This window comes from Cryptomeria japonica, chromosome 3 (assembly GCF_030272615.1).
Source record: "Cryptomeria japonica chromosome 3, Sugi_1.0, whole genome shotgun sequence".
Taxonomy (NCBI): domain Eukaryota; kingdom Viridiplantae; phylum Streptophyta; class Pinopsida; order Cupressales; family Cupressaceae; genus Cryptomeria; species Cryptomeria japonica.
This window is the reverse complement of record NC_081407.1, coordinates 636996251-637068339: the sequence shown is the minus strand read 5'-3', so window position 1 is coordinate 637068339 and position 72089 is coordinate 636996251. Positions and strand designations below refer to the sequence as shown.

General features: G+C 35.5%; 2 protein-coding genes across 3 annotated transcripts; both read left to right on the top strand.

Annotated features, from left to right (window-relative positions):
* The first annotated feature begins 48995 nt into the window (after positions 1–48995).
* Positions 48996–50558, top strand: LOC131072083 (putative anthocyanidin reductase). Of its 2 annotated transcripts, none has more exons than XM_058008125.2 (5): positions 48996–49185; positions 49282–49448; positions 49587–49956; positions 50042–50172; positions 50332–50558. In XM_058008125.2, exons 1-5 carry the CDS (start codon positions 49056–49058, stop codon positions 50338–50340), a joined length of 807 nt encoding a protein of 268 aa, XP_057864108.2. In that variant the 5' UTR covers positions 48996–49055; the 3' UTR covers positions 50341–50558. The 2 variants fall into 2 exon arrangements, with proteins under 2 accessions (XP_057864108.2, XP_057864107.2); XM_058008124.2 differs by having other exon boundaries at positions 50042–50255.
* A 14477-nt stretch (positions 50559–65035) lies between these two features.
* LOC131072068 (putative anthocyanidin reductase) lies at positions 65036–67247 on the top strand. The gene is made up of 5 exons (XM_058008094.2): positions 65036–65728; positions 65825–65991; positions 66129–66498; positions 66584–66797; positions 66906–67247. Exons 1-5 carry the CDS (start codon positions 65599–65601, stop codon positions 67063–67065), a joined length of 1041 nt encoding a protein of 346 aa, XP_057864077.2. The 5' UTR covers positions 65036–65598; the 3' UTR covers positions 67066–67247.
* The last annotated feature ends 4842 nt before the right edge of the window (positions 67248–72089 follow it).

Sequence of the window (72089 nt, the reverse complement as noted above, 5' to 3'; positions counted from 1 at the left end):
TATGACCATGCTTTTTTGGATGATATCGTTGACGAATTTATGTCTTTTCCTAAACCTTTAAACAAGAGAAATACATCTAAAAGGATAATCAACATGATAAATGTGAATGAACATTGCAAGCCTCTTTTTGTGGTCCAACGTGCATATCCTTCTTTAACTCAACAACTTCCCAATCAACCTCTTTTCATTGTTCAAGGTGGATGTACTCATGATTCCTTTAGTACTCCTAATAAACCTATAATTACAGTGCAAGGAAGAAATCCCACTAAGAGTCCTTATAGTTATGATAAACAACTAACTAAGGAGAGTCATCATGTAGTTGCCTACACTTATAACACAAGAAACAATAGGCAATCTAATCCTCCTTCGGTTATCCCTACTTCTCTTCCTGATCCTCAGCATATTATTCCTCAAACACCTCACATTCCACAAACTCTTGGAAAGGAATATGATCTTATTGAAAAAATCAAATCTACTCCTGCTAAGATGTCCCTTTGGGATTTGATCCAAACTTCTTCAACCCATAATGGAATGTTACAAGATGCCTTGAAAACTTTGAATGTCCCATCCACAGTGACATCCAATAACATGGCTTCCTTGATTGATCCTATTACATCTCCTAAAGCTCAAATTGTGTTTACACAAGATGAGTTACCCACTAGTGAGATCTAACATCAATATAATCCTTTAATGATTTTGGTTATCATAAATGATAGTGTAATAAGAAAAACAATAGTGGACAATGGTTCTGGCCTTAATGTTTGTAGCATTAAATTGTTGCATAAAATCAATGTTGATACATCTCTCATTAAGCTCGATTCTCATACTATCTGAGGCTTCGATAATGTTGCTAAATATTCATTAGGTATCATCACCTTACTTGTTAAGGTAGGTCCTATTACTTTACCCACACCTATTCATGTCATTCCTAGAAGTTTGACATATAATTTATTATTGGGGAGACCTTATATTCATATCAAGCAAGTTGTTCCCTCTACATTTCATAGGAAAGTTAAATTCATTTACAACAATAAAACATATACCTTTCTAGGTGACACTAATCAACAAGCTTGTTTGCAAATATCAACACCTAAATCCTCTTCAACTGGTTCTTCCCCAACTATCCTAGATGATTCTTCTAAAACCTCTACTCCTACTAGTGTGCCTATTTTCTCAAATCCATCTCCTATTTCTAGTTCATCTCCCAATGATTCCTCAAGTGATCCTAAGTTTCTTGAGGAAGAGCCTTCTCAACCTGATTCTACCATTGAGGATGCCTTCTCTCATGAAAAGATTCTTGCAAAAGATGATTGGGGATCCCTTCACTTTAATCCTACTTTCATAGGAGAATATAAAATCCCCCCTAGAGAACCCAAGGTCAAAAAGAAGAAAGAAGAAGAAAAACCTAAAAAGAAATCCACTTTACCCAAGACATTGAGTAATAACTTTGTGGTGACTTCTCAAACTTCATCTCCCTTGGTAATAACTTTATGAAAATCCTCCTTCTCTTTCAAAAATGGCTAACCTTTATGGTTCTGTCTTTCACATCTTATCTAGGTGTGGACATAATGGTAATGGATATGGTGCCCAAGAACAAGGGATAAAGGTTCCCTTAGAAAACAACTTTTGCAATACAACATTTGGACTTGGCTATGATCCTTTTGAGTGCACTAAAGCTTCTATGAGACAATCTATTATTGTTAATGTCATTTCTACTTCTCTCTCAATAAAATATCCAAATTATATTGATTGTAACCCATCTAGTGTCTTTGCTTTGGATTTTTTTCCCACTGATGATTCCTTAGTTGAATTCCTAGGAGTGTATGACAAACTTCCTCATTATCATCATAATCGTGACCTTCCCTATTGTTTAAATACAAAAGCATACTTTTGGAAAGAAAGAAATAATGATGAGATAGTTAAATAATTGCCTCAGTTGAAAGACATTCCTCAACAAAGTAATCTCCTCATTGGTGACACTATTGATATTAGGATGGATCCTTGTATTGAAGACAAAGTCATTAAGATAGGAAAATGCCTTGATGAAGGAGAACAAAAAAAATATTTTAAATTGTTACATGAATTCCCTCAAATATTTTCTTGGATATAATATTATGTGCCTGGTATTGATCCTAAGATTGTCACTCATAACATTATCTTAGTTCCCGATGCTAAACATGTGAAACAAAATATTCAAAAGGTGAATCCTAAAGTACCATTGCTTGTTAAGGTTGAGATTGAAAATTTATTGGATGTTGGATGCTGGATTCATTTGTCCTATTGATTATACCCCATGGATTTTAAATATTGTAGTTGTAGCTAAACTTGATAACAAGATCAGGATGTGTACAAATTTTTGAGATCTTAATAAAGAATCTTTGAAGGATGATTTCCCTCTTCCAAATGTCAATAAGATAGTGGATTCTATAGCAGGCCATGCTTTATAATCCTTCATGGATAGTTTCTGAGGATATAATCAAATCTTCACTAATCCTCAAGATCAATTCAAAATTGCTTTCACCACTATTTGGGGAATATTTTGTTGGGTTATGATGCCTATTGGAATAAAAAATGTAGGCACTACCTATCAATGTGTTATGACCCATATCTTCCATGATTACATGCATCTTTGAAAGAATTCACAAGTACAACATGTGCTTGAATCCCCGAAAGTGTGAGCTCAATGTGGATAATGGAAAACTATTACGATTAATAATTTCACATTGTGGAATTGAGGTGGATACAAAGAAGATAGATGTCATTATTAACATGTCACCTCCTAAAAAAGTTTCCCAACTAAAAAGTTTACAAGGAAAGAGCCAATCTATTAGTAGATTTTTTTCTCAACTTGCGGATTGTACCTTTCCTTTTACTCAATTGCTTAAAAATAGCATCACCTTTCAATGGAATAAGGATTGTCCTCAAGAATCTGAAGACCTAAAAATTTATTTGGCCAATCTTCCTATTCTCCAACTTGTTGATCATTCTAAACCCTTTCTGCTATATACTACTGCTTCGCTTCATGCTCTTGCAGCCTTATTGACATAATGTGATAAGGATGGTAGATAATGTCCGGTTTATTATATAAGTCGCACTCTACTCGATTACGAATTCTATATTCTGTGATAGAAAGACATAGCCTTGCTTTAGTCTTTGCAACTCAAAAATTAAGGCATATCCTTTTGAATACTAAAGTTCATGTTATCATTAAATTCGATCCTCTAAAACACCTTTTCTCCAAGACGGATCTTTCAGGACACTAAGCCAAGTGGATTATGATGTTGACACAGTTTGATCTTACGTTTGTTTTGTAGAAAGCAATCAAAGGTCAAGCATAGACCGACCACTTAGTTGAAGCTCCTTCACCCTTCTCCATACCTAACCGAGAGTCTTATTTTGATGAATGCATTATCTCTATTGAGTTTGATGAGATTTGGGAATTATATTTTGATGGTTCTAGGTGTCGTACAAGATTGGGGGAAGGGGTTGTCTTAATTTCTCCTAAAAAGAAGCCAATCCCTTTATCATATCATCTCAATTTCTTGTGTACCAATAAAATTGTTGAATACGAGGCTCTTATAACTTGAATTAAAGCAGCCCTAGCATTAAATGTAAAACATCTACATATTTATGGAGATTCTCAATTGATCATAAGGCAATTGACATGAATTTATCAAGATAAGTAAGACAAATTATCACAATATAGAGATTGAGCTATATCCTTGTTGCAAAGGTTTGATTCTTATACCATTGAGCATGATCCTCAAAAAGATAATTGACATGATGATGCAATGGCATGTGTAGCTTCTCTTGTGTCTTTAGAGGACCCCTTGGTAGATCTTAAATTCACTATTCACAACTTCACTACCCTGGCTATTGCTGATAATCCTAGTGATGTGGTATATTGTTGCATTATAGATTTTGACCAGTGGTACTTTTATATCGTGAGATATTTGAGTGATGGTACCTTTCCCGACACTACGAACAATTGCACTAGGGATAGGATTCAGAAGTTGGCCGCTAGATACATTATCCTTTCAAATGTTCTTTATAGAAGGGGTTATAATGGTCTTCTCCTTTGATGTCTTAACAAAGATGAAATCCCTATTTCTCTTGAGGAAACATATGCAGGTGCTTGTGGGGGGCATTTTGGGGGTAGATCCTTAGTTAAATGATTGTTCTGAATGGGGTATTATTGCCAAACCATGGAAAAGGATTCCTTTGCATTTGTTAAAATATGTCATCATGTCAGCAACATAGAAATTTGATCCATACTCCCGCTCAAGCACTTCGATCCCAAGTAGCATCTTGGCCCTTTTCTACATGGGGTTTGGATCTCATCGGTAAAATATCTCCTCCCTCCTCTCAAGGACATAAATTTCATCATAACTGCTACTAATTACTTTAGGAAGTTGGTAGAAGTAGTTCCTCTTCGATCTACTACCATTGAAGTAATCTGTCAATACATTTTAGATAGCATTATTTCCCAATTTGGAATACCTTCTGTAGACACCTAAAATTGTTCTGTATATATTTATTTAATTATTTTATCCTAATTCTTCTATCAATTAAATAAATCTTTATTTATATAATTAATTCATTTATCCTCTTCTAAGGCTTTCCTCATTTAAGTAAATACTTTTATTCATTAAAATTGTCCATTTTCTAAATTAAATAAATACATTTATTTATTTAATTGATCCCACTTCTTCTATTAATTAAACAAATCTTAATTTATTTAATTCATTCATTAGCCTTTTCTACCCATGTCATATGCCACTCATCTCTTAATTCCTACACTACCTATCCCCTTTATCATTTAATTATTTCCACTACCTACCCTTTAATCTTAGCCGACCATTTATCTTTTACACCTCTTAATCTTATCCCTCCATTTCTTATAGTGTCTTCTATATAAGAGGATACTCTCCTTCATTATACACCCTAATGAGCACCCTAATAATCTGATGAGCACACTAATTATGCAAACAAGCCTTTTCGCGATCAAGCTATCAACCACATTTCCATTATTTGTTGAGATCTTCTGCACACATAAAATCTGAGAGAAAATATATCAAGCAAGATCAATGGAGATAGGAAGACAATGGAGATTGGAACCCTACTAGACATGTGAAAGGTAATATTGCTTTATTTTGTTGATTTGCATGATTTTAGGTATCTTTATTGATATTGGAGAATGTTTCATTGTATGACTTAAATTGTTTGTGGTTGGATCTTTATAGTTTTACAATAGTTTATCATCACTTTTAACCATACACACCTTCCATTTTGGTTTTGGATAATGGAATGTCATTTAAAAACAAACACATGTGAAGAAATTTCTTGATAAATATCATATTTAAAGTAAATTTTCTACACCCTACTATCTTCAATCAAATGGTCAAGCTGAATCTTCGAATAAAGTAGTCTAACAATTTGTTCGTAAGACTGTGAACAATCATGGTAAGGATTGGCATACTCAATTAATATATGCTCTTTGGGCTTACTGAAACAACATACGTATTACTATGGGTTGTAGTCCTTAGAATCTTTTTTGTGGTGTTGATGCTATTATTCTTTTGGAGTTATAAATTCCATCTTTAAGAGTTTCTCTTAAAGTTATAGTGGATGATGATTCCTATAGAGAATAGTGACTCCAACAACTTTAGATGCTCGATGAATGGCGTATAAATGCTCTTGAGCACATTCAAGCATATCATAAAACTCTACAATGAAGCTACAATGATAAGGTCATTCAACGTCCCTTCTTAGTAGGTGATTTAGTAATTTATGAGAATCAACGCAATATCAGGTTCTTACAAGGTAGCAGATGTGGAAGGTACGCCTCTTAAGGAACCCATAAATGCTATGCACCTTGTAGATACTATGACTAGTCTTTATCTCTCTCTTTCTATTTCTATCTCTTTAGAGTTTATTCTCTCTCCTTGTGCCTTTTATTTCTTCAAATTGGATAATATGTTATCATATCTTCATTAAAGTATGTGGTATTAAAGGATATTGTATTGTTTAGTCTACATTACTTCATTCTTGACAAGCATGTTTCTCCACTTTATTGTTTGTCTTGGACTCATTTTTGTAAATTGTAAAAGATTTACATTTTTATATGTGCTAGCATATTATACAATTTCATATGTGTTGAGTAGGATTATATCATGTTGTGTTTAATTAGGTTTAACTAAATTACATTAGTCATATAGTTCTTAAGATTAACACATTTTCCTTCTACATCACCAAGGTAGCATTTGATTAAATACTTAGCTATTTATTTAAATCACACATGTATTAATTTAATAATGAAGCATTGAGAAATCAATCACATGGAAATTAAATAGACATACATGTTCATTACCAAATATGTTACTTTTAATAAAAGAAATGCATACATTGTTTCAAGAATTAAAATAGCATGTTTGAGATAAAACATAAGCATAAACATATATATATCAATGTCATAACATGTATATCATAGTACATCAAAAAGTATCATAGCACAGTGATCTCCCATCCCTAGGACTAGCAGCTAGAGGATGGTGACTAGATGGCCCCTCCTGATTTGGTCGTGCAGGTGGGCCCATGGGTGTGTATTGTGATCTAGAGAATGAGTAACTCCATGAAAATATCCTATCATCTCTCTCCATCATGATCCCATGATATGTGGCTACCTCTTGAGCCAATGTTAGATCTTGCTCTATCTATTACAACCTCCCTAACAAGGTACTCTCCCTCTCTTTCGAGACCTCCAACTCGACCTGAATGGGGGTGAATAGGCCCTCATGCTACCCAACACTCCCCTATGGTCTATGCACTATCTGGGAGGAGCTAGGAATGTGTGCACTTGTGAAGAGGCCTGTCACTGCATTCTGGATAAGGGAGTGTCACTCCTAGATGCCAACTGCAAATATAGAAAGGAGATTTTCATCAATAATATTCTATATCATCAAAGATAAATAAATAAGATGCATAAATTAAAAATTTATTAAAAAACACTTTACTTGGATCTCCCTCTCACCAATAAGGGTTGCAGAAAGAGACCTCTACCTACCCTTTAATCTTAGCCGACCATTTATCTTTTACACCTCTTAATCTTATCCCTCCATTTCTTACAGTGTCTTCTATATAAGAGGATACTCTCCTTCATCATCAACCCTAATGAGCACCCTAATAATCTAATGAGCACACTAATTATGCAATCAAGCCTCTTTGCGATCAAGCTATCAACCACATTTCCATTCTTTGTTGAGCTCTTGTGCACACATAAAATCTAAGAGCAAATATATCAAGCAAGATCAATGGAGATAAGAAGACAATGGAGATTGAAACCCTACTAGAAATGTGAATGATAATATTACTTTATTTTGTTGACTTGCATGATCTTAGGTATCTTTATTGGTATTGGTGAATGTTTCATTGTAGGACTTAGATTGTTTGTGGTTTGAATCTTTATGGTTTTACAATAGTTTATCACAACTTTTCACCATACACATTTTTTCACGCTTGGTGCGACATGGATTTTTGTTAGATATATGATTTTTGCATGTTTTTCTAACACTATATTGTTCTTTTCTAAAACAATTTGTAGAATAACCTTGTGTAGCTAGGGTTTTGGACACAAGATTAAGATCTTAGAGAGATTTGATCGGATCTCACAAACGTCTTGGAATTTTTTCATTAAATGTTGTATGTAGGTTTGGGACATTATCAAGAGCTCGCAATGCAAAATTCAAAATTTTTGGAGCATATTTGAATTTGTTATGAATTTTTTATGATTTTTCATAAAAAAATAATTTTTGAAGGAAATTAGCAAATTTTTCAGATTTTCTTAAATTTCTGGAAATTTATCAAAATTATATAGGGGGTCTTTTTTTTTGTAATTTAAATTTGGGTTCAAAATATTTCATTAAAAATTGGATCCTTAAATAATGCACACTTCCTATTTTACACCATTTGAGAATCTCTGTGAAAATGCGGCGAAAATACCAAGCGAATTTCCCTTCACAATTTCCTCTGTGAATAGAGCCAAACTTGGCCCAATAGAAGTGGTTTTTCAAGTGAACCAAATATGTGCTCAGGGTTTGCAATATGGGGATCAGGGCTCCCCTGCCTCAGGAGTTGTCAGAATAGCAAGTGGTGAAACCTAGGAGGTCACGCATGGCAACCATGAAAAAATTCTTTGATGGTTTTGAATGGAAATGACCAATGTCAAGGAAATACTAAGCCGACCATCTCCAATAGGTTTTATCAGTTGCAGAATCTTGAGGAAGGTTTCATAAAACCAGCTCCCCGGGTTATCTCTCACTCCAATAATGTTAGAAGAAGAAGTAATAATAATCACACAAGATCGATTGATATCCAACCTAGGGCTTTTGAGGGCAAGGGAAAGATAGTTGTGACACCTCCTCAACCCTCAGTGGTTGAGCCTATTATAAATAGGAACCCTAAGTTAGATGTGGAAATTTTTTTAGAGATTAATGATAACTTGGTAAAGAGGATTCAACAGTCTAGTAAATCTTTTGGGGTTTTTGCTAGATGGCAGGGACTCAGAATTCTGCTAGAGGTTATTGTAGACTGGTTTATGTCTTCCTTCACATGGATAGTAAGTATAGGTATCTTGACAGAAGGATTTTTGTATATTGATTGTGGAAATTCAAGACATAAGGAAGAATTCTTAACAGGTAAATCTCCAACTTTCAAAGGTTTTGATTTTAGTTTTTTAGATTGGCGTTTGGATTTTAACCCTATCAATTTTAAATATTTTAAGATAGATAGACCAGTTTTAATCCCTAACTTACCAGTAGAATTAATGGACACTAAAATTATTAGGAAAATAGGTAATCACTTGGGTAAATTTGTAGAGCTTAGTGATAAGAATAAGAATTACTTGAACTATGTAATGATAATTAACATGGATATTAGTGTTAAAACTTTAAAACCTATTGAAATTAAATCAGGGAGGTTGTCTTTCCTTATCTATCTTGAATTTTACAAAGGATTTATGGACTTAGACCCTGCTCTTGCATTGACACTAGAATTCCCCTCTTCTCAATATAGATCTAGCATGATTCCTAGGGTAGACATTAGTTTCAATTTGGATCAAGGAGGGTATGTGATTAAGGAAGTTTCTTTGCCACCTAGGAAACCCGAGGAGATAAAAGAGGGGGAATTTATAGAAGACCAGAGTAGGGATGATCGGTTGATACCCTCCTCTTCTTTCCCTCTTGTGGAATATTTGTTGGATAAGCCAGGTATGCCTGCTAATCCAGTGATACCATATGTCAAAAAGGGTGATGTTTCTCCTACTTTTAAAGATGGGATGGGTAGGGAGATGGAAGCTCTTCTTCTTTCGTCGAATTAGGCTACTAGATTGGATGATCGAAGCAACTTTAATGGTTCTCCTCATCTGAAGGAAGGGGAGAATATTTTGGAAAGGGTTGATCAAGAGGAGGATCTATCCCACAAAGAGGAAGAGGTCAACTACATTATTAACTATCTATGTGACTCAGTTACTAAAGAAATCATGGACAAATTATTGGATGAAATAATAGATAAGGACGAACTTGATCTTTAGAAAAAGATGCTTAGTAAGGTAATTTTGGCCCTCTCCCCGCCCTTGTGGTCTCTGACATGGAGGAAATTTTTTTAGACTTAGATAACAAGGAAAATGAAACCTTAGGCATCCAACTTTGGGCAGATGATAAATCTACTTTGGATTGTTCCAAGTCCAGCAAAAAGAAAGGTAAGAAATCCTTATCAAAGCTAAGAGCCAATGATGGAACAATGGAAGGTCAGGTTAAACTCACAGACATGTTTCATGTAGGGAAGGGGAAGGTCCTTCGCAAGGCATCATGAAAGTTGTTTCATGGAATTTTAGGGGTTTAAATGCTCCTAACAAATAGAGGTTAGTCAAGCGATGTCTATCCTCTTTCAGACCAGAATTAGCTTTATTACAGGAGACTAAATTAGGGAACAAAGATTTAGTCTCCTTCGGCAAGAGATTAGGCTTTAGATAGATTACAGGGGCCCAAGCAATGGGGCCTTTGGAGGACTTTCTATAATCTAGGATCCACACAGTATCCTTTTTTCATTTATGGAATCTCACAACAATTGGATGAGTGGGAGGGTAACTAGCCTCAAAAACAATCTAGATTTTGTCATTATTAACGTGTATGGACCTATCCTTAATAAGGATAAAAAGAGAGTATGGGAGGAAATTGAGAATTTCACAAACACCCTTAATCATATATGTATCTTAGGTGGGGACTTTAATGCAATTTTGCATCAGCATGAGAAGTGAGGAGTCTTAGGTATAAATGCTCGTGCTTCTCTTGACTTTGCAGATTGGATCCATGAAAGTGGCATGCATGAGATTAATATGGTTAAGGAAGCCTTTACCTAGAACAATTGTAGGTTAGGGTTTAGTAACATTTGAGAGAAACTCGATAGATTCTTTGTTTTGGGAAGTCTCATCAACTTTCCCTATACCTTGGATGCCTCTATTCTGCCTTTCTCAGGATCAGATCACTTTCCTATTCAACTTGACATTTAGGGTGAGGTTGGTCCAAAATGATGCCCTTTTAAATTCAAGAATAAGTGGTTGAAAGACGATAACATTCTTGAGCTTCTAAAGGAGTGGAGAAATGTGGCCAAGGTCTTTGGGTCTAGGATGTTTAAGATTTTTAACAAACTTAAGATTATTAAGCAGAATCTCATTCATTGGAATAAAGAACACTTTGGCAATATTTTTGACAATAAAGCCCAAGTGGAAGCTGATTTGGTAGAAGTTAATGAGAAAGTGATGAGACATGGATGGATGAGGCCTTGTTTCTCAGAGAAAAGAAACTCCTTGCCGATCATGAATCTATTCTTGCCAAAGAAGAAGTCTTCTGGAAACAAAAATCTAGAGAGACATGTTGGAGGAGGGTGATAAGAACACCAAATTCTTCCACAATAGTGTGAGGCTGACAAGAGTCATAAATCATATCTCCAAGATTAAGTTAAGTGATAGCTCTAGAGTGGCTAATCCTAAATCCATTGCGACAGAGGCTGTAGATTTATTTTCTCTTATCCTAATTCTGACTGGAGCCCTCATGGCTCTATCCAGGATAGGTTTATCAAGTGTATACCAAAGCTTCTGAGTAAGGACCAAACTGATTCTCTTACTACTAAATTGTCTTTAGCAGAAGTACAAGAAGCTCTTATGCAGATGAGCCCAGATAAATCCCATGGGCCAGATGGCTTTCCGACTAGCTTCTTTCAAAAATGTTGGCCCTTCTTAGGTGTGGAAGTAACAACAGCTCTAGAAGGAATGAGGAACTCAGGTAATATCCTCAAAGAAATTAACAATACTTTTTTGGCCCTTATCCCTAAAAAGGATAAACCTGAGCGTTTCGATGAGTTTCAACCCATTGCCTTGTGCAATACTATCTATAAATTTTTATCTAAAACTCTAGCTAATAGGCTTCAGAAACTCCTTCCCTTGTTGATTAGTGAGGAATAGACAGGTTTTGTTCCTGAAAGATCTATTTATGATGGGGTTATTATAGCTCAAGAGGCTATTCACTCTGTCTAGAAGAATGGCACTCCTAATATGCTCTTAAAGCTTGACATTAGGAAAGCATATGACAAGGTGAATTGGAGATTTCTATGCAAATGCTTAGAATCTTTTGGATTCCCTCCTATCTAGATTAATTTGATTTTTGAATGCATCTCTACACTCAAATTCTTAGTACTGGTTAATGGCACTCCTAAAGGATTTTTTAGTTCCTCTAGGGGTTTGAGGCAGGGATATCCTCTATCCCCTTTTCTCTTAATCATTATGGTTGAATCCTTGGGGAGATCGATTTCTAGGGCCAGGGAGAATAGTCAAGTGACGAGAATCAGAATCACTAGCAACCTTGACCCTATAATGCATCAGCAATTTGTGGATGACACTATGCTATATGGACTTAGTGATCTAGGTGAGGCTCAAGCTTTTAATAAAATCTTGGACTCTTACTCAATGGCTTCGGGTCAGGAAATCAATCCGGCTAAATCGGAAGTCTTTGTTTTCAAGACTAAGTTAAGTGTACAAAAAGACATCTATGGCATTCTAAATTTCAATCTAGGAAGCCTTCCTTATAAGTATCTAGGCTTTTCCTTGGATAAGGGCTCTTGGTCATCTAATTTGTGGGATGGAGTAGTAGAAAATATTAAAAGTAGGCTAGCAACTTGGAAGGGTAAGTGGCTATCCTCTGCAGGCAGAGCTACTCTGGTTAAATTGGTTCTAGCTGCTATGCCTATCTACCAGCTTTCATGTTTCAACCTGCCCCAGTCCAAAGAGGAAGTACTAAACAGACATCTAATATATTTCTTTTGGCAAGGGGCGAAAGAGAAGAAACGGATCTCCCTAATGTCTTGGGACAAGATTTGTAGGCCTAAGTCGGTAGGGGGTATTGGGATTAAGGACATTAAAGTTCAGAGCAGGACGTTAAGGGCCAAATTAGTATGGAGAATATTCAGATATCATCATCTTAAGTGGGCTCAAATCCTCTATCATAAACATCTCCGTGGTAGGGACCATATGAACCTCTTTAGGGATTCCTGACCTCTGAGAGGCTCACATATATGGAAGTTTATGCTAGACTATAGGAAAATCATCTTAGACAAATTATCATGGAATCTGGGAAAGGGGGATAAAGCCCTCTTCTAGTTGGACTCTTGGGGAGGTTTTCCAGTCCTTCTGCAAAAAGTTAACCTGGAATTGTCAAGGGTAGTGCTTGAATCTTTGCGGGGTAGGTATGTCAAGGACTATATCATGCCTTATGAGGGTTACTTAGCTAAGGGTTGGTCATGGAGATCCCTTGATCAGGAAAACATCCTTGATGGGGAGAAATTGTTGCTTCAAGACATCGTTAAGAATAGAATGGTCACCTTCAACTTAGGGTCAGATAATCTTGTCTGGGATGGGTCAAAATTGGGAGAATATACCTCAAAAGATGGTTATAATCTCCTCCTAAGTTAGTAGATGTCCTCTTCCACCTATGTCCCTGCAGCCTTATTTTGGGACAAGATGTGTCTACCAAAGGCAAGATTGTTCTCATGGTTATCTCTCCAAAATAAGATTTTAACAACAGATAGATTCAGAAAGATGGGCTATGCGGGCCCTAGTAGATGTCCCTTGTGCGAAGAGGCTAAAGAAGACAAAGACCACATCCTTCTCAATTACAATTATGCCTCTAAATGTTGGTTGTGGTTGTGCAACAAATTAGGGTGGTCCTCTACCTTTCCCAATACCATCCTTGGGATATTTTTGGCATGGCCAATCCTTTTTAAGAATTCCCTTTATGGGGGACTTTGGAACCTAGCCCCCTCTTTGGTTATCTGGGAACTTTGGAAGGAACGTAATAAGATACTCTTCAAGGAGTAGAAAATGGAGTGGACCCTTCTGGTGAATAAAATAGAAGCCTCAATAGTGGAGACTTTGAATAGTAGAACCTCTAAATTTCTTGTAATCTCTCAAATATGATCTACTAGGATGAGAAGATGAGAGGGAGGTGGTTTGGTTTGAGGATCCCTCCCTTATTGGAATTAGCAACTCTAAAAATCAGGAGTTGAGAAAGGCTTGCAAGTGGAGAGCCCCTAAAAAGGGTTGGGTTAAACTAAACTTTGATGGTGCCTCCTGTGGGAATCCAGGTCTTGTAGGCATTGAATGTTGTCTACATGATGAGGGTGGGAAGGAATTGGCCAGGGTAGCAAAACCCATAGGGTTTGAATCCAACAACAAGGCTGGAATCTTAGCCCTAATTGAAGGTCTCCTTCTTTGTCAAAATAGAGGTATCCACAAACTGGCCATTGAAGGAGACTCAACCATTATTATCAATGGCCTTAACAAAGGTTCTCTATCTAATTGGAAGTTGAATGCACTCTTGTCTAGAGCTCTTGGTCTCCTTAAAGATTTCAAGAAAATGACCTTCAACCATATTTACAAAGAAGAAAACTCTAGAGCGGATGAATTAGCTAATGCTGGAGCTGATGGGCAGTTCATTAATTAGGAGGGGGTCCTCCCCTTGCTTCATCCAATTGGGTTACTCTAGCCCTTTCCTCTTGGTCAACTTGCGTGGCCTTGGGAAGGAGGAGAGTCTCTACTATGTTCCCTTAGGAGGCCTTAGATTGAAGAATTCAGTAAACCTGTCTCTGAGCTCTCAGTTTTTATTCTCTGACTCTCTAGTCTTTTTGTGGAAATCATAATTCATTAGCTTAAGATCATCTCTAAGAGCCTTATAAGATTTTATGTCTATTATTATGCATATGTATATATGGATATGCATATATATATATATATATAGAAATTAATGTATATAATTAATTATATATATAGATATATATGCATGGATGTATATGTATTCATATTCATATAGATATAGTGTATACTAATAGGAATAAGAGATTATGGTGCTTTAAGAGTTAGCTTTATCAACTTTTTATTCTATTTTTAGCAACGATTCATATCATATTTACCTATGTCTTTTAGCCATTTTTAGAGGCAACCGATTCCTTTCTTGATGTATCTCTCGTCAATAAATCCCCTTGATTAGAACCATCTTCATGGCATTCTTATGATGTTGATGTGACCCCCTTTCTTTGTTTTGCAAGAAATTGCTTAATAGCTCATTCGTGTAAAGGCAGTGGTAATAATTATTATGATCGTGGAGATTGCTTTCATCATATCTTGACCCTTCGATCTCTATCACCCATCAGTATCTATCATCCCTCTATGGTAAGATGAGTTGTATTTCTCGATACATTTAATTCTAGCTCTATTTAAGTTTGTTTTGCCTAGGTTTTGGCTTATATTTTTTTTTCAAATAGCTTTGATGGATACACTGCTAAGACTAATCGGGCTGAAGCAACAAATGTCTTTTGTAGGAGAAGTTAAGGAGGAGAGATTGAAAGGCATCTTGGTCCATTCGCATCCTCTAGTCATCAGGGCGGTTTTGAAAACCCATGGGAATGACTATATTATGAATGAAGATCGCACTAGAGCCAATTCAGACATTGCCACCATGTTCTTGGCAGTGGCTATGCATTTTGAGAATGACAGGAATGTGGTTACGAAACTCTGTAAAAAGGTCTTCAAGAAGGAATTGCCTGGTGAATTGGAGAGGGTTTTGGTCGATATTGATGAGGAGCTCATTACCCGATAGCCTCATGACTATGATATTCTCATCAAGAGGAATAATCCGATGTCAAGATACCTAATTCTATCAATAGAGGACCCAATAGCTTATGAAGCCTACAACCCAATAAGGCAGAGGAATCTCTTCTTCCTTATGTGGCTTTTGCAGGCTAAGAAACCGATGTGCAACAGATGGTTTGCTAACTATCTAGAAGCTAAGAATATTGAAGTGGTTCTAGATGATGTGGCAATTCCTCCTTCCTCTACTTCCCCCCCTACCAATTTGCTAGCCAGCTCTGGAGAACAAGCCCCATAGGAGCAGGTTAGGAGAGGTCGGGCTAGTTAGAGGGGCTCATCATTGTTTCAAGCTCCTCGCCTCCTTTAGTCTCTTAAGTGCTTATAGTTTGCTTTCGTCCTAGACTAGTTAATACTTTTTTCAAAAATATGACTGTTAAGGAAGTTATTTCGCTCTAAACTATAGTTTTGCTTCTTTCCTTTAGCTGGTTTGTTCCTTTGTAAGTGGACTTAGTTTTTTGAACATGTTTGTGATATAGTTTATCATTTTTTCTTGCAGTAATTTTCTTATCTTGGATAAATTGTTGGCCTTTGATGTGTGATAGCTCATTTCTACTCGTTCCAGGATTTTAACAAGTTGTTAAATTTAAATTTAAATTGTTTTTGTAATATATATACATATATATATATATATATATATATATATATATATACATGTATATATATATATCTGTATACATTTATATATATATATATATGTATATATATATATTTCTCGAGATGGGTTTGTATAAGTAAAATTTCTTATATAAATGTATTGAGGTTTCTATCTGGTTCTATCCAAGAAGAGCTTGGCCTTTGCTTTGTTTCAAAAAGTTATTGAATGATTCAATAAGGTGATTGTCCTTAATTTCTATTGTAAGCTTCTATGGTGATTATGTGAGCTTATTTCTATAAATCGACTCTGGTCTTTAGCTTTGTATGACATGAGCTTTTACTCTTAACATCTCCTATAGTCTTTGAGGATGTTGCAAATTTATTGTAAAGGTTTGGCACCACTTGTTATGAGGTTTTTCTAGGCTAACTTCTCATTAAGTGCTTGTTGTAGGATTAGCCTGGTGGTTTTTATGCAGGTTTGGTCATGATAAGCCTTGCAGGGCCTTCCCCTTGAAGTTTTTGGCGCTTCATTACTCATTCAGGGAGTTTCTTGACATAGCTCTCTTATTTAATCTTTGTAGTGTTTTCTTGACACTGATCTTGGTCGAAAGATCTTTTGCAGATCATCTGTAACCTTCTCTTGAGGTTTTCATTCTGGTTATCATAGGCAAAGTAGTTATCATTTTTTAGGCTGGAGCAGCTCTTCCAGAACATCTAAATTTGTAGATTGATATCTCTTTATCATATAGCTCTGCCGAATGGGATTTTGCAGAGGCCCTTGTATTTGGTTGTCTTTCTTGTTTTTTGAAGTATCATTAGATTCTGATCCTCTAAGGGATCTGGGCAAGACCGGAGGTTTTCTTCCTCCATTCTTTCCTACCGATGCCCACACTGAATGGATTTTGTAATCATTTTCTTTAATTAATAAAAATATTTCAGGCTTTGGCCTTTTACTGATGTAAAGCGAAAAAATCGAACCCTAGGTGTTCCTCCCCCCCCACTCCAAGGAGAGAGAAAGGAGGGTCACTAGGGTTGACGGTTTTCACTTAGGAGAGACTTTACATTCAAAAGAGGGGTTGAAACCCACAAGATCCAATCCCACACAATGCAAGACTAGATTTTAAATGAGTTTCACGGGTTAAGACATCAAGGATACCCTCTTTTGTAAAGAATGTAGATGGAATGATTGAACTAGGAATGTATGTAGAAGCAAGAAAGATTTGCTTGTAAATGGAGATAGGGATATGGGATGAAGCTGCGGACCTGAAATTAGCAGTAAAATGTCAAGACGATGCTGTTCTGCAAATTTGAGCGAAAGTTGACAGGACGATGGCGCCCGGAGTGCACACGGTCCTCCGAAAAATCCGCGAAATGAAGGTGGATCTGTTCGTCTCTTCACAAGGATTCCAGATCTTCAATTACAGCCGCATACCTGCAACCTACACACAGAAAAGAGAGGACGATTGGGGGGTTAGGGATTAGGGGTTTGCCTTTAGGTCAAACCCCAGTTTTGGAATTAACCAAGAAATGAGAATGCTGTAAATGTAAATGTTTGTAATGTAAACAAGTACTGATACCTTGTTGTAAGAATGTTTGTATTCTTACATGCAAAGGTGTAATGTATGTTGTATGTTATGTGTTGTAAGTGATCTCCTCTTCAATGGTTGAATCCTTGTCTTGAATGCAACACTTAGCCTTGAATGGAGACTTAGAATGCTCAATTGATTGAAGGAATGCTTGAATGCTTGAATGTTTGAATGTTTGAATATCGCTTCCGCGTCTTGCTCTTGCTCCTTTTTCTTCCTCCCTTCTCTAGGAGAGGAAAAGTAGTTTATATACTTGTCAATTAGGGTTGAGAGACTGATTTTCCCGACCTTAGGCTGACCTAGAAACATTATTTTCCAATTTGCAAACTTCAAGACCCGATGCCCAACAAGAGACCAAGCTCAAAATAGGGCCAAGGACCAAGGTGCTGGGCGCCATGGTCCCACCTCCCGGGGCAGCAGGGTGCAAAAAGATGCAGTTTTTGGTGTCGTAAACAGGTTTCAGGGTCTCTACTCAGGTTCAACATTGCGCCGCCATCATGAAGACCCAAATGCAGTCAAAATTGCAAGTGTCGTAATTTTAGGACGCTACAACTGATAAAAAAAATAAAAATAAAAAATCTGATCTTTAAAAATCAGGGTTTTGCATTGTTTTGATTAGATCTCATAACATTCTTGGTATTTTTGCATCAAATTATTTTTGTAGGTTGATAACAGTATCATAAGTGCTCAGTAAAAAAATCAAATTTTGTGGAGCATATTTGAATTTTTTATGATTTTTTTATAATTTTTCATATAAAAATTAATTTTTGTAGAAAATTATCAAATTTTTTAATTTTCTTACATTTTTGGGAATTTCTTGACATTTTACAGGTGGTAATTTTTTTTATGATGCAAAATAGCCCATGGAAAATCAGATCTTGGAATCTATAAAAAAAACGTCTTGTCTAAGGCCCCTATTTCACAAAGTCATTTGGATCTAAAATTTACCTAACCTGTGTGCTTGCAGGAGGGGTATTATTTCAAAACTACTAATAATATTGGTTCAGGACCTTTGGCAAAGATTTTGATTTTATAGTTTCTTCTTTTTTTTGTCTTCTTTAGTCTAGCAAACCACTTCCATTGGTGCTCTAAAATTCACAAGTGTCTTTTGTGTCTTGAGGAATAGGCTCTTTTTTTGTGTTTCCTTTTAGAGGTTCTACCTCTCGAGCAGCCCATAATGCCAAGTGAGAGGGAACGACTCAACTGGTGACAAGCTAAAACCAAGCTCTTCCAAGCCACTATAAGTAATTGTGTTTGTGATAAAAGTTGTAAGCAACGGGTGCTAGTTAGTTCATACTGATGGCATGTCTCTCCATAAACCCTGTAGAGTGCAACCTCTATAGATTGGGAGCCTTCCTCAATGAAGCGTATGCCGCCACATGTATGTCCACTCAAACGGATGCCCTTACTAGACACATTTTGTGTTAGAATCCAAAAACCTTCTAGTTGTTGGCGCAAGAAATCGGACCTCTAAAGTGGCTCACATTCTTATAGTTCTTAGTAGAGATGCAAAGTTTAGCACGGGGATTTTTCATGGGGATTGGTGCTTGGATGCCCCAGAGAAGTAAGTGTTGTGGAGGGGAGGGAGTGGGGTCAAGCACCAAAGTATCTGCTCTAAATTACGTAGCTCGAGGTAACCCCCCACGTGAGATTCAACAATTATTGTCCCCATCAACCCTAGGATTTGTGCTTGCATGATCACAAGACCCAAACATTTTCAAACAAAAAATAAAGAAACATTCTTTCTATCATTTTTTCAAGTGTATGCAAAAACATTTCACATCACACTTCACATTTGGAAACATTTTTGATATCCTAGACAAGACATTGTCAAACGTTGAGTCTTCATTGTTATTTTGTCTTCTTGTGACTAAAAGTCAAAACATTGAGATTTGGTCACATTCAACAACTTTACAATTGGACAGAATTGTAAAACATTTTCAAAATCACGTATGGGTTTGTTAAAACTGCGTCTACATTCACAGTTGAGAGATTACAAGAAAACTCTTGAGAACAATAAGGACTTAAGTTTTTAAATCTAAAAAGATTCTAAGGATTCTTCCTATAGGGCTTCATTCTTCAGTCAACCTATCTTGGTCATACATAGTCAATTATTGTCCTTCACTTTCATTTCCATCACACATATTTTCCAAATTTGAGTCAAAAGGTTACCTTGCTTGTCCTCATCAAACTTTTCAAAACTACTAAACACAACACTAGGTGAGTCCCACATCAAGATCCATCATCTTAGGGTTTCATTTGGTCTTCTTGAGTCAAGGTCAACTTAACTCATCAAGAGATCCATCATCTCTTGAGAAGCCACACCTTACTCTCAAAACATACATACCTAGAGTCTAGGTCAACTTACCTCATCAAGAGATCCATCATCTCTTTGGAAGCCACACCTTACTCTCCTATTTTGGTCTTATAGTCTTGGACATTGCAAGTTTACCCTAGATTCATCTACACTTCATACACCTCTTGGTCTTCCATAGTCTTTGCATCTTCATCTTACCTTTTATTTTGGTCAATACTTTAGTACATGGTTGAAACGTACACATTTCCAAAGGTCTAGAAGGGAAGCCGAAGAATCTTTAAGGTCTTTAAACATGAGTATCTATGAGTTTGATGGAGACAAATTCTACAATCCATTTGAAAATCACAGTAATATGCTAGAAAATGATAATGCATATGTGGATTTTGCAGAAGTTGAGGAAACTATCATAGATCCCCATTTTAGTAGATTGGTTCAATAAATCATGAAAAGGGAGACAATATTTCCTACAAGTCATGCACAAAGTGGGACAAGAATACCTCATGGATTTGATATGTCACAGATTTTGGAGGATGATACAAATCAAGAAAATCAAGTTAACGCAAAACAAAGGAGGCCCAATAGTGGTGGTAAGAAAGAGCGTCTCGTGCTTGAGTCACCTTCATACCTATTTCAAAAACTTGAGATTCCAAATACATACACTCATTCTGATGCAAGTTATGATAGAACCTCTCATGAAAAACCTCATAGTTGTCCTTTCCCATGGAGAATAACTACCACCACATGTGCTCATGATGATACCCAAGATAATACCAATGCATAAAATTATACTCAATCGAACATTCAAAATGATGACACGAGGAGACCCCGTGTCATATTTGGGGGCAATATCCAAGATCATTCTTATGACACCCCCTATCCCCATGGTCATGACATGTATTGACCTAGACCTAGTTCTCCTCACTATAATAACATACCAAGTGGTCCATATGTAAGCTATAACTATGTCCCTCCTCCATATGAGCACATATATGATCAATACCATCTATATATGCATTATATCCCGCCTCCTCTACCTAGTAGCTCAAGCATGGGACTATAGCTCAAATAGAAAAGATACCACCCAAGAAAGACTTGCAACAACAGATAAAGGACTTACAAAGGCAAATGGTGGATATGAATACACCAAAGCTATAGTACACAATAAGAGATATATGTCCTTACCCATTTGATAGAAGCATTCCAATTCCTCCATTCCCTCCACATTTTGTAACACCAAAGTGTGATAAATACAAAGGAAAAGAAAATCCTAAGGCACACATAAAATAGTTTTTCACAACTTGCATTGAGGTACCAGCAAAAGAAACATACTTGATGAGATTGTTCCCACAAAGCTCAGGTGAACAAGCTATGGAATGGTTCTCCCAACTTCCATCTAGAATTAAGTCATGAGGTGATCTAGCAAAGAATTTAATATAACATTTTTCATACAACATGAAATAGATGTGTTAGTGGCCACCTTTTACAATACTAAGAAGAAACATGGGGAATCCTTCTCTTCATTTTTACAGTGATGGAAACCTCTTTCTAGTCGATGCTCTTTTGATATACCTCAAAAAGAAATTGTAGAAATGTTCACACAAAATTTCAACAAAGATATTGGATATGAGCTAAGAAAAGAATGTTTGTCTACTTGCAAAGAGGTCGTTGAGAAAGGAATGGCAATAGAAAAAGTGCTTATTGAACAAGGTATCATCAAGATATTCAAAGCAAACAAAGTAGAATCAAATGGGAAAGACAAACCCCACTTTTGGAACAAGAATAAGAATACAGTCAATACCGAGGTAGTAGATGCAAATTTTGTGAAACCTAAGATAACTTTCCTCTATGCAAGTTCTTCTAACTTCAATAATCAAGTGAACAAACAAAGGCAATAAAAACCTCAAAGAAAATATACCCCATTGGTAGAACCAATTGAAACTGTATTCAAGAATTTAGTGGCAAAGAAGCTCATAACACTACCAGATAATCCACCATATGAGACAAAGGTAAAACCAAATTGGTAGAAAAATGATAAATATTGTGAATATCACAAGAGTAAAGGGCATTAACTAGAACTTGTCATAGATTGAATAAAATCACACATGATCTCATTGACAGACGTGACATAGAAATTGATGGACATACCTCCAATGAAGACCATGCGATGTTTAAGGAGACATTTCCTAAACATGACAAGGGAAAAGAAAAAACTATCGATAATCAAGCCAATTATACCAAGACACCCTATGACTATGATTCTACTATTAATCACATTTTAATTGACAACAAGGTTTCAACCATCATCATCAAGGATAAAACTCCTAAAGGTCCTACTAATCTGAACGTGGACCAATTTCAAGCCATGGTGGGATACATTTCCATTCCACATACCCCGACACTCACATTTACAGAAGCTGATGACACATCTATTACCCAACCTCATAATGTACCTCTACATATTGAAAAGTTTATATATAAAAACCACATCAAACGAGTCCTAATAGATGGAGGAGCAGGTCTGAACATTTGTACATTGAGCACTATCAAACAATTGGGATATTCTGAAAAGGCTCTGAATTCTACATATGTTATCACCATCAAAGCATATGATGACAAAGAGAGCTCATCCAAGGGAAAAATCACCTTACCTCTTAGAGTTGGGCTAGATGAAGGATGTGGTTTGTCAAGTCCTTGATTTATAGATCACATACAATATAATCTTGGGACACTCATGGATTCATGAAATGAGAGCTATTCCATCAATATATCATCAATGTGTCAAGTTCCCACACAATGGAGTTGAAGTGACTATCAAAGGCGATCTGAATCCGTTCATATATTGCAATAACTTGCAAGCAAGATGAGAAATAAAAATACTAGTCAATCAAGAAGTTGTTTAATCTTTAGCATATGTGGATCTAGAATCCTTGAAAGCTTCTACATCAAAACAAGTAGAGATCAAAGAAAAATTCAAGGTTAAAGACATGGGATGTGGTGAGTATATCTTTCATATTAATCAACTCCCACTATCTCCTAAGACATTAAGTCGATAGGAAAAATCTACAAATAAGTTGTAATGCCAAGGAACTGGGTGTGAACCACCTAGTTTTGTGGCTACTAAGTTTGAATGCAAATCTCCTCTAGTGGTGCAAGTAGATCTTGATATCAATAGTCCTAAGAGTCGTTCCAACAAAGAATCTATTAAGCGGATCACCATCCCTCTTGAGAACTCACATAGCCTTACCAGTCCATCCACTCATTCCATCTCCACTCCTCTCCCAGACTTGGATCAACAAGAATCAGAAAATCCCTTACTCATTGGGGATCAAAAATCAAGCTTTGAAAAGAAAAATCTAAAAGTCAAAAATAAAGAAAAGTCCTTCAATCCAAATCAAAATCAAAAGCTATTGGACTCTGCAAAAATCAAGGTCAAGGATAAAAATCATATGAAAGAAAAAGAGCAAGAGATGATCTCCCCTAATATCAAAATAACTGAAGGCAAAAGATCTACAGTTTTAAGTCAAAAGACATACTTTTGGATCCTAAATCTCCATCATGTCATGATACTTTCACTTATTTTTGCATCACAAGCCTTCATCACTCAGCCACTTGTTCAGTACATCATTTCCCTTCTGGTGATACATCATGGACTTTTAATGGAGCTTCCTCGAGGGACTTTGTTATTGGGGATGCCCGAACTTCATTAGGTGACAAGCATATCAGTGAACATAGTCCACACATTAGTAATTCTACCTTAGTTCCTTCATCAAGGAAGACAATCAAAGGAGAAACATATCATCCAGTCAAGAAACTTTGCAACTATAACCACAAAATAAAGCCTCACACATTTGAGGTGGGTGACTTAGTTCTCAAAGAAAATCCTAAAAATCAGCAAGATAGAGATAAGAAGGGAAATTTCAAACCAAATTGTCTTGGTCCTTATGTCATCACAACAGTCTATGGATCAGGTGCATATCAGCTTTCAACACTAGATGGAGAACCTTTGGAAGATCCTATGAATAGAATGTACCTTCATAGGTTTTACACATAGCTCTTTAGAATATATTAATATAAAGTGCCATGTGTAGAGACATTTCTCCTCCCTCCTTTAGGATTCAATCTCATCCTTTCACTTTACACACACTCACAGCCAATACATACATAATAATCTTACCCATTCCCATCATGGCATGTTATTGATCTACCTAAGATTGGCTAGCCATTCATAATAATCCTCCATTTTTACCCCTTTCCTTCCATAATAAATGAGGTCCAATCTATAACTAGGGCAAAATCCTAAATCTAGTGATGGAAGTGGTACCCTGAGCATCGCATGTTTTGAGGAGTATCGTCTTTTCATTCCTCCTTTTTATGCACAGTCCACAATAAAAGATCATTTGCATCACCGATCCACAATAAAGTTTCATTCTTCTTTGCAATAAAGTATCAGTTTCATGGAATCAATCAGTTTTAGATGAGATAGAAGTAGTAGTGGTCTTTCACCAAATCAAATCTTTCAGTAGACTTTGGCAGCAACATGATTTTTAGTATTATTTGTCCTTTATCAGGATGACAACATTGTGACCAAATCAAACATGTTAACATATATAGTTGTAATGGTAGAAAAGATGATGTGAAAGAGAGATCAAGAGGAAAGCTACCCTTTTGCTCCAAAGAGAGATGAGAGTTTCACTACAAATTCCCCTTCAAACATTTTTTACTCATTACATTGGAAGAGGGGAGGAAGAATTCACTAGATCCAACCCTCAAAGAAGAAGATTGAATTCTAAATGAAATGAGAATGATGAATTGATCCCCTCTTATTTTAATGGAAATGAATTGATTGAATTGTGAATTGAAACCAAGTGCAAAAGTGACAAAGAAGTGATCATAACTCAAGATTGGGGTATGGAATGAACCTGTGCACCTAGATCTAGCAATAAAATGTTGAGACAAAGTTGCCCTGCAAATTTGAGAAAAAGTTTCCTAGACAATGGTGGGAATGTACATGATCCTTTGAAAAATCCATGAAATGAAAAGGATTTTCCACCTCTGCAAATGGATTCCAAATCTGAAAGTACAACTGCGCACCTGCAACCTACACATAGAAAAGAGAGGAAAAGGGGTTGGGATTGGGGGTTTTCCTTCATGTCAAAAACCCATTTTTGGAATTAACCAGGTGATGAAAGACTGAATTGTAAATCACCTCAAGGAAGGTTGTGATAGAGATGTTGATAGAATTGATTGAATGAAGTTTAATGTTGAAATGGATCTCCTCTCCAATGGTTGAATCCTTGAATTGAATGCAACACCTAGCCTTGAAGGGAGACTTGAGATGATCAATGCTTGAAAGGGATGCTTGAATTCTCTTGAATGCTTGAATGCATAATGTCATGTATCTGATTCTTGTTGAACTTCCCCTTATGCAAATGAGAGGACGAATGCCCCTTAAAGACGTGTTAGTGGATTTTATTTTCATCATGAACCAACATTGAGGGAGTTTCCCACTCATAGAACAACCCACAATGCATACTCTAGGAAGGATCCTACCCCAAAATAGGGAAGGGAAAGCGGCACCATGCCCCTATCCTGGGAGGACAAGGGTGCCACTCCCTTGTCCTACCCCTTTCTCTAGGGATGAGTGTGGATAGGGTGATGTGAAGTCCAAGAAAGAAGTTGATTATGAGGTTTGAGAAATCTTTGGTCTTTGATCAGGCTTTTTGATTTGAGGACCCTATTGTTGTCTAAAATTATGAGGGTCATGATTTATGACACTACATTTAGCCTCCATTTTAGTGGGAGTATGAGCATACACCAATATTGTTGGTAAAGTACAATGAAACAAGATTGAAAGACTTCTACCACATCAAGGAAAGATGTTCCAAGCCCCCAGTGGACTTAGGATCTCATGACTTCAATTGAAAAAGTAAAAGGGAAGATCGAGAAGGGGAAAACCATGCCTACAAGTACCTAGGTTCCCCTCACAATGAGTCATGAAAGTAGGGATACCAAAGATTACAAATAAAAACAAAGTTCACTGAGTAACTCTAAGTATTGAAAAGGAAAATATGAGCAGAGTGTATGCCACCACGTTAAAGTGATCGCACATGCCTTATCAGGTGTGATTTCTTTAAGGTAGGATACACCGAGAGAGAAGAAAAGGAGCACATTATCACAAGGATTTAGCCCCCAATCGAAGGATAAAGCCAAGATAATGAACACAAAAAATGAGGTAGTTTTTCTTTCCTCGGGGTCAATATTCTATATGATAACTCATTTATATCATATATTTATATGCATATAATAATCACCATTCCCCAAAGAAAGGAAACTTCCTTGGAAGAAAGGGAAGAAAGGAGTCTTTAGAGTCAACATGAAAGAGACCAAGAAAAGATCTCAATGATTTGCATCATCCTTGAATAGACATTAAGGGAATAATAGAAGAACAAGGATATAGATAGAAGAATGGTCACAAGAGAGTAAGAAAGGAGAGAGGGAGAAGATATATAATGCTAATGTTGCTAATCTAGCATGACATCCACCTCCTGATCTTATTGATCACTATTTCAGGAAGGCAGGCAACATGCCAAAGGAATGACATCAAGCATAGCAGATGGAGCTATCATAAGATCCAAACAAGGACTATGCTCATGTGGTAAGTCACTCTGTTTGACTCTAGGAGATAGGATTAGGGTTTTGGAAAATTCAGCTAAGAAATGCTTGTTAACATAAACATATTCATAATCACTATCAAAAGAATTACAAGTTTTATTTCCATCATGAATATCATTTTCACCTATTTCTTCATCAAGATTTATAGAAAGAAGAGCTTCCACATGAATAGAAGTAAAACCATCAGATGGTTTTTGCAACTTATGTTTAGGATATTTAGGTTCAACATCTTGTTTAGGAGAGAAGAGAATCATGTCAACTACTGGAGTTTTAGGAAATTGAATATTTTGAGGGACAACTTCATGAGCTTGAACATGACATCTTCTTCGGTGTTCTCTCACATAATGATTTTGTTGAATCTTAGTGGAAGGCTGAGAAGGAAGAGGAACATTCGTTGAAGGAGGAATATTCTCATCTTTGATAGCTGAAAGTTTAGGTTGAACAAGAGGAGAAGCAGGCCTCTTCTCTCTATAAGAGGAAGGATGTGGAACTACACCATATAAAGGACGAATATTAGGTGTGGGAAGGAGACCAAGTCCATCATGAGGAGAAGGTATGGGTCTAACCTTAGGAGGAACATTGTTTTTCTTCTTAGGAGAAGGCATAGACACATCCATAGAAACAAGTTGAGGATCTTCCTTAGGAAGAAGATTAGTCCTATCCATTAGGGGAAGAACTTAATATTCAAGAATGATAGGAATGTCAAGTGTTGGGGATCTAGGTTGACTTAAGGATAATATCATCTTTCTTCCACTTTTGAGAAGATTGAAAAACAACATTGCTCCTTGATGGAAGAGATTGAAATTGCTCAGGCCAAAAGAAATAAATAGGAACACTAGGGCTTCTTTCAGATGGTCAAAATAAGCTATGGTTCACAGTTATGATTTTTCCATTGTGGGGGAATTTCAAACACTTATGGATTGGAGAGAAATAGCCTTCATGGAAGATAGCCAAGGATAGCCCAACTTCACATGGAATTGCTCAGAAGAGGGAATGATAACAAATTCAACATCCATAGATTTGGTATGAACTTCAATAGGAAGGGTGATAGAACCAATGGTAGGACAAGAGAATCTATCAAACAACTTCACAACCACATTAGAGTCATCATATATGGGTTTATGTAGTCGCAAAGTGAAAAGATACTCTTCAGTTATGACATTAACCATGCAAGAGGGATCAACAAGAGTACCACGACAAGGTATATCCTTAACCTTCGCAACTATGTATAAAGGGCCATCAGGTGCTTTAATGGTCTCACTAGGGTCAAATGTAATACAATGATCCTTAGGTTTATCTTGTTTCTCTACCATATTCACTAATTTCAAAGCCATAGAACTGAATTCTTCATAAGAGAAAGAAGTATGCACATGCTCAATCACATTAGAGGTATGAGAAAGCAAGGGATCAGTGAAAATCTTAAGATAATGATTAGGAGGAGCTACTGATTTATTTCCCTTATCATTCACACCTTCCACAGATATAATATAATTATCAATCAAATCTTGAATCTTACTTTCCAATGCAAAACATTTCTCAGTATCTTGACCGAGCTGATGATGAAATAGACAAAAGGAATTGTTATCAAAATAAGGGGATGCAAGTTTAGAAGGGTCAACTAGTTTTATAGGAGGAAGTTTTATAACATTTATTTGCAACGACTGAGACATAATACTATGTAAAGATTTATTCAAAGGAGTAAATTGTCTTTCTCTTTTGAAAAATTTAGAAATAGGAGACACACCTATTGTAGCATTCACATTGTTGTTGTTGATTGTATCATTGAACTTGATGAAGCTTTTTTTTGGTTTGAACTTTGCAAATGGTTGTTAAACACTCTTCCCCTTATCACTCGGAGCCATAGGAGTGGATTGCTCCATTTGACTCACAACCAGTTGATAATTGTGGAGTATTGTGCACAACTGTGGAAAGGAGGTAAACTTAGACAAAAGAATCTTTTCCCTAATATATTTTTGCAAGTTAGAAATAAAAATTATTTGAATATCATTATCAAGTAAAGGAAAAGAAATTTGAGCACACAAATGCTTATATCTACCAATGAAATAAGTCACTTTTTCTTTAACACCTTGTTTACAATGCATTAAATTAGTCAAAGTGATTTTAGGAATAATGTTATTTTAAAATTGTTGGATGAAAGCATTTGCTAGTTGTTGAAAAGAAGTGATAGAATCAGAAGGCAAAGAGAAATACCATTTTAAAGCCTTATCTCTTAGTGTTCTTGTAAATAGTTTTACAAGCAATCTTTGATCATAAGCAAAATCAATACACAAGGTTTGAAATGTTTTGACATGCGTAAGAGGATCACCTTTTCCATTATAGAGTTCTAATCGAGGGACCTCCATATGCTTAGGTGGCATGACTTTAATAATATCAAGGGAAAGTGGTCTCGCAACATCAGAGATGGGCACACTAAAATTGGATTGACTCATAAGCAATTTGTTGTTGTAGGGAATACGTGATTTGAGAAAGATTGTTAATTATCACTTCAATGGAAGAGTTGATGTTGGACATAGTTGATCGAGATGGTGGTGTGATGTTATTGAAAGAAGGAATGGATTGAGAATAAGGTGGTGGAACATTATGATAAGTAGGCATAGGAGATGATTGGGTAGGAAAAGGGACACTTAAAGGAGGAACAAAGTTCTTGAAAGAATTGCCCCCTTGTGTCACATTGATTGGTTGAGGGATGATATGAATGCTTATTGAAGACATAGGTAAATATGGAGGATTGAATGAAGAAGAGGGAATGCCCCCATGACTAATTATTGTAGGAATGATAATTTGAGTTGAAGTAGCCATGATGTTGGAGGTGAAAGTAGGAATACTAGTCATAGGAGGAGTCAAAGGAATAGAAGGATTGACTTGTGTTGAAGGTTGTGAATAACCTAGGGTTTCAGCACAACTCTTGATAGGGATGACATTAGAATCAACAATATGTGCAATGCCACACAATATATCAATTCCATTCTTATCACTTTGAATCATACATTTAAGGCCTTCTATGAATGGAAGAGCTTCACTATTAGGATACTCTTGAGACATCGATTGTTGACTATTATCAAATTGATTGTCCAATTTTGAAAGTCGATCTATAGAGGCTCTAGTCAAATCTTCTTCTTCATCATGGAGTAAATAGGAACATGATTAGGATGTGAAGAATTAGCATGATGCCCATTAAATAAGTCACCCAAATTAGGCTCCATCTCCTTGGTAATTAAACCTTGGGAGGCCTTAATTATAATGCTTTGGTTAATGGGGATGGTATAGGTATGACTAATAGTGGTAAAACTCATGCACTAGAGGGAAAATTTGAATTTTAAATTTTAAATTAGATTGTAGGAACAAAGCATACAAAATTGAGTAATGCAAGATTTTAAGAAATAATGATTAAACAATTTGAACCTTGCTGGAGTAAGAAAATGACACAATTTCCAAAAATAATTTTTAAATCAAAGGATATTGGAATTTCAAAATTAGGGCCAATCAGATACCACTTAATTTTAAAATCAAGAGAATTTTTAAAATTAGGGCGGATTAAAATTAACCTCTTAATTTTTAAAATTTTCTTGAAATTTGAAATGTTGAATTTTGGAGATATTTTCAATTCTAGATGGAGAAAAAATTGACAAAATTAGCCAATCTTCTAGATTTAGGCTATTAAATACAGTCATAACAATCTCCTAAAATTTTGGGAAAAAAATCGAGGACCGTGGCGGGAACGCACATGGTCCGACCAACTTTTTTCAAAAAATTCAGGGACAAATATTACGATGATTTTAAAGCTAACCCCAAAAAATTGGCAAATTTTACGATCTCTAGATAGGCAAAATGAAGGTTCAAATTTGAAAATAGGACCCTATTAGGGTTTTGAAGAAAAAGAGTAATTAAATTGCAAATTTGAAAAAGGTCAAACCTAATGGATAGGGACACATTGCAAAATGTTTAGAAATCTGAATTGGAGTGTAATTGATTGAAATTTTGCACAAAATCCAATTAAATTTGAAAATTAGGGTTTTATGACCTAACCACTTAATTTTTAAAATTTGAATTTTGGAAAAAGGAGGGGAATTGAAAATTTGAATTGTACAAATGAAGAAAAGTTTGAGAACAATCATAAATCTAAAAATTAAATGGAAATTCAATTTTTGCACAAGTTTAAGATGATTTTTGAAAATTAAAGTTTTAGAAATTAACCACTTAATTTTGTAAATTTGATTTTGCAAATTGAACAAGACAATAAGGAAATTGAATTTGATAACACAGTGATTTTCAGATCTAAGATAACAACAAGCAATTTTTACAAATCACAAGTTCAATTCCAAGTTTAAAAACTAGGGTTTTTAATGAATTAACCACTAAGTTTGGAGAAAAATTAAACTTGTAAATGAAAAATATGCAATTTTTTTCAAAGGAAAGCATGCAAGACATCGGGTTCACATAAATATAATGGTGGAAAAGATGATGTGAAAGAGAGATCAAGAAGAAAGCTACCCTTTCCCTCTAAAGAGAGATGAGAGTTTCACTACAGATTTCCCTTCAAACACTTTTCACCCATTACATTGGAAGAGGTGAGGAAGAATTCACTAGATCCAACCCTCAAAGAAGAAGATTGAATTCTAAATGAAATGAGAATGATGAATTGATCCCCTCTTCTTTTAATGGAAATGAATTGATTGAATTGTGAATTGAAACCAAGTGAAAAAGTGACAAAGAAGTGATCATAACTCAAGGTCAGGGTATGGAATGAACATGTACACCTGGATCTGGCAATAAAATGTCAAGACGAAGCCGCCCTACAAATTTGAGAAAATGTTGACTGGACAATGGCAGGAATGTACACGGTCCTTCGAAAAATCCACGAAAGGAAAAGTATTTTTCGCCTCTACAAATGGATTCCAAATCTTAAAGTACAACTACGCACCTGCAACCTACACATAAAAAAGAGAGGAAAAGGGGTTGGGATTGGGGGTTTGCCTTCAGGTCAAAACCCTAGTTTTGGAATTAACCAAGTAATGAAAGAAAGTACTTGCAAGTAGATGAAAGACTGAATTGTAAATCACCTCAAGGGAGGTTGTGATAGAGATGTTGATATAATTACTTGAATGAAGTTGAATTTTGAAATGGATCTCCTCTCCAATGGTTCAATCCTTGACTTCAATGAAACACCTAGTCTTGAAGGGACACTTGAGATGCTCAATGCTTGAAAGGGATGCTTAAATGCTTGAATTCTCTTGAATTCTTGAATGTGTAATGTCATGTCTCTGATCCTTGTTGAACTTCCACTTATGCAAATGAGAGGATGAATGCCCCTTAAATACATGTTCGTGGATTTGATTTTTGTCACGACCGAACATCGAGGGAGTTTCCTGCTCACAACACAACCCACAATGCATTCTCTAGGAAGGGTCCTGCCCCAAAATAGGGTAGGGACAGGAGTGCCACACCCCTGTCCTAGGAGAAAAAGAGAACCACACCCCTCTCCTAGGGGGGACAGGGGTGCTACACCCCTATCCTAGGGTAGTGTGGACAAAGTGATGCAAAGGCCAAGAAAGAAGCTGATTCCGAGGGTTGAGCAATCTCCGGTCTCTGATCAGGCTTAGGGAATTGATTTCATGCTCGTGAGGACCCTATTGTGGTCTAAAATTGTGAGGGATGCGATTTTATGACACTACAATTACATGAAACACAAATAACTTGAATACTTCATTGGGTGTTGGTGTCAAGTCTTGGTTTGCTTTTGATTTTATCTTTTGGTGACATGTATTTTAGCTTTTCCAGGAAGCCTCTGACTAGAGATTATATCTCAAGGATGTCTTTGACTAGAAAGGAGAGGATGGGATATGTTCACCTATTGTTTTTCTATATGTGGATTGCCTCTTAATAATGCTATGACTTGTCCAAGGATATAAGGACATTGTGAGTATAGTATGAACTGGGGCATTCCTTGATTGCAATTGTTCGATGTCTATGCAAACGAGTACAATGACTTTCTGGATTGAACCTATTCCTACATTGTCATAACCTATTTGCTTTAATAAATCGCAATGATGATAAAGAAAAATAAGATCTTTCACTTCCATATCTTCTACCTTCCATCCCCCTTTCTTGATTGAGCTCCATCATCCTTCCCTGAGTTTGTGTAGCCCACTATCACATGACTAAGTATAATGACACACCAAAAATATCTGCATTCCATGTAGTTTTCACCTGCGTCATCACATTTTGGCATAACTTATTTCATACATACATATAGATATCACAATCGCATCACATCTTGCATATATCATTGGTTATTATCTGTATTCTCATATAAAAACATAAAGAACAAAAACATATTGTATTTCATCATGTACATATTTGCATCCATGTCATAAGCATCATAAAATCATTATAAAGCATATAGAACATCACATAGGAACACATGCATATAGCTTCCACAAGGAGGGATCATCTCTCTCTCTCTCTCTCTCTCTCTCTCTCTCTCTCTCTCTCTCTCTCTCTCTCTCTCTCTCTCTCTCTCTCTCTCTCTCTCTCTCTCTCTCTCTCTCTCTCTCTCTCCCTCTCTCTCTCTCTCTCACACACACACACATATATATATATGTCAAAATAATAAAGTCTCATGATACAATGATGTCAAAATCATATGGCTACAAAATCATTCAAAGGTGTCTACATCATCATATAAAAATTGATACAAAATGGAATCCAAGAGAGCTATGAATCTGAACTCTCAAAGGACCAATCCCAAGATCATCTCATATGTCCCCCCTTGTAGACCCTATGGGACCATCTTTTCACCAAAGTAGTTAACCGTCTTGGTTTTGCCCAGATCTCAGGCATATACATAATGTGTCTCAAATCCCATCCCCTTGATCATAGTGTGGTCCTTAGAATTCAAATCTATTTGTAACCACTATGTCATAGGGAATCTCTATCTAGACTCAATCTGGGGTAAGTACTCATGCATCCAATCAAATCAATTGTATCAATCTTAATGGTACTCATGTTCATCACATAGTGTTGCTTATTTTATCCTATCATAGCCTAGTGATACCTATGTCCATTACATGGTGTTTTTTATCAAGCTCTATCTTAGTGCTTATGTCTATCACATGGAATTGCATTCTAGTGTATATGTTTGTCACATTGCACTATATCCCATCTTGCTAGAGTACTCATCGGATTTTATCAATTCGATGTCTTATCCTACACCCAACTTAGAAAACCTACCTATTCTAGGGAACCTGTTTGAGTGAATCCTCTCAGCAACTTATCCAATTGATAGAATATGTTCATCACAAAACTATCAATTTTGGCCTTTTAAGACATAGACACGATTTTGTTGATTACTCATGAGTCAGTCTTTTTCCTACATGACCTTGTCACCCTATCTTGTCAGTCCTTTTTAGCCTTTCTTTCTTATCGAGAGTTTGTCTGCGATCTTTTCAAACATTTTCATCCAACCTCTCGATGGGGCATATCATTCTCGTCATGGGGAAAATTTGTATGAATTTATCTTATCTTCTTTGAGCCAACACGACAAGCTCCATTGTCTCAAAGAGGGGCAAAATGTAGACACCTAAAATTGTCCCGTCTAATTAAATAAATATTTATTTATCTAATTATTTTATCCTAAGTCTTCTATTAATTAAATAAATCTTTATTTATTTAATTAAATAATTTACCCTCTTCTAAGTCTTTCCTTATTTAAGTAAATACTTTTATTTATTTAATTGACCCCAGTTTTTCTATTAATTAAATAAATCTTTGTTTATTTAATTAATTCATTAGCCTTTCTACCCATGACACATGTCACTCATCTCTTGATTCCTAAACTACCTGGACCCCCTTTATCATTTAATTATTTCCTCTACCTACCCTGTAATCTTAGCCAACCATTTATCTTTTACACCTCTTAATCTTATCCTTCCATTTCTTACAATGTCTTCTATATAAGAGGATACTCTCCTTCATTATCAACCCTAATGAGCACACTAATTATGCAATCAAGCCTTTTATGATCAAGCTATCAACCACATTTCTATTATTTGTTGAGCTCTTGTGCAAACATATAATCTGAGAGAAAATATATCAAGCAAGATAAATGGAGATAGGAAGACAATGGAGATTGAAACCCTACTAGACATGTGAATGTTAATATTGCTTTATTTTGTTGATTTGCATGATCTTAGGTATCTTTATTGGTATTGGTGAAAGTTTTATTGTAGAACTTAGATTGTTTGTGGTTGGATCTTTATGGTATTGCAATAGTTTATCATCACTTTTCACCATACACACCTTATGCTTTGGTTTTGGATAATTGAACCTCATTTAAAAATAAATATGTGAAGAAATTTCTTGAGAAATGTCATAATCAACATAAATTTTCTTCACCCTACTATCCTAAATCAAATGGTCAAGCTGAATCTTCAACTATAATAATCAAACAAATTCTTCGTAAGATTGTGAACAAGCATGATAAGGAATGGGTCACTCAGTTAATCTATGCTCTTTAGGCTTACTGAACAAGTGTACGTATTGCTACGAGTTGTACTCCTTATAATCTTGTTTATGGTGTTGATTCCATTATGTCTTTGGAGTTAGAAATTTCATCTTTAAGAGTTTCTCTTAAAGGTATAGTGGATGACGATTCCTATAGAGAGGAGAGGCTCAAACAACATGAGATGCTCAATGAACATCATATAAATGCTCTTGATCACATTCAAGCATATCATAAAACTCTACAACATTCATATAAGGTCGTTCAGCATTCCTTCTCAGTAGGTTATTTAGTACTATATGAGAATCAACACAATGTGAATGCCTTACCTGAGGAGAAAGGAAAATTCAGCTCTAACTAGTTTGGACCATATATTGTCATCAAAGTTTATGGATCAAGTGCTTACAAGATAGCAGATGTGGAAGGTATACCTCATAAAGAACCCATAAATGCTATGCACCTTCATAGATACTATGACTAGTATTTATCTCTCTCTCTCTCTATCTCTATCTCTTTAGAGCTTATTCTCTCTCCTTCTACCTTTTCTTTCTTCAAATTGGAAATATGTTAGCATATCTTCATTAAAGTATGTGGTATTAAATGATATTGTATTGTTTAGTCTACATTACTTCATTTTTGACAAGCATATTTCTTCACTTTATTGTTTGTCTTGGATTCATTTATGTAAATTGTAAAAGATTTACATTTTTATATGTGCTATCATATTATACAATTTCATATGTATTAAGTAGGATTATATCATGTTGTGTTTAATTAGGTTTAATTAAATCGCATTAGTCATATAGTTCTTAAGCTTAACACTTTTTCCTTCTACATCACCAAGGTAGCATTTGATTAAATACTTAGATATTTAATTAAATCACACATGTATCAATTTAATCATGATGCATGGAGAAATCAATCACATGGAGATTAAACAGACATACATGTTCATTACTAAATATGTTACTTTTAATCAAAGCAATGCGTACATTGTTTCAAGAATTAAAACATGTTTGAGATAAAACATAAGCATAAACATATATATCAATGTTATAATATGTATATCACAGTACATGAAAAAGTATCACATTACAGTTATCTCCTATCCCTAGGACTAGCAACTAGAGGATTGTGACTAGATGGTCCCTCTTGATCTGGCCGTGGGGGTGGGCCGATGGGTGTGTATTGCGATGTGGAGCATGAGTGACTCCATGAAGAGCTGCTATGATCTTTCTCCATCATGATCCCACGATATGTGGCTACCTCTACCTGAGTCACTGCTAGATCTCACTTTGTCCATTGTAGCCTCTCTAACAAGGTACTCTCCCTCTCTTTCTAGACCTCCATCTCGACCCGAATGGGGGTGAATAGGTCATCATGCCACCCAACACTCCTTTATGGTCTATGCACTATCTGAGAGGAGATAGGAATATCTGCAATCATGATGAGGCTTATCATTGCATTGTGGATAAGAAAGCATCACTCCTAGATGCCAACTTCAAAGATAGAAAGGAGATTTTCATCAGTAAGACTCTATATCATCAAATCTAAATAAATAAGATGCATAAATTAAAAAATCATAAAAAATACTTTACCTGGATCTCCCTCTTGCCAATAAGGGTCATGGAAAGAGACCTCCTATGACTGGGCCCCACTAGGCTCTTTGCCCTCATAATGCCTCTACACAGTGGGCATGGGATGATGGGGACTGGAATCAGAGCCCCTTATATGGTCCTTCTCCCCTCGTGATGGAATTCTTAGTGGATCTAGGGCTATAGTGTCATCCCTGGAGTGATGAGGAACTGCATCTGACTCATCCTCCTCACCCTCCTCTACCTCCTCATCCTCCTCATCCTCCTCATCCTCCTTGTTCTCCTCATCCTCCTCATCCTCCCCCTCCTCATCCTCGTCCTCGTCCTTTCCATCCCCCTCATTATCACCATCCTGATCTCCCTCTCCTGCACCACCACCCTCTTGATATCCTGCATCGTCATCCTGATCATCTGTGTCCTCCTCACCAAGGTCCTTAAATGTATCAAAATCCACCTTATCCCTCACATGTCTCCATGGTCTGGGGTTCCCTCTAGGGAAGTCTGATGGAAAGATGGCTCCAGGGTGTGTCCTACCCTACCATGTGAAGTACCGTTGGTGTGCGGCCACATCATCTCTATAGTCTATCATGATATCCCGATCTAACCCATCTGAATCTGTGATATCAATCTCATCAATAGTAGACCTCAGAATGGCTCCCGACCTAGGAGTCACGTGTGAGTCCTAGATATAGATAGGCACATTTGTAGGAATACACCACTAAAACCTAAAATACCATCGAACTCGGTCGAAAGAAAATGGGACTACAATGTGGTTGTATCGTCCTTCTAGTAGATGGTTCCTCTATATGCAAAATAACTACCTATGTATACCCGACCACATGTACATCCTGAGGTAGGGTCTCCATCTAATAACCTTAGCTATCAATCTATCGAAAGTCACTCTCTAATGCAGTAAATCTCTAAATAGCCACTCGTGAGTAAGAGGATCTATGAACACCCTAAGCTACTCCGAAACCAAATCGATGGGAACCCCAGTAGGTCTAGTGCATGTGATGTGCTCAAGTATCTAGATTTGTAGTAGTTTGTAGGTCATCAAGCTATATCCCTATCCAAAGATGTACTCTCCTAGGTCATGAAAGAGGTAGGATAGCATGCTCTTCCCCTTGGAGAATACCCTTCGATGTCTCTCCATGGCTCTAACTACATAAGAAAGACCTCCATGCATGTGAGTATCACACCCATTAGGGAACAGAACTAATGCAATGGTATCAATCATCAATCATCTCACTAGTGGAACCTCACTGGTAGGATGCAAGAGCCAACTGAACATGATGTGATCCTTCATCTCACTGGGTATCTCTCTCCCAATGTAGTAGATTTGCTCCCTCCTATAATCGATAATGGTACAATCAGCTCAGTATCTCACTTTCCCTCACCTGATGGGAAGACAAAGTATGTGGTATACATCCTTGAGTGTGACCATCATATCCCCCATAGGTAGAAGAAAGGTGGAGGTATCCATGTCCCATCTCTCTATCAAGACCATTAGCATTGCAAGGTGGAACTTGATGGTGAGCATGGTCATCACATACCATAAACCTACTGCATGTAGAAACTCCCTATCCTCTAGTGAAAGCCTCAGAATCTGACTCTAGAGGCTCTGGAAGGTGTGGCCAGCAGTGTGCTCATGGATGTAGGGAAGAATCTACAAAGAAAAATAATCAAATCATTAGTAATTACTCATTGATCATCATCGTCTAAGAAAAAACATTATTGCATCTATTACATACATCAACCGTCTGATCTCGTGCAACTCAATTGCTTTGAGAAGGAACTAGGGCACCCTGCATGGACTAGGGTAACCCTCTGGGACCAAAGCACCCTGAGAGGACCAGGTCGCTCGGGTGGGACCAAAGCACCCTAGGAGGACTAGAGCACCCTAGGGGAACGTGGTGCCTTGACAAGGGGGAACATGCACAATCAAATGCTAACATCATCAATATAAAAAATAATGCAAACAAGGAAAGTCAATGACGAGTCAATGCTAGGTCAACTCACCTCATTGAGTGGTCTCCTGGTCAACATGACCTAGCATAGGATCTCCATCCACGTGGGTCACTCGGGTCAATGTTGAGGCATGATGACTCATTCATTGGCTCCTCTGTAGTGAATAGTGTCAAAAGTCAAAAAGTGACAAACGAAAGTGTTACTTTCATATTATGTGGTATGCACTTTTTCATTCTTATGAGTTTAAGTTAGAAACCCTAATTTTGCCCTTTTCACTTAATCTATCATAATCTAGGGAACTCTTATTTTCACACCATCAGTGGTGTTGGAATTGTGAATTTTCTCTCTTTCTCCGCATGTGTTCCATAAAGCACTTGGATGTACAATCGAGCCTTGTTGTGAACATGTTTCATTAAGGTCTTCATCACAATTCATTGTGGTAAACATGCTACCCTATTTCACCTCACTAATAAGCAAGCCAAAACAGGGGGCAATATGGCTCCCCGTAAATTTAATCACCTTCCTTAGTAAGAATTAGGTGATTTTGTGATCTAATATGTGCTTTTCTAGGGTGGGGTTCCTATGTGTGTACTACGAGATACCGTTGGGGCTTCGTCCAACAACTTATGGGTATATCATTTTTCAAATGATGTTTACTCTTCTGTACTTAGGCTTACATATGCACGTAATGTCATATGACTACTAAAGTGTGGGCTAAATGTAGCATTGTAAATTGTATATCCTTGCTCAGTTGGTACAATTTCATGCTTGCTGTAGCACTCGCCTTAGTGTATTTTGCATCCTGCATTTCTAATCTCCTTTAAGAATTTAATTAACTAATTAAATTAAATTTAAATTCATATTTTATCACTTCACACATCATAAAGTTGGGCCCTTTACCCTAAGTGTACCCCTTTTCATTTTATTCCTTCAATTAATCATTAAATCATAAACCCTAATTATGTCCTATTTTGATCTTTAAGGCCCAATTTTGCATATCAAAACATCTCAAAATCAGCTGCAACTTTGGGATTTTCTTTAATGTCATCATATCTAACTGCCCTAAAAATTTGGTGCAAAGTTGGTCAGACCGAGTGCACATTGCACCTAGTCCCTGACATTTTCCCAAAATTTTGGGAGCATAATTATATGATATTAATAATTCTTAACCCCAAAAGATTGGCAAAAAATTCAAATCCTAGGTTGGTCTAAAGATGAAATTAAGATCTAAGGTTTCATACATAAGAGCTCTCTTTCTTCATTTGAAGGAATCTAGAGGAATTATTAGCGAAGTGAACACAAGGAGCCTTCTATGTAGTGAAATAGTAGATCTTTGCAATCTTCAAAAACATTCAATAATACCTATCAAGCATTCATCAAGCATTATTTCATCGCTTGGGGGCTTTTGGAGATATAGGAAAGCAATAAGAGATCATCGACTAAAGATTGGCTTGTACCTCTCCCTTGGGGTTTGGTATGGTTTCATGTTGTTTCCATGTCTTTGTATGAGATTTATTACATAAATTTGATTTACATTCACTCCTTAGATCACTTTGCATCATTGAGTTAGAGAATTTACTTTGTCAATTACAAGCATTTAGGGTTTACTCTTTAAGGTTGCTCTAGATTATTTGCATTCATCCTAGGGTCTTGCACACACATGAGATTATTGCGCACACTATTTTATTATACAAATCAGTTATTTGTTGAGGTGGAAATTATCAAAACGGGGGTTTGACTAAGGCAAAACCCTATATAGCCACCCAAAACCCTATTTTGAACTACAGGTGCATATTCAGGATCCGAGTGTCACTACAAGTTTCAGGAACGACAAAGCACACAGAGATTGTTTTGAGGGTCAAATTTGGATAGAAACCTATGGGATAGGGGCATGGTGCCATGGTCCTATCCAATATAGGGGTGTGGTTCCCTAGTCTTCCTTGTTTTTCAACAGAATTTGGCTCATCAGTAGTTCAAAACTCTCTGATCTCAGTCTATCGAGTACATCTTTTAGTTTGCAGAATCAGGACAGGGGTACAACACTCCAGTCTCAGATTTTTTGGCTTATATTTTTAGCATTGGTACACATTTGAATTTGTCTCCCAATATATACTTTTCAACAGTATATCAATTGTTCTTAGGTCTGTATTCTTAGATTAGGTTGACTTGTGTACACTTGCATTCTAGGTTAAATCACTTTGCATCTCTCTTATCTCTCACTTGCAGAAAGGGAATAGAAACCCTAAGAGGTAATCCTTGGCTCTATCTTACTCAAAACAAGTAGTCGAAGTGTGTTACCTCCCTAGGATCTTTCGTATTCCACAAGTGTGTGTGTGAGAGTGGGATTAGGGTTTACTCACTTAGTCTCACCTTTCCCCTTACACTGGGCTTACCTAAATAAAACCCTATGTTGGTGTTCCCACCTCAAAAAAATATGTTTGATGTTAAAGACATGTTTTCCAAAGGATGATAGAAGCTAAATAATAATAAAAATACTAAAATAAAATGATTATATTTTAGGCATGAAACCATCTCATGGATTTTTACATAAAGGTAATGATGCAATGCTTTTTAGACAAGTCCTACAAGTGTTGATGAAATAACATGATAGCAACACATAATCAACATGAAATCATACTTGAGTGTAGAGTGTTGCATTATGCTACTCAACATGTTGATAACTTATATTTCAAATTCTTGGAGGCTCTTTCAAATTAATTAATGTTCTAAATAAGAGAAGTTGTGCATTATAGGAATCATGATATATTTTTGATAAAAAAAGCCAATATAAAATGGCTAAGTATCAAAATTTAGATTAGACCATAAATTGTGAAGACTAGCACATGCAATGGAAATAGTTTTAGGGTATTTGGTCAGATTATGGAAATGGACTTGCTTGTCCCACCCAAATAGAGCCTCTAAAAGGGTATACAAGTCTAAGGTTTTATGATGTTATATTTGGTCCAAGTACTGGTATTTGACAATGGTTAAATTACAAGATTAATAAAAAAAAATTAAAGTAGAATATGATACAAATAGGATTAAAATGATCCAGGTAAAAGAAAACTAATATAGGTGCCAAATAGATTGCAAAATTGTAAAGGGATACAATTTATTATAGTAAAAATATTACAATATAAATAATAATTAAAAATATAGAGAAAGATTTAGTTTTAATAATTTTAATATTAGTATTATTATTTTCAAAAAGTATAGTGGGGATATCTATAGAATGGAGAGGAATTTATATAAAGTCAAGTGGAGATTTGTATTGGATGTAAAGTTACTTCAACTTTTGTGGAAATTTTCCATGTAAGCTATAGTGTATTAGATACACATGCCTATTTTTATTAAGTAAAATAGGGACACGACTTTTTTTTTCTTCTTTGGCTTCTTTTTTTCTTCATTTTTTTTTCTTTTCTTGTCTTATATATGTTTTCTTACATTTTCCCTTAGTTGTATGTTGGAATATTTTTCTTTTTTGTTAAACTTTTGGAGGTTGTCATCTTGCTATGAGCGAAAAATAATATTTAAAACCTTTACAATTTGTAGATTAGATTTGTCAAGCTTAAGATGTCATAAAATTAGGTATTGCATTTTATCCTCTAGCATGTTTGTAAAGGAATATTTGAAACTCTAATACTTTAGATGTGATATCTCCTTGACCTACCCATTTGGATCCACATTAGTGGTAACATTATTGCCTACTACTTTCTCATTCAATTCTCCATTTAATATATTTTTTGTTCATTTTAATTTATGCATTTTTTTTTTATCCCTAGCATTTCCATACTTCTTCAATGGTCAGGATATATCTCATACCTCATGTGTTTTCAATGCTACTTTTAGTCCAAGTTTGTTCCAATGTATGGTAGAGAGTGGTTTTCATGTACCTCATCCTCCTCTACACTACTATTAGTAGGTAGGGTTTTCTCTCCTAGTTAATTAATGGAAACCATTTATTTTCTTCTTTTTTCTATGTATTCTTATCTATTTTATTTCTATTTTTACATATTTTTTAATTCCATATACGAGGGTTTTTCTTCTAAATCTTCTTATAGATCTATTTATTGAAATGTTGGCTAGTTTTTTCTACACAATGGCATCAAGGTCACATAAATATCTTAAATGCCTTAATTCTAACTCCCATAATTTTTCTTCAAATATATCAATGTCAACTATTCCATATATTGGCTCCTTATGTACCCATTCATTATATTTCCCTATATGTTGATCCTTGGTGTATTCTATTCTCTTGTCCTTTTGGGATAAATTTTTTGGTATTTTCGTTGATGGGGTTTTGCTTTTGCAATTTTATCAAAATGTGTTAGTACCTAATAAAATATTATCTATTCTTTCAAGATTAGATGTTTAGGTTATCATTTAGATAAGCTTCCCAAAATATGATCAGTAGCATATGCTATGTCCTTTAGGATTGCCATTTTTGTATATTCTTGCACTAATATTCATTATGTTAGTTTATCAAAGTGTGATACTAATGATATACATGTACTTTCATTTTTAGATCAATACTTTTGTAGATTTTAAATTTTTTACTTATCATAATGCCTTTATAAAGTTTTATTCATGATATTTTACAATTCTATATCTTTTGGAATCACAATTTCAATATTTCTCTAGCATTAGTATTGATTCTTTTCTTAGTTCAAACTTTGATTCCCAACTACTTACATCATTATAGTTTGACATGGTAGTCTTTTGGGCCTAAATTTATTATATTATATATCTACCCTATCCATTACCATGGTGTCCTAGAACCAAGATTTTTTTTTTCGTTCCCTAATATTTTGAAGCATAATCCTATTAAGATCCACAAAATTAACTCTTGGATAATTTTGTATATAGAACTATCACATTGCCATTAATGTACAAATTTTATTAATTACAACATAGTATAATAAAGAAGAAATTAAATTGTTTAAATGAAAACTTTTGTTTGCCTAACCAATTTATATTAGAATCCCAGGGATATTACTACCTCTTGAATAGAGTTTTGGGCAAAAAAAATGCCAACGATTTCAATTCTTTGATATGCTAATTATTTTTTAAAATTTGCAATGGAAAGAGAATTGATTTATCCACTTTGGTCAACGAGTCTTTGGATTTGTAGTCAACATAAGTAGTTGAGACATCTTGATTCTATGTGACTTCATATTTTGTTTATACAATGGCCTTCTAGGCCATTTCAAGGGTTAAATCATGTCAGTGCATTGTAGTTAAGATAATTAAATCATGTTAGTGCATTGTAGTTAAGATAATTAAATCATGTCAGTGCATTGTTTTTCTTAATTATTTCAAGAATCTTAGACTATTATGTCATCGAAATCCCTGAGCTTCCCAAGCCATAGGGCTTTGTCAAAATTTCTAGAGCATGGTATTTTTCAGCCCAGATAACACTCAAAGTGGAATACCAATGCGTGGTGGTTCTAAAAAGAACGCATATGGATATTTTGAGTCTTATAGTAAGTTTCATACCATGTCACAGTATTTCCTGAGCCTTCAGAGCTATAGGGTTTTGTGGATATTTCTAGATCCATGCTTTTTGCAAAATAGGAAGTGCCTAGAATGAATGACCATAATGTCTGAAGGCCCAAATAGGGGGAAAAGGGATCCACTAGAGTTTATGGACAAAATCAAGTGTCAGTTTCAGTCTCTATGGAAGGAAGGGGCATCCAACATGATCAATACAACCAAGATGTGGGAGGGAATAGAGTGAGTAAGGGCTTTTCTTATATTCATTTATTTATCTCAAACAATTCAGGTTGTGAGTCTAGAGGTTCCCAAAATACAGAGCAATCCTGTAAAGAGGGTTTGAGGCAACTAGGTGGAGCAAGGGATTCTTTACTCTAGAGAATCTCGGTGGCATCCTAGGATGAGAAACAGAAAGTCTAGTTTGGTCCCAAGTTCTGAAAAGGTTGGGAATGATTGTCTTTGGTGTTGCTCTAAAAATTCAAATAGTGTTGGCATTGCACACTCTAATGGTAGTTAAAGGTGATTGAAGGTGTTATCATTGATGGCAACCTTGCAATCTTATGGCACTGACAAGCACCGACACTGGCAGACTCTACACCATTAAATAGTTCACCGACAGCGACAATAATGTTTACCGGCATCCTAGCCGACATGATTTTGATTATTGTATTTTGTTTTTAATTGTAGTATCTTTTTGTAAGCCAAGATGGAAAGTTGTAATAAGACTCATATATAAGTATGAGATCTTGTAGATTATTTGGTGAGAGGATATATGATATGATGGATATGTAGAGCAAATATCAAGGCAAATTTTGTAGAAAGGTTTATGGTTATTATATGAGCTTAAACCAGTACTAAACCTAGCATAGCAGATGCTTTTTGTAGCAGTACATTATATTAGATTTTTTTAATCCATTTTTTAAGTCAATGAGACTTCCTTTTGTAATTGAGTTGTGAGCTCTAGGTAGTTGGCCTTCCTGCATGTGCAAGCCCCTCTTGTAAGTAATATCCATTCATTGGCCAGTGAGTGAATATTGTGGGTCACAAATCCCACCAAGGTTTTTCCCACATCGGGTTTCCTCATTAAACATCTTGTGTTATGGTGTTCTCTCTATGTTGTCTTTATTGTTCTTATTTATTGCATTAATTCTTATTTACCGGTATACTATTTTGGAATGCAAAATACTTAATAAGGTCAAATATTTTGTAAACCGGTTAGATATTGATTCACCCCCTACCCCTCTCAGTATCTTTGGGACTATCATCAATCCTAAGAAATCGATTTGAGGTCGGTGATTTTTATGGCATAGGTAGTATGTAGTCCTTGAAGCAGGTTAAGGTGAAGAAGGAAGGAGAAAGGCATTCCCTAAAATAGGTAGAAGCAAGTGAACCTTAGTTTGAGAGATGTTATGCTAGTAAGTCTTCTATATGTGGAGTTTCAAAGGGGATGAATAATGTTATTCAAGAACAGTGCGGTGTAAAAACCCTTGGGAAAGAACAAAAGGATAGTAATGGGAAGGGGTCCTTTGGGTTCGATGAGGAGAGGTGGTCCAAATTGGGTGGAATTGATAGAGGGGAGATGAGTAATCCAACATATGAGTATAGGCCAACTGTTTGTTTGGAAGGAGACTCGAGACATGAACTAGCCAAAAATGAAAAAAAAATTTTAGAGACAAGTCTAATTAGGAGATTTAAGGGCTTGTGGCCAAGCCTGGGTGAACTACACAAGTGGATATCAGAAGTTTGGAGACCCATTTTGGACGAGGAAGTCCAGATTCTTCCTAAAGCTTGTGGTTACTTTGTAGTGGTTTTTGATAGCGTGTAAGATAGAAAAAAGATCTTGTGTGAACCTAATTTGAGCCGGAAGACAAGTATATATTTTTGTTGAAATCTTGGCACCTAACTTTCAAACCATCTTTAAAATCCTTTGATAAGATGCCAATATGGGTAAGACTCCCTAGCTTACCATTGTAATTCTGGATTGAATCTTGTTTTGTAGCTATTGGAAATACTTTGGGTAATCTCTTGCTAATAGATGAAGATTCTAGTTGTTTCTATCATACTACTATGCTCACATTCTTTTGAAGATGGATGCAAAGAATGACCTTCCTGCATAAATTTGTTTGAAATCTACAAATGAGGTTTGGATGCAACCTCTGGAGTATGAAGATATTTTATTTAGGTGTAGATGATGCTTCCAAATAGGTCATATAGCAGCCCAATGCAACAAAAGGAATAGCTAAAAACTAGCTTCATGGTGGAAGGAGGGGGATTCTGACCTTTGTTCGGTAAAAAATAATGCTCCAAGGCTTCAGAGATAGATTTTGGTGAGAGACATAGAAAAAGATAGCATGAAAAGAATTTGGAAAATGCCTTAAAAGGGAAAAATAAGAGGGGAAGAAAATAGGGCAACTGATGTTGACAACTCAATGGGATCGAATGAATCCAAGAGAGACAACTTCAGATCCTTGGATTTGGGGATCTCTCCCATTTCAAGAACAAGGGCTTCAAGGAGGGTTGTAAGTACAAAGGCAGGGGATGAAGACATAGTTTCCCCTCATATCCTTGAGGCAGAGCAGTATTGATGTGACTCTACAACAATGCAACAAAAAGATGTTGCAAAGATTAAAGAAGGTTGGGAAATTGTGGAAAGGAAGAAAAACAAGAGGTCCAAGAGAGATGGATCCATGAACATGATCTTTTTCTATCACACCAAAGATGGAGTAAACAAAAATAGGGATGATTATTGTAGAGAATAGGGGGTGTTAATTGCTATATTAAATGTTTGTTTTTTAAATCAGATCATCTTGGGTTGGGACATTCTGAATGGAAAATCCACTAATTAGTGGGAGATGTGGCAATACAGTTAGGAGGGACAATCTGTAATATTTTTTTGCATTCACATATGGAACCTCTGCAACTATATGTACCTCAATTTATATCAATAAAGGGGACTTCCCTATCCAATAGTTTAATTATAAAAAACAAAAAGATAATTAAAGGTATAAGATCATTACCCCCAATAAGAATCAAATGAAAGATATAAATGATACAAATGGGTGAATGATCGTTTGATTTGTTCTATATCATTTCCTAGGGATTATTACACAAAGAGGTTACAGGAAATCAAGAGGTAAGGGTTGTATTGGAAAAATATTTCATATAGTTGGAAACTTTTTTCTTCTATTGAAGTAGGTGGCTTCCACAAAGAACCTTATAAGCTAGACAACAACCCAAGTAACAAGATAGTTCTATTATAAATTTTTAGAAAAAAATTTATAGTTCCAAAAGATAATTAATGGCAAGCATAATTTTTGACAAGTTCTTTGCAAAATATTTAATTATATTCTAAATTCTCATAAATAAAATAATTGTCTTCTTCACTCATCTTAAATATTCAAGGGATTTCCATATTTAACAATACCTTAAAGGATTATTTTACATCATAATAAGCAAAGTCCCTTGTATGTAAATTTCTCATTCTTTTAAATAGCACTAAATTGAATTATAAATGTCACATATTAATTGCTCATTCAACACATGTATAATTTGGATTGATATTTGACTATTAGAATGAATACATCAAATTTCTTTAAACACTAGGATATACCATCAAATTATTCTAAACATATGTATAGTTAACTTAAGGCAAGAAAATAATGAGAATTGGATTAAACCACATTTTTGGTTTTTACTATGAAAAAGGGGAAATGTGTGCAATAATAGGGTTTCTTCCATGATTGGAATTTTTTTTTTTCTAGTAAATGGTGTAAGGATAAGTGTCATATATAGGAATATGAGGTAGATTCATAAAGGTTTGTATATACAAAGATAGAATATGATCCATTGCATAATGATATGTGTATATATAGATGAATAAAAGATCAAGAAAATGAGACTAACATCACATAAAATTATTCTTATATATAATTATATATTTGTATCAAATACTATCCTCAAAATAGATATAGAATTAAATAATAAATAATATGAATATATAAATTTCACCATTATATATTATCTTGGTAAAAGCACAAAACTGTGTCACCAAGTGAATTTAGGGAATTCTAACTAAAAATTAATTTTAGTCAAACATATGATCTGATTCATTATAGCTAAGTTATATATGGACCACAACTTTTCAAATTGAAAGTGTCTACTAAATGTATATTTTATACTACTTTTGGTGTAATTACAAAAAAAAATCGACGTTTCAACTCCTACTCTTATGAATAATATATTTTTGTAATGTAAAAATATCTTTTTATAGATTTATAAGTGAATTTTTAAAAATATATATCTTTTAATATTTTAATTAATTTTTTATTTTTTATATTTTATATTTTATTTTTATGGAAACTAGATGATATAATTCTTTTCTAATTTGGATAAATAATTAAGAAAAAAGGTGGTGGAAATTAGAAAGAGTTATATTTCATATATATTTATAAAAAATAGTAAAAAATATATCCATTTCAACATTTAACTAAATTATGATGTTTACATTTTTTTTTAAATTACAAACATAAAATAGACATAAGAATATAAATTTTATTAGTTTAATTGTCAATACAAAATAAGATTTTTCTTAGATTGCTTTTTCCATTTCTACTTTATGAAGACTTTTTTTTAATCAGAATCCTACTTTAAATAGGATATGACTTCTAGAATTGTCCTCATCCCATTTCATTGATTTTGCATTCTAGTTAAATTTTCCTCCCATCATTATCTAAAGCTAACAGTCAGTCTGAATACTGATATAATACATCCAACGCAAAATTCCCAAAAGTTTGTGAGGTATAGATATATAGTAGAAAGCCAGCTCAGATTTTGTATTCAAGTCACATTTGCATTGGAGGTGAAAAACAAGTGGAATCCGACCTTTCATGTCTTTCTCTTTTGATTAAAAACTTCTGTATACGACAGGAGAGATAGAATAACTTTGAATAGCAGATGGGTGGGTTCCACTCCCAACTACAAAGGCTTTAAAAATAGACACAATCTAAGTCTCTTCCTCTCACAAGTTTCAATTTAGATTTTCAGCACACGCAGGAATTTAATGGCGGACGATGGTAACCAGACTGTAAAACGAGTTTGTGTGACTGGAGCAGCGGGATACATTGGATCATGGTTAATTAAAAATCTGCTAGAAAGGGGCTACACCGTCAACGCCACCCTTAGAAACCCAGGTACATGGTTTTTAAGCCCAGAATATAAAATACAAACAATATGTTAAGAGTTATATGCTTAAGCATTCCAGTTGTATATGGGTTGGTGACATGCAGGAGACGAGAAAAAATCTGGGCCTTTGCTGGAACTGCCGGGGGCAGAGGAAAAGCTTAAGCTCTTTAAGGCTGATTTATGTTTAGAAGGCAGCTTTGATTCTGCAGTGGAGGGTTGTCATGGAGTTTTTCATGTGGCAGGTCCCATGGATTTTACAAAACCTAATCTGGTAAGCAGAGGAAATGACTCTTCGCCACTTTATTCATAATAACACTTGAATCTGTTTCTAATATTATCTAAAAAAAAGTTATCCATCAGAACATTTAAATCTTTTTCTAATATTTTCTGAAATGGATGTTATTTTAAGGACGATTTTGTGGTACCTGCTGTAAATGGGGTGCACAATGTTATGAGAGCCTGCGTAAGAGCTAAATCTGTTAGGCGTGTAATTTTCACTTCATCAGTTTTAGCTGCTTCTCCGATGAATGACAAGGGAGAACTCACCCACACATGCCTTGATGAAAGTTGCTGGAGTCCCCTAAATTTCCTTAAATCTCAGACAAATAAGGTAGCTTGGTATATGATAGCTAAGACATTAGCAGAACAAGACGCCCTTAAATATGGGCTCAATAATGGCATTGAGGTGGTGAGCATCCTACCGGGTATGGTGATTGGGCCTTGGCTTACAACTACGAGTGCTTTAACATCTGCTCAAACAATATTAGCTCTCATTGGAGGTATAAATATTTTGTGTGTTCAATTGTGATTTTGGTATGATATATTCATGATTCTCTGTAGTTCTAATGTGACTTCATTTAATAGGAAATGATGAATTTTATGATGTTATGAAGTTTGACGAATTCGTATTGGGATCTATACCAATCGTTCATATTGAAGATACTTGCAATGCCCACATATTCCTGATGGAACATTCCAATGCTCAAAATCGCTATGTTTGTGCATCTGATTCCTTGAGTCTCAAGTCTCTCAAGGATTTCCTTGCTAAACAATATGTACAATTTAAGAATTCTCTCAAGTAAGTAAATGATTTTCATTTTAATACATAATCTTCAAATTTTAAGGATCATTTTTTAAAATTTTTTTTGGTACAGGTTGGATGAAGATGAAGACGATGGAATTGAGAGATACCTGCCTGTTTCTTCAAAGAAATTGTTGGATATGGGATTCTCTTATCAGTATCATTTACCAGAAGCTTTTGAAGAGACCATGGACTATGTTATAAAGAATGGACTGTTGAATGTTATAGTGAAAAATTAAAATATTTGAAATAGGACAAAAAAAAGAGCATGAATAGATAAATTATATCACAGTTTGTTGATTTCTGCTTTATCTATAAGGGTATATTTCGTATAATAATTTAGAAGAATCTAAATGACTAATCAGTGTCCTTAAAGTGAAAAACATAAGAAAAGATGGACATTTACATATGCTGGAATGTTCCAACTTCCACATGCTAGAATATTAGATAAATAAATATTATCTCTAACATTTACTTTTTCTAGATACATTCTATAAATAAACAATATTTCTTACAATTTGTAATCATTAAGCTATAATTTCTAATAGTTGATAATTTTTTAGTTGCTTTCAGATTGATTAATGATATGTTGCTTTCAAATGGAGTATTGTTTTCTGTAATGTAAAAAAATGTTGGATAGACTACAATCATTTTATGAATTCCATTTTGTTTTAGTTCACATGTTTACTTTTGTCTATTAAAACAAAAATAATTTATTTTAGACTATGAACAGTTATATGAAAGATAACAAATTTTCTCTCTAATGAATAATTTTGTAAGTCATTTATAAATTTAAAAAAGAAAAAACTACAAAAAGATTTAAAATAAATTATTGCCATGAAGCTAGAATAGATATCTTAAATACATCTATCTAAAAAAGTGCCACCTAAGATGCATTTTGCAAAAAGAGACTAAAATTAAAAAAACAGGAAAATCCAAAAAGAACAACTAGGAAACTGCCCAAAACTACACCAATTTTATGTTAGAATAATTTTAGTTACTAATTATGTAAAACAAAAAAATCTTCATTCAACTTTTGCTCATTAAATTTGGAACTACAATAGATGATAAATAAATAAATCTAAAACTAACAGATCAAAATATTTTATTTTTTTTATTTTTTGATAAAAGTGGATGAACCACTGAAATTATATTAAATCTTTATATTTTTTTTTACATGGTGTCTGGTTCAACGATCACTGAAGGGAAAGAACCAGTAAGAAAACCCTTCAGTATTGCTCAAATAACAAAAGCCTATTTACCCATTACAAAAGCCCATAGGCAACAGAGATACAACCCCTGATTACAATATCAATCGCATTAGATATAAAGGAAGCTTGGAATTAGTGAAGAAGATGGCACCCCAAAATGAGACCACCATGTAAAATATTTATGTTCTACTCAAAACTATTTTAAAAATTAATTAACCTTTAAATTCAAACTTAAGTAAAAATATAAGAATTTTAGGTAGTACATTTACACCATTACGCTCCACCCCTTGTTCCATTATATAATACCTCTAAAATATTAGTAAAAAAGATTTTTAAAAATTAACATATTAGACTTTCCATATCAAATATATTCTATTTTAATATAAATAAATAATATTCAATGAACGTTTCTAGAAAGCAATGTAGTGGTGCTTATATAAACTAATCTTCGGGTGTGTATTGGTTCAATATGTACAAAATGTTCAAAGTAAATTTTCTTTTCTTTTAATTGATTTTTTTTTTAATTAAGGTTTTCATATTTAAGAAGGTAGATGTGAGGCTTGATTTCTTCTCAACGTGACAATACCAAGACAGCAACATATTAAAATAATGGTGATGTAGCATAATTTTTTCATACCATTTTAAAACTTTTTCTTTTCTTGCATTGACCCACATTTCAAACGTAAGGCATTTATGGGATTAATTTTCTCACCAACATGAAGCTATTTTTATAGTTTAAAACTACATTTAGAGGACTAAATATTGCAAATACTATTTTTTATATATATAGAATGCCTGTGATTTGACAGTTATTTGATATTGATTAATTGATTTGAAAATCACAACACAATTATTTTTTTAACTTCTAATTTAATTAATAAATATCAAATCACAGCCATTATGGGCTGGATAGCCATTTTAGTACTAAACAATGCCTTTCATTAAAACCAATCTGCCCAAAAAGGAGGAGCGTTCCCCGAGGGAGGTGACTCTGGTGGCCACAGCCATGCCCATATCTCCCAACTGCAGTCATAAATTCTAATGTGATTTTGGTGCATCGCATCTCAGGATGTTAGGGGAAGAGCACCACTAGTCGTCATAGCTAATTTCGTGCATTCATAGATTTTAAAGGGTATATCAGATTTTGATTTTTGTTTAGTTATCTTTTTATGCGACTTAATTGCTTATAGCTATTGATCTAGCTTTTGGATAGTAACATGCACGCTGTAAAATCAGTTATGCCCATATCTCCCAACTGTAACTTAATAAATTCTAAGATGAATTTGGTACATCGCACCCCAAGATGTTAATGCTGCTCAGCTTTTAAGATCTCTCTTTCTTCCTAATCCAATGCTTTTTCTTTTGATAAAAACTGTCTGTTTACGGCAGGAAAGATGGAATCATTCGGTAATAACTTCGAATGATAAATGAGTGGGCCATGTTAATCTATTCGACTCTCAACTACCAGCAACTAATTTTTTCAACAATCATCGTTATAAGGACGGTAGGGAAGATAGAATTTGGTGGTAAATGAGAGTGAAATGTTTATGGATTCGACTCTCAACTACCATTATTTTCAACAACCAGTCATATAATTAGACACAATTTGAGCCTCTCCCTCTCACATGATTCCTTTTTTATTTTCTTTAAAGTAGGAATTTGATTAACCAGACTGCCTAAAACGTGTGTGTGACTAGCTATCCAGCCATAGGAATGGACCATGACCATTCCAATGCCATATACAGGCCAGTGCTTCACTAATAAATCTTCACCAAATCTTCAGACCAATAATGTAGCAAAATTTAAAGCTAAAATCAATAGGCGTAACATCTATGGGGCTGCTTGATCTGTCTATTTATGTGTCTTAAACTTCAAAATCAAACCTCTTAATGTGCATATCTGTAATCTCGGTGGACTTTTAATCTAAATAATACCACTACAATATATCAAAATATCTCTTTAGGATCTAAGTCTATTAGATTGTCTTTTCTAGCATTTAGATAATACTTTATAATGATTAAATAAAAATATTTAATAATAATTTTATTATTGATTTTAATTGTTTTTGAATTTGATTGTGTGATAGTTTTTGTATCAATATTTTTTATCTCATTGTGATGATGAATAATTCAGTTTTATTATCATTGATTATACTATTTTTATTATGACATTGGAGATTAGCCAGTTCTTTTTAACCTATACTGAATTCAATAGTCATAGTCATACTCATAGTAACAAATTTGTTTTAAAAGTTGGAAGATATTCATATAATATTAAGAAAAAAGTTTAAATTATTTTTGATAAAGATAAATAGGTTTTACAAGGACCTGAAACTCGGAGTATTGCAGACCAAGGCTAGCAACCAACCAGACTGAAAAACTAAGCATAACAAGGTACAAACCCCACACAGACCAAAAACAAAAAAAAAAAAAAAGTTGAACCAAAAAACAGGGCAAAACACTCAACTAACTGAGTGCATCAATTCAGTATTTTTTCAAATAATACTCCTATTAATTTTCTCCAAATCCTCCATGATGGATCTGGAGGTTCCTTGGTCATGTCTTCGGCTCATGGTTCTAGTTCAAGGACCCAAGCTAATCTTCCCACCACCAGCACTCTGTCCACCCTTCGATGCAATCTTTTTCTGCTTTTCCCCCAAGGGAGGGTCACTGGCGATGGTCTTGGTTCTATAATTAGTCATCATGGAATTATTTTTTTCCAGGCCATCAGCACTATTGTTCATCGCCTGCCTACTGATTTCCACCAGATTGTTCAAGTTTTTTCTGATCTCACTCACATTCTCTTCCAGCTTCTCAATTTTGCGCTCTTGGTCAGCCTTTATAGTTTCCACATCCTGAGAAATTTTTTGGAGCATACTCATGATCTTCTCAGATTTATTGGGCCCAAGGGATTCCGTGAAAGTGTCAACAATTCCTTGAATCCCATCTTTTAGGGATCCAATTTCCTTCTCCACCCACTTGCAGTAGTTCTCCTGACTTCTAGTAGTTTCCAATAGCAGATTTTCCATCACCCTCTCCTCCTTTATCTCACCTTTATTTTCCTTAATCACAAACCCCTGTTTCTCATCATCCACCTTGATAGGGATTTCCAACCTAATCTCATGGTCTAGGACTTTGGACCTACTAGATTTGGTAAGTTTTGTTTTCTTTTTGGTGGGTGGCTCCAGGTCTTGCATTTTCCTGCTTCTAGATTTGAACTTACTAGCCACCCACCTTGGAGGATTGATTTTCCTACTACTGTTAGTTCTCAAGGTCACTATAAGCTCCACTTCTTTCTTTGGTCTATACTCAGGGTCCTCCATATCCTTGATATCATGCCAATCCATGGCAATACCGCTATCATCCTCATCCATCTCCATATCAGAAACCAACTACACATCAAGGTTAGAGGAGGAAATATGGATTTTATCCTTGGGGGAGGGTTTAACTTCATGAGCTTGGGCGTATTCCATAATCAACAAGATAAGCCCTTCATAAATCACAGGGTTATCCTAGTTTTCAAAATGTTTAACTAAATTATTCTCCATGGACGAAACCAAATAAAAGGGAATGGAAATAAATCTGCCATGCCTAAAATGGTTTAAGATAGTAAAATGATGTGAGAAAATACTAGCATATCTACCATCTAGGGTGATGAACCTCATGATGAATTCTGCCATATCAACCAAGAGGGAAATCAACTCTTTCATGTTATAGCCATCGTCCGCCATTTTTCGTAACCCTCAATCTTTCCTTCTCCTTATCATAAAAGGTAGCAATAGCCTCCTCACCAACTTCCTATCTCTAGAGAATTTTTTTCCTTTCATATCCAGACCAGTAATAGTGGCGATCAGATTATTGTTGACTTGAAACTCTGCACCAAAGGTAGTCAGCACACCCTTATTCCAACCTTTAATAAAGATTTTCATAACAATAGCAGAATGACCATGCAATCTCTCCAAAAAAGGCACCATCCCACTATCAGAAATTTCCTCCCAAACCTCCTTATTTTGTTGCCACTTATCATAGGTTGTGCGTTCAAACCTATTCATTTCACTTCCCATTCTGAAGCTTGAGGAAATCAGAGACTCTAGAAAAACCAAGAGGAAAGGAAACCAAAAACAACGCAAACTGAAAGTTTTAAAACTTCTCAAAGTCGCAATAATTCGAAATACCACCCCAACGGCTCCCATCCCATCATAATATTTCATCATAAATTTCATTGGAAAGGCCAAAGATCTTGGCATCATTTCTTGCAAGGTCGCATAGGGTTTTCAAGAAAGTTTCCTCTCCTCCCCACCATTTAACCACCATGTTACCGACCGCCAAGTTGGCCAAATGATCCATTGGTTTGTTTCCTTCTTAGAAAACGTGCAAGATCTTGAAATCCTCTAGGCCGGCTCTTATTTTAAGGAAATCCTTGATTAAGTTTGAAATAGTCCAACTAGGCACTGTACATCCCTTAATTCGTTTGGCGATGTTAAGCGAGTCACTCTCCACCTAGACCCGTTTGAACCCCTCCTTGCTCGCCATGTGTAATCCTATGTAGGCAGTATTGGCCTCCATAAAATGGTTAGTCTGGGTTCCCAAAGAGAGTGCCACCACAGAGACCAACAATACGAGGTTGGCCTCCACAAAATGGTTAGCAATATGAGGTAGGGATAGAATCAGGAGGAACCCAATTAAAATTCCACAAGTTGAAAAACAAGGCCCAGATGTCCCTAGCATAGGAGAAATGTAAGAGCAGATGACCAACATTTTTGGCTTCTTCTTTACATAAAAAACATCTACTAGTGATGGGGATCCCACGTTTATAGAGATTATCAATGGTAGAGATCTTGTTTTGCATGAATAAACAAAACAAGATATTAACTTTAGTAATTAAGAGTTTATTCCAAACTCCAGCTCAAAAGAGGGGAAGAGAAAAGGACTTGGTGATGATTCTAAAAGCATCTACCACCAAAAACTACCCCGAAGTAGATCCATTCCAAATAACCACATCTTCCACCAAAGAGGATGGAATGATGATCAGGTTCAGCCAAGAAAATAAAGGAGACATAGAACCATCCAAGGTTTTGAGGTGCACCCAAACTCCATTACTAATATAATCCGCAACCCAAGTTCTAATCAAATTAATGCATTTCTCTTTGAATTGTGAAGCCCCCACTGAATTAGACAAAGGTCCCTCTCCTGTCCACCAATCATCCCAAAACCTTATATTTCTATCATTTCCCAAATCCCATCGGCTTCCCTGAGAAATAATGGAAGAGGATCTAAAGAAGTTATTCCATTTAGATCAAAGACAAAAGTCGAGAGGGAATGATTTTCCAGCATTCTTTGGAAGTAATGAATTTGGTATTTGTCCTTGAAAATATCAATCCACTCATTGTTCTCTTTTAAACATCTCCATAGATTCTTAGCCATTAAAGCTCTATCAAAGTCTCTCAGATGTCTAATATCCAGACCTCCCATTTTTCTAAGCAAACAAACCTGATCCCAGGTGACCAAATGAAGCCTACTCTTAGATTCAGAGCCCGACCAAAGGAAGTGCTTCCGTATACTTTCCATTCTATCAGCAAATTTGGTCGGGATTTTAAATAGACTCATAGCATAGACAGGGAGGTTCTGAAGTGAAGCCTTAATTAATTTAAGTTTACCTACTTGGCTTAACAAAGCTCCTTTCCAACCAGCCAACTTCCATTGAAATCTATCAATCAAACTAGACCAAAAGGAGTCTGGGGCAAGTCTCACACACAAGGGTAGACCCAAATACGAATCAGGAAGAACACCCATATTACAACCCAAAATATTGGCAATCTTCGTATTTCTATGCTCAGGAGTATTCATGAAGAATATGGAGCTTTTAGAGAGACTGACTTTTTGCTTTGATCCTTTATCATAAGTATCCAGGATAGCTTTAATAGTATTTGATTCTTTAATCGAATATTTCCCCATCAATAGCCTATCATCAACAAATTGCTAGTGGGAGCAAATAGTAGCTTGGGATGAAGGTCGTAAACCCCTCAGATTTCTCTTCCTGACATCTCTCTGGATAATTTTGCTGAAAGCTTCACTCATAAGAATAGAGAGAAACGGGGATAGAGGATCCCCTTGTCTAATACCCCTTGACCTTGAGAAGAAACTAGATGCCAAACCATTGACAAGAACCAAAAATTTGGGAGTGGTAACACACTGACTAACATGTTGGATGAAATGGTTACCAAAACCAAAGGATTAGAGGACTTTAAATAGAAAATTCCAATTGACCCGATCATAAGCTTTGTGGAGATCCAACTCAACAAGAAGCCTGACTTCTTATTGATAGACAAAGAATGGATAATCTCATGGACAACAATAATAGAATCTAAAATTTGTCTACTAGGAACAAAACCATTTTGATGCTTCGAAATCAAAGAAGGCAACAAGTTTTTAAGCCTACACACAATGATCTTTGTAAAGATTTAATAGATCGAGTTACATAAACTAATGGGTCTAAAGTCCTGAAAGGAGCAGACATCAGGTTTCTTAGGGATCATGACAAACAACGTAGCATTTCATTCCTTAAGAAGCGATCTAGAACCAAAGAACCCTCTAGCAGCATCCACAACATCCGAACCAATAATCTGCCAAAAAGTTTGAAAAAAAAACATAAGTAGGGAAACCATCAGGGCCATGAACTTTATTACCTTCAAAGGAAAAGACCGTAGCTCTAACCTCATCATGAGATGGGGTTTTGGTTAGCTACTTATTCATGTCCTAGAAAATAATACATCTAAACTCCCGTAGGATCTCATCTTGAGCATTAGCATCAAGATGGTCATCATCTGAAAGAAGAGTGGAAAAATATCTAATGGCTTTCTGGTTCAACTCCTCCTGCTTATCAATATAGCCATGATCCATGAAAATTTTATTAATTATGTTTGAGGCCCTGTGTTTGAGGGTAGTCATGTGAAAAAACTTCATGTTTTTGTCACTGGATTTGAGCCATAAAGCTTTGTACCTATGCTTATCGAATTCATCCTTAGAGATGATATCATAAATCTTGGTACTCAACTTCTTTATCCATAACCATAGGGTCATACCCCACATTTTGAATCTGAGACTAGACATCATCCAAATCTTTCTTAAGCTTATCTTTTATCTGAAAAATATTTCCAAAGGAAACTTTATTCTAGATTTGAATATTGGACTTAATATTGGCTAGTTTCTTAGCCACTCTGGACATCATAGTTCCCTAAATGTCAACATTCCACCATTTAGAAATATTGTCATGAATACCCGGAGCTAAAAGCCACATCTTCTCAAACCTGAAGGGGAAGGCCTTCCTCCCGGTCAAAGGGGATATACTCAGACAAATTGGGAAATGATCAAACCCAATTCTGGACAACACATTTAATCTACAAGAAGCATTACGAATCCAGTAAGGAGAAATAATACCTCTATCCGGACTGACTTGGATGAGGTCCCCCCCACTTCTTATGTTGGACCAAGTGAATTTAGCCCCAAGGAGATCAAGGCCTAACAAACCTAGAGAATTAATCATATCCACCAAGTCCTACCTACTATCATCTAAAATAGGCATCCCACCAGCCTTTTTCATACTAGATAATGGGGTACTAAAATCCCCCAATAGAATCCTTTTTTCATTTGGGAAATCCATTCTAGCATTAATGATAAAGTACTAGAGCATTTTTCTAGCACTTTTCCCATTTGGGGCATAGATATTAGAAATGATCCAAGATGATCCATCAGATAGACTAGTAAATCTAGTGGCAATGTGATTAGCAGAGGTAAAGACAACCTTACCCAAGAGCCGTCTAGGATTCCACAAAGTGGCAATACCACCAGAATCCCCATCAACATCAGCACAATGAGTTCCACACTCCTCGAAAACAATGAACTTGATCTTTTCCACTCTACAACCAGGAATTTTGGTTTCTTGAACAAGAAAAAAATCTGGCTTGTGATCTCTAACTAGGTTGGATAGAAGATCATGTTTGTGGGGATGATTCAATCCCCTAATATTCCATGAAATGACTTTCATTTGACTGGATGGGGGGAACCAATTCCCATGTCCTATAGTGTTCTTTGGACTCCATCAACAATGGAAGCCCAATTATTCTTATCTCTGCTAATCGCATTGGGAGGCCTCCCCACTACCCTCAAATCAGATCCACAATCCACCTTCTATATGTTTCTAGTCTTAACGCCACTAGAAACCAGTGTTATTAAATGACCATTTGGGGAGTTCCTTTTTCTATGCTTAGTTTTTAACTCAATAAATGGATTTGGATTATCATCATCTTGGGTCACATCATCAATAATGTTTGAATCCGATAAATTCCCAACTTCAACAAAAAGGTGGATGGAAGGATCCACAACCCTATGATCCTCCATCACAAACTTATCCCCATTAGAAATATCCTCAGGCTTTGAAATTCCCCTTGCATCCCCATCCTCATTCAACGGATCCAGGATTGAAGGATTTGGATCTGGACCATCTTGAACACATGGGATATAATTCATTCCATCCATACATAGAGAGGGATCCAAGCATGAGGATACCACCAAATCCACCCCCATTGTCTCATTTTTCTTCTTGCAAGTCCTCTTAGGTATAGGCTTAGAAGGGCATTCCTTGGCCCAATGACCAACATTTTTACAATGGAAACAAGCAAAGAGAATAGATTCATACTCAACTTTCTAAACCCATCTTCCTAGCTTAGAGAAGAGGTTAATCTCCTTCAGCAAATTAGCAGATAGTTTAATATTCACACATATTTTGGCATACACCAAGTCACGCCTTTTCATAGAGGTCATTGGGCCAACTGAAAGGAGCTCATCAAAGCAAGCAGCAATCCCAGCAAAGATTTCTTTTCCCTAGAACTTCATAGGAAAACTTGGTAGCTGCACCCAAATAGGGGCCTCATTACATTCTCATTCCTTTGGGTTAAAGTCTAGTTCCCATTTCTTGAGAGCCAACAATGATTTTCCTAACATATATGGACCGCCTACTAAAACGGATCAAAGGTCCTCCTCACAAGTAAAGGAGAATGAGAAAAAACCATTAGACATGGTTGCCACATCAATATGACCCCTTCCCTACCATTTACGGGACACACAGTCCCTAACAACTTCAATATTAGGTCGAGGGCCAATAAACTTGCCAACCAGGACAGAGGCCAGATTAGCCATATTCCTTTCCACAATACAATCTTGAATAGAAATGGAACAAGAACCAAACTCTGGATCCACTTTATGGGGAACAGGCACAATAGCCTTGCCTTTGAGGTTTGACCCAATTAAATTAGACCATTTTCTGTTGCAATCCAAAGATCCTAGTTTCCTAAGATTCTCAACAGACTTTCTGGGACGCTCCCCACCACAAGGTAAAACAATAAAGTTAGCTTTTTCTTTTGGTGGTACCAACAAGGTGCCCCCATCCCAAACCCTGTTGAGACTGCCATCAGAAAATTCAGATTTTGTTTCTCCCGTGGTGGAAATCACATGGGAACCCCCAAAACCTTCATCATCTGATCTTCCCACTCCTGGTCCTACTCTATTCGAATTCAAACCATTCACTCCATTCATTCCCGCTATTCTTGTCTATCCAACATCTGTGTTGTTAATATATTCTTGTTAAAAAAAGTCTAAATTGTTTATTAGTTATCTACAATAAATAATTGTTACTTATTGGTGACATAAGATGTTGTTGTATTTTGTTAATGTGAGATTAACTTTAGTTCAAACTTAATCTTTATTTGTCATTCTTTTAAATGGATTAAGGTGATTGAAGTGGAAAATTTTATATAGACAACCTTTAGAAAACTAGAGTTCTTTTTAAATTCTTAAATTTATAAACATTTATTAATATTTTTATAAATATTTATTAGGATTAAAATATTGTTTTCAACACAAGATCTCCTTGAGGTCATCTCTTTTATATGTGCACGATGCTTACATGTTTATATCTAGATATGTATTATAATTTGATTTATATTTATTGTAAAAATATCACTACTACTTCCAATTTTTAATAACTATTTTTATAAAGATTACAATTATATAGTTCATAGATATATATTTAAGTTTTGGTAAATTTTCATAATTCTTGTTATAAAATATACTAATGAACATCAAAGTTATATTATTTGAAATGATGATATTTAATACCCATTTAGTTGTCTATGATTGGGCTCATTCTCATATAGTTTGTATACAATCATATATCAATAAATGGCACGAGTTGTATAAACTTGGGCTCATTGGTCTATAATACTACCCATACATATTTACACATTCTCTCACACTAAGCATTGTTTTATGCATATTTGAATTCAAGTCCACATATTTCATAGTGATCATGGTCATTATTGTTACCCAAGTCCAAACACTTATATTTTGTCTAAATATTACCACTTCCATGTCCTAGGTCAACCCCACTAGCATGAGTATGATCAAACTTAATCATTCATTTGTTGATCTAACCTTTAAAATTTAAATTTAAATTTTGATTGTCTCATGTCCATTTATTTTTCATTTTAAGCCAACATGGTCATGGTTGGTGTAATCAATTTCTATGTAATTATATATAAAGTCACTAAATTTTTTTTGTATTTAAGAAAGAGCATGTTAGGAAAACTCCAGTTATAACACATAAATCTAGTTTTGCATAACATTATTCTAGATCATTTTTATGTGTAGATATTGATGCCCTCGATTATTTCCAAGATGGTAAAATCAATTTATCAAGAGGCTTAACCTAGAGGATAAAACCCTAGTGATTTAATGACTCCCCCAAGGTATTTTTAAATATTGTTAATTCATGAAATTTACTAAAACATAAACAATTAATACAATCAAAAAGTAGTACAACAAATTATCCCAAACAAAATTGTGTTTGCATACTTTGCCTATATTGGATTTTTTTGACCCATAATGAATTGGTAGATTGTGTTTTGCATTAAATGCACACTATTTAAAAGATAAAATACTTGCCAAAATGTAATGATAAAATACTTATCAAATTTATCAAAACTTGAATTTAATGGTAAGACACTTATAAAAACCAAATTTGGTGTCTACAAAATTTAATGATGTATTCTTCTAGTCATGTTATCTATATTTAAAAAATATAAATAGTAAATCAAAAGGGGCATGGAAAAAAAAGTGTAAGAGTTGTTGATCAATCCCAAAGAAGACAATATGAATTAGAACCCTTGTAGCATAAAAACAAGCCCGCATTTTGCTAAATATCTAAAGTACAAGAAGAAATAGAAAAATTGACTTGAAAATAAAATAATAAGTACTTAAAGAAACATAAAGGAAAATTAAATAAATAGTTGCAAAGTATGTGGAACCCACTTTCTAATGGCTATTTCTTTTAAGAAATTAATAATGTATTCCCAAGTATGGCTCTCGAAAAACTATCTAAGTTTTGTGCATTTAAAAATTATTGGTTACTACTGGTGTTGAGTTGTTCTAGGGCAATGTACACATGATTTTATCGATGTATTTCATGATACATATATATTATGACATGGACATTGTTGTTTGATATATATTGGTATGACAGATGCGTGTGATGTATTACATTGATCTAATGAAAAGATGCATATACTAAAAAAAAAATGAATCTAAATGGATAGATTATAATCTACACGATGATAAGATGATTAGACTAACAAGTAAAATGACTCTAAATGGATAGATAAATTTATTATTATGAAAAAATGCTAGATTAATAAATTAAATGTACATGGCTCTATAGGAGAATGATGGAGAATGGAGTGGGAGAGGGGGCACTAGGCTTTCAAGTATTGATGATGTTGTAGATAGTGGTGATGATGAGTATGTACATGGGGAAGGAGTAGAGCTTGAGGTCATGTCTATACATGCAGTTCATTCCTTGATCAACCTCTAATACTTCTAGCTTCTCTCTCCCTCCACACAAGGGTTTTTTAATTGTTTCTTCTAGTTTGTGGCTCCCTCATTTTGGGAGGGTTGTAGATGCCTATAATATTTTCCTTTCTTCACATGATGTTGCTAATATATATAAGTGGTGGTTGGATGAAGTGTGCTTGGGATTGAAAGGCTCATTTTCAAGGAGGATTCAAGTGTTGATGTCTATTGTGTGATTATATTTTTTTTTCTAATCATTCTAGGATCATTTATGAGGGAAATCCTTGGTTGGTTCTAGGCCTAAATTCCTATATTTAGGTATTTTCTTTGATTGGGTATGAATTTAATTTTCCTATATTGTACTATGTCCAATTTTCGCTTCTGTTTCTTTTGGAGTTGTTTTATGGGAGATGTTGCCCCCTAGATGTTCTCATTACTCAAAATTTTATTGTGGTGGGTGGATGGAGGGGGGTTGGTTGTGGGCCTCCCTAAATCTAAGACAATGGACTCTAAGTCTTTTGGGATCATTTTTTAAGGTTACTTTTGTTTGGGGGGTTTTACTACGTATCCCTATAATTTTATTCTTCCATTGTTCTTGGTGGATGAAGATATTATTCATTTTTATGGGACAAGCTTTTGTAGCTGACCAAGCCATTAGACACAGGATTTCTCTTGTTTTCTTGTCCATGTACCTATGCTATTTCTCTAGCAAGGCCCTTTTAGTGCTTACTATGGTTTTCCCTCCCGCATCTCCTATTGAAGTGTAGAGTTGTCTAAGTAAAATGACTCTTTGGCCCAAGTTTTAAGGCTAGTTTATATTCGGGATGTGGGGATGGTGCAAGAGGGTACATATACTTCCATTACCCTAGATTTAGACTAGGTGATGAGATCTTATATCTACATCAAAGACCTTTTCCTACTTCTCCAATTGAGGTAGAGTCATCTCCTATTAACATGGAAACTGAACTTGTGAGAGAAGCTAGGAGGTGTTATGAAGGGCCTTTTGTTGCCCTTACTTGAGATTTCACTATTTTTGTCCTATTGAGGTGGAGATTAAGGACGGTAATGGGATATTATATCCACCTCAAAAGGAAGCGATCAATTTTTTTTGTTTGCCTAAATGCTTTCACATAAAATTTTATTGTCCCACAATTATTATTTTTCTCTGTAGGTTTGTGTTGTGGTTGTGACCTTGGTATTGTATAATCATGTTTCTTTGTTTATTCTCTTATTCTTTGATGAAGTTTAGCTACTTGCTGGTAATGTTCTATCTTTAGGCCTGATATTTTTAGAGTTTTATATCCCTTCAAAACTTGTTAGTTCTGACCTATTGTGATCCTTTATATAAGTTTTTGGACCCCTTAAAAATCTATTTTACCCCTCATAATAAATGAATAAAATAACTATTAAATGAATGGATGATGTGATTGTCCTATTAAAAGATCAAACCTAGTCCTAACTAGTTTGATAATAACCTTGTTTACACTAACAAAGATATTATCAATTTTTTTTCTAAATTGTACCTTCAATGATGTGTTTAAATAAATAACTCTTGATGTATAAATTAATTTTTGTATGCCCATGCCAAAAGATAATGGCCAGACGCTGTATTCTATTGATAAGCAAAGCCGCACCACGTGTTGCTGAGACAGTTTCAGGCTCTAAATTATCACAGTGTGCTTCAATAGACATGAAACACTGGACCACAACCATTCTGCTACAAACAACATCCAATACAACCCCAAATCTGAACACGTTGGCTTGTAAAATAAGTGAATGGGATAGAAAAAAAATCAAATGAATTCAAGTTTTAGTTTTTCCCCGGTCTTTTAAAGCACCCTCATAATTTTGCAGTCAGAAGTGGCGCCCATTGCAATAAGAGCTCTGTCCGTAGCCCTGTTTGTAATCACTGCATGTACACGGCATGCATACGGCCTGGGAATGGCCGTGGGTGCATAGATTAGATCATGGTTAATAAAAATTCTTCTAAAAGGGGACTACGCTGTAGTACGAATAACTTTATAGTAGTTAACAGTTAGGGCATATTTATGTCCTCCTTTAGAGCTACAATTAAGAGACCACCAATTCTGAACAAACACTATAAATGTACCCACATGCAATCTCAATTAAGAGACCAGCAATTCTGAACGAACACTATAAATGTATCGACAATCTCCGGCCTCTTCCTGTCACAATTTTTGACTTCAATTTTCTTAAAGCAGGGATTTAATGGCGGACGAAGTTACCAAGACTGTAAAACGAGTGTGTGTGACTGGAGCAGCGGGATACATTGGATCATGGTTAGTCAAAAATCTTCTGGAAAGGGGCTACAACGTTAACGCCACCCTTAGAGACCCAGGTACTTGATTTTTTAGGTTAGAATATGAAAACTAACAATATAGTTAAGAGTTTTTTGTTTAAGCATTCCAGTTTTATATGGGTTGATGATATGTAGGAGACGAGAAAAAATCTGGGCCCTTGTTGGAGCTGCCGGGGGCAGAGGAAAGGCTTAAGCTCTTTAGAGCTGATTTATGTTTAGAGGGCAGCTTTGATTCTGCTGTGGAGGGCTGTCATGGAGTTTTTCATGTGGCAGGTCCTATGGACTTTAAAAAAACTAATCTGGTAAGCAGATGAAATGACTCTTGACCTCTTTAATCATAATAACAGTTGAATCTGTCTCTAGTGTTGTGTAAAACCTTTATCTATCCAAGCATTTACATCTTTATCTAAAATTTTCTCGAATGGGTGTTGTTTTCAAGGACGATTTTATTGTCCCTGCTGTAAATGGAGTACACAATGTTATGAAAGCCTGCATAAGAGCTAAAACTGTTAGACGTGTAATTTTCACTTCGTCAGTCTTAGCTGCTTCGCCAATGAATGACAAGGGAGAATTCACGCACACATGCCTTGATGAAAGGTGTTGGAGCCCCCAAAATTTCCTTAAATCTCAGACGACTAAGTTTGCTTGGTATACGATAGCTAAATCATTAGCAGAACAGGAGGCCCTTAAATATGGGCTTGATAATAACATTGAGGTGGTGAGCATCCTACCAGCTGTGGTGATTGGGCCTTGGCTTACAGCTAAAAGTTCTTTGACATCTGCTCAAACTATATTAGCTCTCATTGGAGGTATAAATATTTGTGTGTTTAATTGTAGTTATTGTGTCATATATTCATAATTCTCTGTAGTTCTAATATGGCTTCATTTAATTAGGAAATGATTCATTTTATGAATTGCTCAAGTTTCTCGAATTCATGCTGGGATCTATACCAATTGCTCATATTGATGATACTTGCAATGCCCACGTTTTCCTAATGGAACATACTGATGCTCAAAGTCGTTATATTTGTGCATCTGATTCTTTGAGTCTGAGGTCTCTTAAAGATTTCGTTGCTAAACATTATGTACGACTCGAGAATTCTCTCAAGTAAGCAAACAATTTCCATTTTCAATCTTGTTATAGGTTATTTAACTGGTCTACAGAATCTTCAAAATTGAAGGAATTTTTTTAACTTTTTAATTCTAATTGGTACAGGTTGAATGAGGATGATGGAGTTAAGAAATACCTGCCTGTTTCTTCAAAGAAATTGTTGGATATGGGTTTCTCTTACAAATATCAGCTACCTGAAGCTTTTAAGGAGACCATGGAATGTGCCATAAAGAATGGACTGTTTGAAGTTGTGTTGAATAAATAAAATATCTAGAATAGGAAAAATATTTATCAGGGTTTTTTAATTCTGTTGCAGAATATTTTGCTCTGGTGGTTAAGTTTGGGCCTGCGGCCGTCTTCAATGCTTCTGCCACCTATACTCTGCACCATTTTGACCTACAGGGCTTATTGTAAGGTGCTTCCTACTGTAATTACTTATTAATATTTCAGGCCTTGTTTTTTTTTTCAAATAAAAAATTATTAATCATATTTCAAAATAATAAAAATATTAAAAAAAATAAAATTAATTATAAATTATTAGTATGAGTCTCCTAAATGCATCTATCTAGATATTTAGGTTTTCAGTTTGAAAAAGTCTAGTGGGAGTGTTTATAGGAAGTAAAGTTATGATGTTTATATAAATTAAAGTTGGCATGTATATTGGATGATAAAATCTCAAAATTAATTTTATGTAATTCTTTGTCAACGAGGATGGTCAAGTAGAAAATGTTCAAAGTACATTGTATTTTTTTTTTTTTTTTAATTTTCTTAAATTATATTTTAAACAAAAGAGAATAAATATCTATAACACACTTCTTCTTTCATATTTTAAGAAGGGTAGCTGTGAGGCTTGACTCACTCTCAATGAGACAACATTACAACAATAATAGTATTATACAAATGAAGATGTAACATAAATTTTTCCCATCAGTTAACTTTTTCTTTTCTTGGCATGTTCACCCTCATTTTAAACATAATGCATTTTTGGGATTGATTTTTCCACCAACATGAAATTACCTTTATATTGTAAAACTATACCTTTATATTGTAAAACTACATCTTGAGGGCTCAACATGAAAACTATTACATACATAGATGAATAGTTTTGTGAACAACAATATTATATGAGTTAGTCATAGCCTTATGAAACATTGTATCAAGGAAAAATTTCCTGTAGTTAATGATATGATAATTTTATATTGTAAAACTACATTTTGATGACTAAGTATCTAAAAAACTAGCGTGCACACACACACACATATAGTTTTATGAACAACAATACTATATGAGTGAGCTATAGCCTTAAGAAACGTTGCCTCAAGGAAAACTTTGCATTGGTTAAATGATATGGCAATTTTATAATGGATGGTAAAAGTCATAGCCATAATGATAATTTTATGTGTTGTTATTAACTTATTTTCATTTGTGTTTATATTATGTTATGTTATCATATTTTTAAATATTTAGCAACACTATTCTTACTTAAATCATGAAGCTACATTAGAAATAGAGTGAGAAAAATGCCTAATGGGGGCTACAATAGGAAAGATCTCATGAAGCTTTGGGAAGACATGGCGGAGCTTATAATGAGGTACATCACTCTGGATGACAACTATGCTAGCATTGTTTCCTATCATTTCACCATTCTAAATCATTTTAGGCATGATAGGAAAATTTCTATGCATTTTATTTACTTTCTTCACTTGAGCATAGTCTTTTAGACCATGCCAAAAACAATGAAAACCATGTTTTGCATAAGGGGTTAATCCTACTTATTATGGAATACGCCAAAGTGCATGAGGTAAGGCCTTCCCCTGTTGTAAAAATCCCTAAAGCCTTGGCTAGCCATGATGTGCCTATGATCTCAGATACTGAGTTGGATGAGAAGGAGGTGGGTGAAGTGGCCATGGAATGGAATGACCTCCATGTGTCTAATTACTCATATTATCGGTTGTCAGAGGATGAGGGCCCCTCACAAAAAGCTACTCCTGATACTAATAGTAGTAGGAAAAGAAAACACCTTCCTAGACACGCAACCAAAAAGTTAAAAACCCCCCATTCTAAACCCCAAGACTTGGGCCTTGAAAGCTCAAAAAAGAAGAAAATGGGGAAAGGGGTGGAGACCAAGGGTAAAGAGGATGAATAAATCAAACTGGATATCCCCCTTAATCTGGACATGGGAGAATATTAAAAGGAAGAAATGGATTTTGAAGTGCTCCTGGCTAATTCTACCATCAACCAAGAGAAGTGTTTCCACTAGGTGAACGGTGAAATTGCCCTCTTAAAACAAGGTATTAATGTTATTATCAATACCTTGACTGAGAACCCTATGCTAGACAAAACTGATAAGCTCCAGAGGATGACTCAAAAATTAACAAAAGATGTTAGGGTTATGAAAACTGAGCATGAGTCTAGAATTGTTCATCTGGAAAAAAGTATGGAGGAATTAGAGGGAAACCTCAAGGGACTAGTGGAAATAAGCAAAGAGGCTATGAAAAATAGTGTGGAATGCCTCAAAAGGGTTATTGTGAAAATTTCTATTCAGAGAGCCCAACCACTAAGTAATGTTTCACCTTCACTCGCCAAGTCGAGTACGAAGAGTTTGGAGATAAACACACATAATAGAGATATGCAGACTTCTATTGTACCCTCGACCAAGACTAGAAGCAAAAACCAAGAGAGGAGAAGCTTGAGATTCATCATGGAGTAGCTCAAAGATATTAAAAAGAATAATCCAAAAAAATATGAAGTTTATGAAAGCTCTTGGCTAGCTTTTTGTTTTTGCTAACTATTGTGTTGCTCTATTCTTGTTGTTTCTTGTTAGGAGTTGTGGGGTTTATCCCCTATTATTGTATCTGTTTGGATGTTGTTTAGACTCAGGTGCACAACTGGTTTTACTTTTTGTTGTTGGATTTGGGTTTCAGGGCCCTATAAAACCCGTTTATCTTAATCAAAAACACTATTCTTACTTAATATTACCATCTTTTGATTTTTTAGAAACACATGAACTATATATTATAAGATTTGGAGTAAACATGGGGGCATATTTCATCTTCCATTTTCACATTGACACTGTTCACACAAAGGTATGCATCTCAAGTAGTCACTTTTGATTTTCTGATTATTTCTCAATTTTATCATTTATACTTTATCAAGTTCAAGATTTCTATTTGATTAATCATGCTTCATATTACTCTTCAAATAATTACAAATATATTGCATATCTACTAAATTTTAAATATTTATGTTGAGACATGGACCAGCTAGGACTCGAACCTAGGACCTTCCATACGTTGCCAGAGTGCTCTACCATTAAGCTATTGGCCCCTCTTGGACCATTCCATCGTCGGTCCGGGTGTGGCTTATTTCCAACACCAACATCCCCCCTAAAGCGACACCTCTCATGTGCTTGGGGCTCCTATCCTGAACTTGGCTCTGATACCATGTTGAGACATGGACCAACTAGGACTCGAACCTAGGACCTTCTATATGCGCTGCTAGAGTGCTCTACCACTGAGCTACTGGCCCCTCTTGGACTAGTCCATTGTCGGTACAAGTTTGGCTTATTTCCAACACCAACACCCCCCCTTAAGCCAGACCTCTCGTGTGCTTGGGGCTCCTAGCCTGGACCTGGCTCTAATACCATGTTGAGACATGGACTACCTAGGACTCGAACCTAGGACCTTCCATATGCTAGTGGAGTGCTCTACCATTAAGCTACTGGCCCCTCTTGGACCAGTCCATTGTCAATCTGGGTGTGGCTTATTTCCAACACCAACACCCCCCTTAAGCCACACCTCTCATGTGCTTGGCGCTCCTAGCCTGGACTTGGCTCTAATACAATGTTGACACACGGAGTAGCTAGGACTCGAACCTAGGACCTTCCATATGCTACAGGAGTGCTCTACCACTGAGCTATTGGCCCCTCTTGGACCATTCCATCATCGGTCCGGGTGTGGCTTATTTGCAACACCAACACCCCCTTTAAGCCACACATCTCATGTCCTTGGGGCTCCTATCCTGGACGTGGATCTAATACCATGTTGAGACATGGACCAGCTAGGACTTGAACCTAAGACCTTCCAACGCTGTTGGAGTGCTCTACCACTGAGATACTGGCCCCTCTTGGACCAATCCATCATTGGTCTAAGTGTGGCTTATTTCCAACCCCAACACCCCCGCTTAAGCCACACCTCTCATGTGCTTGGGGATCCTAGCATGGACCTAGCTCTAATACCATGTTGAGACATAGACCAACTAGGACTCGAACCTAGGGCCTTCCATACGATGTTGGTGTGCTCTACCACTGAGCTACTGGCCCCTCTTGGTCAAGTCCATTGTCGGTCTGAATGTGGCTTATTTCCAACACCAACAATTTAGTCAAATGCTTCTCATGCATGCATCTTATGCTCTTTTGATTGTACATGTTGATAATTAATATACTTAGATCCTATAATGTTATTCACACATATTTATCACTAACATGTTTACATCTTATACAATGATCTTATAACTGATCTGAGATTGAATTACATATCAGACATCAATATTCATCACAAAAGTTTATTTTTGACATTTAACATTTGCCACTAATTGAGGTAAGGATCTATTGAATTACTTGCATCTTCAGTCGAGGTAAGAGGTATTCCCATGGGAATCTTATCAATATTTTTTGTTGTTGAAGTATATTAGCTTTGTCTTAGATTTTGCTTTTTATTTTTGTAGTTGGCTTCATGTTTGAGGCTTGAGCATGGCTCCCCTTCATGTTTACTATATATCCTAGCTTTTGATCTACTTGTAATATTTTTATACTTATTAATATATATCAATATATACACCTTATGCACTTTTCCTTCACAAAAATTAATGATTAAACTTTATCAACTCATACCATGATGACATCATATATTTACTTATGACCACATGTTTCTAACAATTAGGACCATTATCCCTAATTACTTCCCTAGATATGGGAAACTATTGGGACACTTATTACCCCCTCATACATATTATTTTATTCTATACCTTATATTTACCCACGCTTCAATAATTTCATCTATTAGAAATTCTATTTTTTCTCATTGTGACGTACATTACAGAGCATCTTACTTGTCCTTTTATATACACTTTTTGTTGGTGTAAATAATTATTCATCTTATATATTATCACACCTTACTTAAGTTAACTTAGGAAATGCATTCAATAGTAGTTTGGGTATGACACACTTGGGTGTTTGTGCCACATTGGGACAGTGTGTGTACGAGAATTTCTACCTTTGATGGTGTGATC

Coding starts and splice junctions, on each gene's coding strand:
- LOC131072083 (XM_058008124.2), top strand. CDS start 49,056: ATGGCGGACGATGGTAACCAGACTGTAAAACGAGTTTGTGTGACTGGA. Junction 49,186..49,281: donor CGCCACCCTTAGAAACCCAG/GTACATGGTTTT, acceptor GGTGACATGCAG/GAGACGAGAAAAAATCTGGG. Junction 49,957..50,041: donor AATATTAGCTCTCATTGGAG/GTATAAATATTT, acceptor TTCATTTAATAG/GAAATGATGAATTTTATGAT.
- LOC131072068 (XM_058008094.2), top strand. CDS start 65,599: ATGGCGGACGAAGTTACCAAGACTGTAAAACGAGTGTGTGTGACTGGA. Junction 65,992..66,128: donor ACTTTAAAAAAACTAATCTG/GTAAGCAGATGA, acceptor GTTGTTTTCAAG/GACGATTTTATTGTCCCTGC. Junction 66,499..66,583: donor TATATTAGCTCTCATTGGAG/GTATAAATATTT, acceptor TCATTTAATTAG/GAAATGATTCATTTTATGAA.